The sequence below is a fragment of the Phasianus colchicus genome, chromosome Z (genome assembly GCF_987193195.1).
Source record: "Phasianus colchicus chromosome Z, bPhaCol1.hap1.1, whole genome shotgun sequence".
Taxonomy (NCBI): Eukaryota; Metazoa; Chordata; class Aves; order Galliformes; family Phasianidae; genus Phasianus; species Phasianus colchicus.
The window spans coordinates 91,689,794-91,747,465 of NC_143476.1; the positions used below are offsets into that span (position 1 = coordinate 91,689,794).

At 48.7% G+C, this 57,672-nt stretch overlaps 2 protein-coding genes and 1 long non-coding RNA gene across 4 annotated transcripts; 2 read left to right on the forward strand and 1 right to left on the reverse strand.

The window, feature by feature from the left end:
- Nucleotides 1-7,707: 7,707 nt before the first annotated feature.
- Nucleotides 7,708-9,536, reverse strand: LOC149913187 (uncharacterized). 2 transcript variants are annotated; one of them, XR_016462127.1, is made up of 3 exons: nt 9,453-9,536; nt 8,724-8,831; nt 7,708-7,950 (listed from the first exon to the last, which is right to left on the reverse strand). It is a non-coding gene; the product is annotated as an uncharacterized LOC149913187 (long non-coding RNA). The 2 variants fall into 2 exon arrangements; XR_016462126.1 differs by having other exon boundaries at nt 8,724-8,936; nt 9,453-9,535.
- Nucleotides 9,537-20,077: 10,541 nt separating this feature from the next.
- ST8SIA3 (ST8 alpha-N-acetyl-neuraminide alpha-2,8-sialyltransferase 3) lies at nt 20,078-24,758 on the forward strand. The gene is made up of 4 exons (XM_031609222.2): nt 20,078-20,603; nt 21,109-21,231; nt 22,914-23,471; nt 24,151-24,758. The coding sequence occupies exons 1-4, from the start codon at nt 20,095-20,097 to the stop codon at nt 24,431-24,433; spliced, it is 1,473 nt and encodes a 490-aa protein (XP_031465082.2). The 5' UTR covers nt 20,078-20,094; the 3' UTR covers nt 24,434-24,758.
- An 11,533-nt stretch (nt 24,759-36,291) lies between these two features.
- ONECUT2 (one cut homeobox 2) lies at nt 36,292-51,590 on the forward strand. Its single transcript, XM_031609212.2, has 2 exons — nt 36,292-37,402; nt 50,980-51,590. Exons 1-2 carry the CDS (start codon nt 36,334-36,336, stop codon nt 51,264-51,266), a joined length of 1,356 nt encoding a protein of 451 aa, XP_031465072.1. The 5' UTR covers nt 36,292-36,333; the 3' UTR covers nt 51,267-51,590.
- The last annotated feature ends 6,082 nt before the right edge of the window (nt 51,591-57,672 follow it).

Here is a 57,672-nt window from a genome sequence, read left to right on the forward strand (position 1 = left end):
GTCCATCCTATCTGTCAAGATGGGGGGAAAAAAGCCCCTAATTTACATCCCAGAAAGCGCTGGGGTGTGACAAAGGTCATCTGCTGACACTGTACCCTCAGCTGGAATGAAAATGCACGCACTGGGGCTGTGCCGCTGAAGGTGAGAAATCAGCGGTGCCCCGAGCATCCCAAACCTCACTGCACCCTCTAGGCACTGCGTTTCCCTTCTTACACTGAAGCCGGGCCCTCTGCATGGGGACTGGAGGCATGGGCAGAGGAGAATGAGTGAGGAGATGTCAGGTGTGAAATGGTAACTCCTACTATAGACGACGAGCAGCCAATGGGAAAGCTGAGCTAATGGGCTAGACTCCTAAAAATTGTCATGATTGCTGAAGTTTTAAATAATGCATTACCTTTGGATCACCGCTGTCCCTGTGGCACTCATCTTTGATCTTACAGTTCGGTGGTAAACCAGAGATACCGACCCTTGTCGGCGTATTCTGCAGGCAGTAATTGATCAAAGATTTATTTATTAGCCATGCTGTGATTGACTTATGGGAGTTTTGCTTGATCAAGTTAATTACCAGTGGCAGATTGCTGTGTGTTGCAGCGTGGGAAGCTCTGCAGCCACGGCACTGCATGTGCTCCTCATCATGGGCGTGGGTCATTCACCTGCAGCCAAGACAACAGCAGTTACCATCAGAAGCCAACCTGACTTGGAACAGAGGATTTAGCAAAGTTGGATTTAACGCGCTGTTTCCATTGGATGAGAGAAATCAAGACGTTAATTTTCAGACAGTAGAAAGAGTTGGTTAAATGCTGACTTATTCATGATGGTGCAAAAGGGAGAAGTGTCCGTGAGGTTGCAGCACCCTTCAGGAACGATTCACCCATGGGAGAACTCACTGGTTGGTGAAACACCGCTGACAGACATTGCTGAGAGCTGAGCCCAGGTGGGACACTGGTGGCTGCAACATCTGGATGTTCCTTGGACGATCCTGGTCTTACCTGCCATGATTTTCCCTCTAAATCACAGTGGCAATCCGGGCTTTCAGCCTTTCCCAAACATGTTCATCTGTCTTTAATTTGCCACTAAGAAATGGACCCCTCTCAAGCCACGTGTGTGGCTCTCCTCCTGGCTGACAGACAACTGCCAGCCAGGCAAAAACTACTAATTAGGAATTGATAAATATAAGTGTGCTGTCTTCCCTGTGCAGAGGACCTCTTGACGACAGTAATTAATTGTTCATTGATCCCACAGGCTGGGCCTCGCCTGCATGCAGCTGCCCTGGGGACACTCACAGTGTTGACCCTATGTGGGCCCTGCACTGCCCAGCATGTGGCCACGTTTCCCCATCCCTCTGCTCTTCCTTCATCCCCCATTAGAACTATGGAAAGTAAAAAGCACGTGACAAATGGGTCTATCAGGCAGGACGGAAAGGCCAGGGCTGGCTGATGTGTGCTGGCCCTGAAATGAGCTGTGAATTTTGTCATGGGCTGAACACAGTTCTTCCAAGAGGAAAACAGTTTGAAGAAACTTAAATATATCTATATCTTCATTTTAAACAGGTCTTTAAATTATGTCGTCTCCATAGGTCTTTAAATTATGTCCTTGTAAGTCCCTAAATTTTGTCTCCGTTTGTCCTTAAATTATTTCTCCATCAGTCCTTAGATGATGCCTCCATAGGTCTTTGCATGATATCTCTGAGGCAAATGCTGGAATGAGAATGGTTAGTCCCTGGTACGTTTTGATACCCATTATCACATTATGAGCTCTCCGAAGCAGAGCTTGTTTCCCACTGCAGAAATCTGGGGAGGGAAGAGCTGACCCAGCCCTGGGAGCCCATCCCAGTGCACTGCTCGTGGGGACATGCCACGTGTTGGCTGGGTGACAGCACAGGACATGCCTGCCACTGTTCCCAAGGATTTATGGAGAGGGCAGGGGCTGCCCCGGGGCAGCTCAGCCCCAGGCGGGGAGAACTCAGCGCTTGGGTCAGGCTCCTAAGCGTCGATCTGTCTGATAGCCCCCCAGGGAGTCTTTTGTTCTGAATAGGTGAAAAATTGTACCCACAAAAAGAATTCCCCGTCTGATCAATTCCCTCTAACAACTGTATTGATTAGCTGCAGTAACATTTTTCATTTATTAATTATGAAGAAGATGTTCCAGCACTTCCTTAAAGTTAACTATTGTGATGTTCCCCCTCTCACCATCATCCTCCTGAGGTCACACCGACCGCTTCGCGCTCCTTTTGCGGGTGGGTTTTGCTCCTCCAGACCTTCGTGCTGCAGAGCTGGGCTGAAGCAGCATCCCCAGCAGAAAGCCCTCACGCTTTCAGGCATACTCATGTTCAGGTGATGATTTTTCCAAACATGTTCTGCCCGATTTGATATCCGCCTTCCTTGGCAAAGGTCTGCAATATTCTGCCATTCATCTCGTAATTCTCCTCAGAAATTCCATGTTTTCTAGATAACCAAAGGTTTCTCTGGAGCTTTCCCAACAAGAGATGGGCTGGAAGAGCATAGTGCCAGCTCCATGCCCTGTGCTGGTCAGCTCAAAGCCCCCCATGGTCTCAGAGATGGCATCTCCATGGGCATCTCTCAGACCAACGGGGCAGGAGAGAGCAGGCACGAGGCACTGAAATACAGCACACTGCTTGATACTCAGTGAAAAGCTTTTATCAAAAAAAAAGAAAAAGAAAAAACAAAAAAGATAAAGCTTGCTGTCTCACTGAATGCCTGCTCTTTCCCGAACAACCCCCATTCCCCTCCCAGGGATGCAGGGATGCACGTCTCCATGGCAACAGGACGCTTTTCAGGGCCGTGGTGATGCTCCCCCGTTGTCACCAGCAGAACCCGTTAACGTGCACCAGAAGCTGCATCCCAAGACTTCAGAGCCCAGGCACATCTGTGTGCTGAACAAATGGGATGCCTCCATCACTTTTATTGCTGGGGGTTATTGACATCAGAAATGACAAATCCCGTGTGGGGGTCAGGAAGTCATTTGCACACAGGGAAGGGATGCTGTGGCCTCTAAATGCCCCAAATGAGCAATTCTCCACCTCCTCTGCTGTGGGTCTCTGGTAGCAGCTCCAGTACTACGTGCACCACTGAGGCTCGTAGTGGCCACGAGGTCCTGGCCACAAGCCAGCTCAGCACCCAGCATGACTCCAGCCCATGAAAACAGTGACGGGTGCTGCTTGGGGTGAGCAAACTGTGTCAGCACCGTAAATGGAGCAAAGGAGTCAAGGGAGGGCAAGGGAGCCTGAGAGCAGACCCTGAGGAGGAGTAGGGAAGGAGAAGGAAGGTCAGAAAGAGGGTAATTAAGGAAATGCAGCAGAGAGAAATTATACAAGAGAGGATTAGAGACATACAATTGGTGTCAGTACCTCAACATAATAAATCACGTGCAGCTGGAGGGAGATAGCACCGTGCTGAAGGAAACCTGAGGGTGATAGCAGACTGATTATGAGTTTGAAATATGGTATGTTGGCAAAATATCTGCTTTGATTTATGCTCTGTCAGAGGCCATCCCGGGAAGGTAGCAGGCCTTTCCCATATAGCTCTTCTGAGACTGAAACTCCAGCGCTGAATTGATTTCTTGAGTTCACCAGTCCGTGCTAGGCTGGAGATAGTAACGAATAACGCGGAGCAGAGAAGGAAAAATTAGGAAACCAGAAAGGAGATTAGAGTCAAAGGAAAACAAATGCATCGGGCACGGGCAGTGTGCAAGATGAAGGGTGAGCAGGCACTGGGCACTGCTTGCCACATACTGCTAACAGAAACTGCTTGCCAGGAGAAACACACGGCAGCTGGAAGAGCTATTAATGCCTCATACATAACAAACTGCTCCTGGTCTGGTTATGTGATTGCAGCCTATGTTATGAGGAAAACTCCTATAAACAAACATCACCCAGGCGGTTTCCTTCAACGTGGGACCATGTTATAGAAAGCTTTAATAACTCAGGTTTTGCCATCCTCCCCAAACCAGCGGTGATTACTGGTTCTTGCAGATGTCCCTGTAAAAATCCATACTTTTTGCAAATATCCATATCTTGGGAACGGCTTCTGGAGGGGATGCTGGTGGGGAGTATCAGCCAAAACCACACCGCGGCAGGAGGAAAGCAGAGAGAGGGGAAAATGGAGAAGCTGATCAATACCTGAAGACAGGAGACAAAGAGAGAACCGTGAACAATTTTTATTCCTGGTCTGTGCAACAAGGGGCCTGAACTGCAGACCTATTTTCTCCTAGAGGAAGTGCAGCAATAGCCAAAAGATGGAGCAGACGGCCCCCAGGACTGGGGGTTGGAGCGCAGCCCTGCTGCTACAGCACCCCATGCCTTCACCAGGAACCCTGCCCTTGTCCGAGCGCGGGGCTCCTGCTGTCAAGCAGATGGCAGGGAAAAATGATGGGTGGAGATTAATAATAATACTGATAGAGAACCAGATCGAAGGGATCAGGCAGCCACAGAGGGGACGAACAATAATTTGATGTCTCTATAGTAAATGAAGAGGACAGATGCTTGCTTGAATTTGGGGATTAGATTTCCGTGACTAAAGAAGATAATAAATGAAATGATTACAGCATTAAAATGTTGTCGTGCAGGGGAGCAGCGGCCAGAGGGATGCTCATCCCACAGATGGGATGAAGGGTAGACACTGAGGGCCCTGGGGTCATCACCACAGCCCCACCGACAGCCGACTCCCAGCGGGTCCCTGGGAAACAGTCACAGTTCTGCTGGCACCATTTTTAGCACGGAACCTTCTTTTCATGTCTTGGATTGGAATGGACCTTAAAGATCAAAGAACAATAGGATGGCTTGAGCTGGAATGGCCCTTAAAAATCATAGAACTATGGAATGGTGGGTTAGAAGGGACCTCACAGCCTTCCCAGCCCCACCCCTGCCATGGGCTGGCTGTCCCTCCAGCTCAGGCTGCCCAGGACCCATCCATGGCCTCGGGTACCACCAGGGATGGGGCACCCACAGCCCTCTGGAAGCAGTGCTGCAGCGTCACCTTCCTGGTCAAGAATTTCCCCCTCCCATGTGACCTAAATCTCCCTTATTTTAGTTTAAAGCCATTCCCCCTTGTCCTATCCCTATCTGTCCATGTGCAAAGTCGATGCACTGTTCAAACTTCGATAAATGTTGATTCAGGACTGCGAGGTGGATACAGGAAGATATGGAGTGACTCAAGGGTGGAGGAGGTGTTCACCTGGCCACGAGAGCAGGAGGATCTGCATGTGCCTCCCCACTGTGCTGCAGGTGGCCCCTGCACTGTTCCAACAGTGTGCTAAAAGGGGGGTCCCGTGGCTGCACAGTCCCCACAGCTGCCAGCATAATTGGCCATGGAGTGACCGATAAGGAGGAAACCCACCAGGTAACAGTGAGCGCTGCCTGGGTCTCTCAGGGCAGTGCCTGTGTTTATTATTGCTCGAATTAAGCAGTTTCCCATGGAGAACCGGCTAATGATGTCACTGAAATATGAGGAAGGAGGAGGCAATCCCACCTGCCCCGACTCGGCTGCTGTGCTTTCTCAAACAAAACACTCTGGGCTGTGCAGTGCCACTGTGGGGCGATGCTCCTGAGGAATGTGAGTGGGCAGGAGGAGGAGAGGGAAGTGCTTTATGAGAGCAGGCACCTCTTCTGCACAAATATCTAAAAACTATTAATTTCGGGGCAGCAGCTAGGAAGAAATACATGAAAGGGAAATTGATTTCTATTTAAATGGTATGTTTTCATCACCTTTTTTCCGAGCACGAACATTCATCTTTGAGTACCTGTGCTAATTGATTTCAAATGCAATTCAACACAATCACTGTAGAATAATAAATCTCGGGGCGACGGCACAGGAGGGGGACCATGGGGCACGTGCAGGCAGCAGGAGTGAGGAGGATGAAGGGCTCTGGACCCCAGCCCACCCCTGTCCCCATCCCCATCCTTGTGGCTGTTGTGCAAAAGGTGCAGCTCCAGACTGCAAAAGGTGGGCTCTATCCTGTTAGGGGAACTGCTGAGGGCTCAGGGAGGTTTATAGCTAATGTGGTGGGTTCCACTGATCCCAGCAATCCCTTGGAGACAGGAGGTGATGAGGACCTGAGCCGGGTGGCTTTGGGGCTGAAGGAAATGGGGTGGCTGCAAGGTTTGCAATGGGAGCTCAAGAGCTGGCACTAGGAAAGGACTCAGCTTGAGTGCAGGCAAGGCCTGCTAATGGAGCCTTCCAGTTCCCCCAGCTTTCATCCTCACAAGTACCTACTCTTTCACCAAGGGCAGATCTTGTCTGATCCATCTGATGGCCCTCCACAATGGAGTAAAAGCATCAGTGGACAAAGGAAGGGCAACTGTTGTCATCTACACCTGGACATGTGCAATTCCTATGACTTGATCCCACACCACATCCTTGTCTCTAAGTCGGAGAAATATGGATTTAAGGAGTGGAATATTCGGTGGAAAAGGGATTGGTTGGAAGGTCGTAGCCAGGCGGGTTGCTGTCAATGGCTCCGTGCTCAGGCGGTCACCAGTGGTGTCCGCTAGAGGTCCTTCTTGGGATCGGTGCTCTTCAACAGCTTCATCAGTGATGATCGAGTGCACCCCCAGCAGTTTGCTGATGACACCCAGCTGTGGGGTGCAGGTGACACAGCAGAAGGAAGGGATGCCATCTAGGGGGACCCAGGCACGCTTGAGAAGTGGGCACCCATGAATCAAATAAGATTCAACGAGGCCAAGTGCAAGGTGCTGCACTTGGGGTGGTGCAATCTCAGGTACGTGTACAAACTTTTTTTGCTGGGGATATTGGCAACAGCATCTCCCTGCACAGGAGAAAAAGCAAATGCAGTTCCTTTGGGCACAATGGTCAGGCACTCAGGGCTCAGCCCATGTAGCCTTTGCTGAAACATCAATGCAGGCAGCATTAGGACAAGAAGGAATGGAGGGCAGCGTCCACTGAAAATCAGCACATGGCTGCTGGGATGGGATCACCTCAAGGATGAGTCGGAGCTTGGCAGGGCTTACAGTGGGGCTGGGCTCTGGGGCTGCTTCCAGCCTGCTGGGTGCCATGATGCTGAGCAGGAGGATGCTGCCGAGGTGCTGCTCGGCTCTCAGGTGTTTATCCTCCAATATATAATGGAACATGATACCCAAAATGCTACTGTGGGAAAATGGGCTAATGGAAGCCCTGTCTAAATGTGAAAGCTGTGGGTGAGAAGGAGGTGAGCTGCTCCTAGCTCAGTATGTGGCACTTGTAGACAGATATTGCAATGCTACAGGCTGTTGTGGTACTTACAGCTCAAAAGGATGCTGAGAAATTGGGGAAGGAACAGAAAATAGTCATAAAAATTACTTGCAAGCCAAAAATACACTGCGCAGAACCAGGCTAAAAGAGCCTGATGTGTGGAGCTTGTCAAGAGAGAATGAGAGATGCCCTGATTGCAGAACATGAAAACTTCTGCAGGAAAACCAGTGAAATAATGTGAGGTCTGTACCCTGCCAGATACATGAGGCACGAGGGCCCCCAGCCGTGGGGATGTGTCCTGTGCTGATGGCTCTGCTGTTTCCTTGGCAGTGTCCCACAGGACTGACTGCCCTCTGGAGCAGACCTTCCAGACAGACCCAGCACTGGGGGATAATGAGTGAAATTCAAAGTGTTATCCTAATGAACAATCCGTGGACTTTGACATGGCACGGCAGGATGAAAGTTCAATAGCAATATTCATATTGAGTTATCTCCCAATTTACGGGGCATAAGATTGACTGCTTTTACTCTCATTTTCTCAGAGTCATTTTGTATGTTCTCACACAAACGTAGGGGCTGCCCAGACCCAAAGCTACACTGCATGAGTATTTGTCCATCATTTCTGTTTCCTTCATGGCAGGGCTGCAGTGCAGTGGGCAGGAGCTGCCAGCAATGGGCATGAACTGGAGCAAAATGTTGCAGCAGACAGCTCGCCTGCTCTCTAGACTGAAGACCGGTGCTACCTCTGAAAAAAAAAAAAAAGAAAGCATGCACGCTGATCACTGCTACAATGATTAAACCCAGGAACTGTTTGAATGTTTATATTGATGCAGCTGGGACCGCAAGCAAAATAAACCCAGTAAAATAATAGCCAGTGGACAGTCAGAGACCATGGCGAACCTATTGATTGCAACAGGGTCTCTTTCCTGTGCAGCAGAATGATCTCAGAAGGGCTGAGCTTCGGGTAATTTCTAGCAAACAATGTATTGTGCACCATTATTTGTGGATCCTGAAAATCGAACCAGCGCGCCCAGGTCTCTCCCATGTGTTTCAGAGAAGGCTCTGGTAAGAGGGAGCCCGGCATCACCGAGCATGTTGCTTTGCAATTGGGTGAACTGCAGAGCCAAACAGCCCCCCCAGAGCCACCCACAGCCCCACAGGAGCCTCCTCCTGCCCCACACCGAGCTGTGCTGTGGCTGTGGCCATCTCTGCACTCCTCCTGACGGATCACTGCCTGGCTGAGTTTAGAGAGCAGAGCTGCAATATATTATGCTTTATCCCCTGCAATATTCTCTGAACGCATCCAGCGAGTTCCCCGGGTCAATTGCAGCTGATCCAGTTTGCAGCAGTTGCCAGAAGAGCCGGCTGATGAATGTCAGTGGGTTTGTGCTGAGCCCCACCCTGTGCTCGCCTGTGGATGTGCTGGAAGCCAGCAGGGCACAGCCTGAATGCTGCTCTGGCTCCGCAGCTCAAACCACTGTACAGTTTGCTGCGCACTGATTGCTGGCACCTCCTCACCTTCCATGCAGGGCCGCCGTGGTCCGTGCAGTGCAAGAAGCCCCTGGTTATGACTGGAAAGAAGGAAGGTGCCTGGCCAACCTGACATCCCCCGAGGTCCTGGTGGGGCTGGTGGCACACACGTTTGCATACATGCATTCAAAAATTTGGCACGTGTTATTACAGGAGAAAACATGGTAGGGCCAAGTGCAGCTGTTTAAAACAGGTATATTGCTTCCCAATGCAGGTTGGTGTAGAGGAAACCAGCACGAATTTACGGCAACAAGGAGGGCAGGTGATAAAACACGGTGTGAAAACCCAGGTATCGTGGCATCAGCAGAAAGAGAAGGCACAAATCAGGGGTCCACACTGATTTACATTCCTTGTGTCAATAGAGGAAGAAGGCTCTAAAGTTTTACAGTTAATTTGTGTACTTTACCACAGGTGCTGTGGGAAGTATAAAACAGCCGAGCACAACCTGATGGTAAGTGTGTAAAATGTTTATAAATTGCTAAGCAAAGCAGCAGGCAGTGATTTCTGCGCTGTGAACCAGGCTCTATGGCGGAGTGCTGTCCCAGCAGGACACCAATGAGACTCTGTGGGACAGTGCTGTCCCAACAGGGCACCAAGCTGGCTCTATGGGACAGCGTACGTGCGTTGCAGCAATCTAAGGGGATGATGATATATCCACAAACACCGTGTTTGGGGCTGTTATATACAAGGGGCTGTCTGGCAGCTACCCGTACTTACAACCAGCAGCCAATGCCTTGAGAAAAGAGAAATGGAACAAATCAAGGGGAAGAGCCATGAAAACCCGCGTGCGTCACAGCCCGGCGGGGCTGGCACTGGGGCAGAGTGGCAGCGGTGTGCTGTGCACGTTGCCGTGCGCTTCGAGGTAACAAAGGGATTCGCCGCCGGTTCAGAGGTCAGCCATTTGATAAACTGTCTCATATTTTTCAATGAAAAAAATGATACTTCATCTTTCCAATGACAGAAAACTTGGAGACGGTTTACAGTAATATATGCCTTTTTTAATACATGGCTTGCAATCTCAGTCCGGCGGCTGTATGAAGAATGGAGTAGCAGCCAAAAGGTTAATAGAGCATCGGTCCTTTTTTAATTGAAAAAATGACGGAGGGACCATGTAGCAGGCCGAGCAGTAATATTATTACAGGCTGTAAGTACTGTTCCAGAGACTTACTGTTCATCTGGGAGCAGGGTAATGAACAGCGGCCATGCTCTGGCTTGGCGGCAATGTGAGCACACCCTCGGAGAAGCTGAGACCCACAGCTCTTCTGGCACACCAACAGCCCCCAAAACATTTGGCTTTTGCTGGTGGATGCCCACTGCTCTCAGACACGGGGCTCAGCTCTGCCTATAGGGGATGTGGGACACAGCGAGGAGCCTTCTGCCTAAAGGCACCTGGCAGCATGTTCATGGGTGTCAATCAGCAAAGAATTATCAACTGGAGGTAAATTACAGCAATTAACTTTGCCTGCGGATTTGGGCCTCTGGTCCTCTCCTGTCCGTGCTGCCAAATGCCCTGCACCTAAGCATCCTCATGCCAGCACCCACCTCTATGGAGGAGGCAGTGTGGGGCTGCTCTGTGGGCCCCATGTGCCCATAGCCCCGCAGTACCCATAAAGCTCCACCACTCCCCACAGTGTCCCCACAGTCCCCAAACCCCACAGTACCCATAAAGCTCCACCACTCCCCACAGTGTCCCCACAGTCCCCATAGCTTAATGTCCTCACAGCCATGGAAGTGCCAGTTGTGGAGATTTGATCAACTGAGGGAGAACTGTCCCCAAACAACCCACGGCACCCCCAGAGCTGAACCTGGGGCTGGCAGGAAGCAAAGCAGCCCCATGGTTTGTGGCACTGCCTCGCTGAGGATGGATGCTTGGGGGGAGCAGCACTATCTGTCATCTGTGAACAGCCTCATTTACAGAGAGACACCAGGAGGAAAGGCAATCAGCCTGAAAGCTGCTGTGCTGGGAATGGGTAAAGAGCCTATGGGGGGGGTCTCCTGGTGCACAGCACACGGCATGTGGCACAGGACACCGGGCACCAGGCACTGGGTGCTGGATGTCACACGACTCCAGTCCAAATCCAGACCCCGTGTCACTGCCTGTGACAGCTCAGTGTGCACCAGTTTTTCTCTCCACTGCGCCTACTTGCTGCCACAAACTGTGTACACTGCAGAGCCACCTCCACAAGCAGAGCTCCCACCCTGTGCTCCTGCTCTGGCTCTCCATACAAAGCACCGACCGAGGGCGGATTGCTGCCACCATCCTTTCTGCTGCATTTTTCTCCCCCTGCGGAGGATGAGCTTCGGTTACTCCCATCCATCTCATTCTTTCCAGTCATCTTCAGTCTGCAATTTCCCTTCATCCCGAAAAGAGTAGTGCATCGATTCGCTCCGTTCCAATTTCAGCAGGGGGATGCTGTGCACTCAGAGCCCCAGATGTGGCCATGGGGACACCTCAGGGACATCTGCAGGCACACGGGGCAGTGCTCCAGCCTAGCCCCTGCAGTGCATGGTGCTGATTTTCCCTGCCCTGAACAGTTGTACCCCTAGCAATGCGGGCATTGATGGCTTTGGCATTTTGCACAGTAGACATTTTTTTAGCCTGTTAACAAAATGAAAGTCAGATATCCACCGGAGTCACATTCCAGAGGTAAGCACCTCTGCCGCTCTTACACTGAATGCATCACGACGGTGCCCTGTGCCACATCTGACAACAAATATGACTGCAGGTGTCACGCAGCGGGCATTTAATTATCAGAGACATGGGCTTAATGGTGTTTGTGTCACAGGAGCGACGCGCAGATGTATCTCAGCTCAAGGAGGCTGCGCTGCCTGCTTCCCAGCGGCCCCTCCTGATCAGAGGTAACGTTACAAAAATGGTTAAATGAATCAGATTCAAACGAGGGCTGTTTCTTCTCCTGATCAATAGATCTGAACGAAACAATGCCAAATGCTGTGAGTTATGGCGTGGCACCAACGACGGTCAGGACAATGGCAGCAGCCAAGACGAATACACACCTTTTCCTCTGTTATTGCTTTAAGCCTTTTATTATCATTATTACGGGTGATTAAAAATCCCATTAATCAGATGCTAACCAGATTAAGTTCTATGAATTAATTTTCTGGATATAACTAAGACAAACATTCTGCTCAGAGCTCGTTTAATGAAATAGAAGCTGTTCATCTGCAAAATTAGGGCTGTGCATATCAGAGGGTTCAGCTGGAGCAATCCACCGCTGCAGGCACGGGCAGGGGCTGTGGCCACAGCCACATATTTTTTACCCATTCTAAGTAAAAGAAAGATTTTGCTGTAAGTAATTTATGATTCATTACACAAATAGCTCATTAGCCAGGACCAGAAAATAAAATTAGAGTCATTTAAGGAATAATCCCTTGATTTAGTATTTAAGAAAGAGAGACCACGTGATGGGCATGGGGCATCTGCCTGGAGACCTTGTGCTGGAAGTTGGGGGCTGCCTATGCGGCCATGAGGATCCAAAGTTCCCTTGCCCATGGGGCGGGCAGTGACTCACTGCCACTAAACTCTGAAGCACCCACTTTCTTCCACCTTTGCACTTCCCTGTGCTGTAAAACTACCGCCAAGCACTTGTTAAAAGCTGCAGATGATAATAAGCAATTCCTTAATAGCACAGACTTCAATCTGTTGAAGTTTGGCTGCTGTTCATAGACACCAACAGAAAGGTGTGGGACAGCCCCAAGATGCCCATGGCCCCATGGCAGTGCTGCTGCTGCCTGTCCCTCCGGGGTCTCTGCCCCAGTTGTGGTCAATGGGCACTCGAGGCTGCAGGCAGCCACCAGCAGGAAGGCTTGGCACAGGAAAGCTCCAAGATAAATTGTTTTCTCAGAAGAAATTTCGTAATCATGTTATTTAACGTTATCACCGATGACTCCTAGCTTCTTTTTAACATGACTGCACGTTGCCAAACACCTGGTTCTGCAGCGCTGCCAAGAGTCACCCTGCAACAGGACATAGTCTGCACACAGCCTGACATGGACTGTGAGGCAATCTGCATCCCTGCAGCCTGGGGCAATACCTGCATCCCTGCAGTTCAGGGCACCGTTTGCATCCCTTCAGCTTGGGGTAATATCTGCATCCTTGCAGCTCAGGGCACTATCTGCATCCCTTCAGCTCAGGGCAGCACCTGCATCCCTTCAGCTTGGGCTAAAACCTGCAGCTCTGGACACCATCTGTATCCCAGCAGCTCAGTGCAGTATCTGCATCCCTGCAGATCTGGGCACCATCTGCATCCATGAAGCCCAGGGCAGCACCTGCATCCCAGCAGCTCAGGGCACAGGCCCAGCCAGCACCATGGCTCTCCAGCCTCTGCCTCTCCTCCTCAGTGCATAACTTCTACCCACCAGCAATTAAACAAGAGGCTGGCTCTTAGCAGTTCTGCCGTCAGTGACAGTGATACAGGAAATGAGCATTAATTGATTTTTTCACCAGGATCTTTCCCTCCCACAACAATTACAGAGCTGCCTTTGAGTGTAACATATTGGAGACAATGGGATAAACAAGTTCCACTGTGGTATGTTAGATCCCAGGCCACGTGAGCCAGCAGTGGTGATGTGCTTTGCTCCTATAGCTTACAATCAAAGAACCATGGAAAGATAGAATCACAAGTTCCTCAATCCCAGCCCCACCCCTCCATGCCCACTGACCACGTTCCCACATGCCACATCTTCACGGCTCTGAGACACCTTCAGGTATGGGGACTCTCCCACTCCCTGGGCAGCCTGTGCCATCGTTGGAGAATAAATTGTTCCTCATATTCATCCTGACCCTCCCCTGGCACACAGTGATGCCATCACCTTGCATCCTACTGCTGTTACCTGGGAGCAGAGGCTGATTCCTCCCTCACTCCCGACTTTCAGAAGCTGTAAGGAGCAATGAGATCTCCCCTGAGCTTTTTCTTCTCCATACTGAACAATCCCAGTTCCCACACAGTCTTTGTGTTAAAAAGAAGAAGCCGTTGGAGCATTTAAACCATCTCAAATCCTTAAAACATCATCAGAGACAAGTGGAACCTCTGTTGCATACATTTATTGCCCTCTCTAGAAACTGCCTATTGAATGACTATTCCCTGTGCCTGTATAAATAAATAGATGTATCCATTATCATTGTAGGAAGCTCCACATTTGGCCTATTGAAGTAATTTTGTGGGGAAAGAGAGAGAATATCTTAGCAGCGAAGAAGGCACCAACAATCAGCAGTGGTAGGAATAATCCAATTTTCTTCTCAAAGAAGGGCAAGGGTCCTCCTAGAAGGTCAGAGCTCTCTTAGCACAATTAGAACTTTAATTAATGAAATTGGCAGGGGGAGGCAGCACATCTGTCCCCCCGCTGGGTGTCCCTCGGTGCGTCAGCATTGCGGAGAGGCCCTGATCCCTGAACGATGCACTGCTCCTTTGCAGCACCGTGTGTTTGTACAGGGGTAATCGTTTCCCATCGTTCTGACTTAATTAAGGGGCCGAGTTCCACTCTCATCTCTGCCTGGCAGATCATAAAGAAATCAGTGGAGCCACACAGGTGTAAATGGGAAGGGAAAGGTGACCATGTAGCACCGTGCTCCCTTTAGTCCTCTTGTGCAGCTGGGCACAAAGGGGCTGACCCCAAACCATCCTTCCCCTGCCTGCATGTCCTGGAGGCTGCTGTCAGAGCAGAGCGAGGCATCCCTGCAGCATGCAATATTCATGGCCCCTTTGGGACAGCCATGGATCCATCACAGCAGAACCCTCTTGGACCGGTGCTGTGCCCAGGCTATGAGCCCAAGGGGACAGGTTTGTTTACCAGTGCCACAGCACAGCTCCAAACCCGACCTCATCCACTGGGATTAATTTTTACACAATCATTCTGGAGTCTGTGATAATCACTCCATTAAAAAAATGAAGAGATTTGGGATTTTTTTTCAATGCGGGGGATTAGGTCTAAATACAAGTAATCTGCAGGAAGCTCAGCTGCATGCACACCACTAATCGCTCCTCTACTCTTCCCAGCTTTAGCCCTTTCATTAGTATTTTCCCCAATAGAGTTGTTTGTCCTCGGGGAGGTGAGGGCAGCGTCCCAGGGCAGTTCCATGCATGGGAAGATAAGACTGAGTGCAGTGGAGTCCAGCAAGTGTTTTTGCAAATGTAATTAAAAGAAATATATGTCTGGGACTGCTCTGGACACAGGTATAAGGATGCAGCACCAGCTTTTTAAAACAAAACAACTCAAGCACTTAAAAAGGACTCGAGCAGGATTTTAGTACTTATGTTCAAAATAATTGTCCCAGGAAACCCTGTTCAGCAGCTGTCTAACCTGAAAGCACTTACACACACTTGGGCAGACATTCAATAAAGCATTTAGATACCTGAGGAGCTGTATCAGCAGAAAATTTGGGGCTTTTATTCAAGAGAGTGACTCAGGGAAACTGGAGAGGCTCTGGTGCTGAGACAGCCTGGTGCAGCCAGGTGCAACTGGGTCCAGCCTTGATGCAAGCTGGCTCCAGGCTGGCTCCGTGCTTGCTCCAAACTGCTGGATGAGATTGGCACAGCTGGGTTCAACCTACCTTCAACCTGGCTCATAGAATCATAAAATCATTAGGGTTGGAAAAGACCTACAGGACCCCCAAGTCTCACCGCAACCCATCCCCACAAGTGATGTTCCTAAGTAAAACCACAAAGTCGTTAAGGCTGGAGAAGACCCCTAAGATCCCGAAGTCCAACCCCATCCCATCCCCACCATGCCCACTGACCATATGCCCAAATGCCACATCTCCATGGTTCTTGAACACCTCTAGAGGAATCCACAACCTCCTGGGGCTGCCTGTGCCAGTGTCTGTCCACTCTTTCTAAGAAGAAATTGTTCCTAACTTCCAACCTGAGACTTCCATGGCACAGCCTGGAGCCATTACCTCTTGTCCTATTAATCTTCTTGCAATCTGTCTCCACTCTGGCTCCAGCAAAGTACACCCAAGTCCATGTAGGCTCATCTGACCACCTGCAGACCGCATGGTGCCCATGCCTACTCTTGCTTTCCCCCCTACAGTGTCTCAGTACTTTTTATGGCCACTATACTGTCCTTCCTCCTCAAGTCCTCTGCTCCCACCGTGTTCCGTGACTGTGGTGATCTCAGTGTCCACCCCAAGCCCAGATGGCAAAGCCTGTGAAATGCCCACCACACCTCAGGCGTCTCTGATATTCTCTCCTGCTTACCAGAATGCTGGGATATCCTCGTCCCCCACACACTGACCACCGGTGCCACCTCCTTCACAGCCCTGTTTGCAGCTGGATTCACGCTTGTTGGCTGCTGCAAGCAGCACAGAGCCGAGGGCCTTCAGGAGGGGATGCTTACTGATGCAGCACCATGATTAGAGTCGCAGGTGGCTCTCTCTTTCCCTCCTTCCCTGGGGAATGGTTTTTCAGAATGAGCGGAGATGCTGCAATCCAGCAGTGAAAGCTGAGTGTGGGGAAGGAAGGAGACGGTTCTGATAATAAATTCATAGAGCTTCACACGCCAGCAGGCTACAGACGCTCGTTTTTAAAGAGATTTTAAAACTATCTGGGGTGCAGCCAGTCAGACCAGGGCACCCTCACTGCTTGGAGGACCCATGCACGGGCAAAGCAAAGAAGGAGGTGGGCCAGCTCTGGAAAGGTTCCTTTCAGGGTGTGCAAATCTTCAAAGCACAACTTTCCTGTAGAGTTAAAAGGAGCATGTCCCATTTGTATGAATAAGTAAAAAAATGGGAAAGATTCCTAAGCACGTGTTTGATCCGCTGGGTGTTTCCTCCGCTGGACCCAAGAACAGATCAATGCCCTGATTTCTTTTATGTAGCATATCCGCATTCCTGCTTCTTCATTCCTTGACTGCTTGAATTCTTGTCCCTATTTCAAATGCATTTCTTCTCTTCCACATCTTTCCTAGCATTAGGAAAATTCCTGTCATGTGTCTCTGCTGGATGTCGTTTCTTTGCTGGCAGCCAGGCAAGTATTGATGCTGTTTTGCTGCAATTTTGCTTGTTTCATTATTGGAAACTGCTCTGGAGGAATATTCCACCTGGAGTGGAACCTGCAGTTCTGCACTCCTGCACCAGGTCACAGCACACGGAATGTCCCCATGTCCCTGAGGTGTTTCCTGAACAGCTCCAGGAGCAGTGACCCCACCACCTTCCTGGCAGCCCGTTCAGTGCCTGAACGCTCTTTCTGAGAAGAAATTTTTCCTGATACCCACCTTGACCCTCCATTGGCACAACGTGAGGCCATCACCTCCCATCCTATCACCAGCACTTTTTGGCAGAGCAGATTCTAAAATCAGCTCTTCTTTCCAAGCTGTGGTGCACAGAATTTGTAAAACCAACGTGATGAGAAGAAAACTAGGCAAGGCAAAATGTTCCTGGGAATTTTCTATGGAGCTTCACTGTTTTTACAGAAAGTGGAGCTTGTTTATAGCCAGCTGCAGGTTGGGAAGGCAGCACGAAAAGCTGCACTGACAGTGGCAGATGAACATCTTATCACCAAGCACTCTAAGGAAGAGATCCTTCCCTGCACATTGCTGCAACTGAGATGTCACTGTGTGCCTTTCACAGCATTAATTACAACACTTTCCTGTATCTGAACACTGAAAAATAAGAAGCTGTTTCACCCCACAATTTACAGAAGGAAGGTGTCCTTTTCCGTGGTCAGATGCAGCCGCCGTGAAAGTGGGTGTTCTCTGAAGCACCTTCTGACATCGTGCATAGAGCAGAAGATAAATAAATAATTTTAGCACTAATCAGTAGGCTAAGTTTAAGGAAGGCCCAGCCTTGTGTTTGTCCCAATCAACCTGCACGTGTTCAAAGCCCAGCACAGCTTGACTGTAGTTTGGCTTTGTGTTTGTTGCACATCAGTGATGGGCAGCTGGAACATGTCTTTTTCACCAGCAAAAAATGCAACTTCTCAGTATGCTGGGTCAGTCTGTCCAGGGGTGCTGGTGTGTCCAAGGGTGTCTGTCTGTCCAAAGATGTCTGTGTGTCTGAGGATGCCTATCTGTTCAAGGGCATATGTCTGTCCAGGGGTGTTGGCATGTCCAAAGGTATCTGTCTTTCCAAAGATATCTGCCTATCTAAAGATGTCTGTCTGTGCAGAGGCATTTGCATGTCCAGAGTGTATGTCTGTTCAGAGGGGTCTGTCCACAGGTGTCTGCCTATTTAAGGATGTCTATCTGTCCAGAGGATGTCTGTTTATCCAACCATCTGAAAGCTGTCAGTCTCACCCCTCGAACCAAGGTATTGAAGCCATGTACAGAAGAGATTTTACGGGAAAGGCATAGTCCCCCTCAGAGAGCTTAAAATCTAATCAAAACAATAATTCCTACACATTTTCTATTGTGTGCCACTGTTTTGCTTCCCAGGGAGAGCACTCACTTAAGAACAGGTATTTATCAGCAGCCAACAACCCAGCTCAACCCCCGAAAGGGCAGGGCTGGCACAAAGCAGTGTTGATGCTCAGGGGGGAGTTGCGTCCTCCTCTGCCCCTTCTTCCTCAAGGCAGCTTGCAAAACACCCTGTGAATAATGGAAATACCAGCTTGCCAACCCACTGCCTCTTTCAAAGGTTCTTACAAAAAACAGCCACCTAATTGAGGAGAAATTCTGGCTGCTTGGGGAAGGCAGCTCCTTGTACCTGGGCCTCCCCGCTCCTTGCGCTGCAGCCCTCAGGCAAGCCGGGATTCTGTGTCAATTACAGGAAAATCAATGAAGATACTGTTCAGGACTCCTCTTCACCATTCAGTGCGGATGATATCCTTCACTTTCTAGCACTGATTCATTTACTTTCAGCCTCTCTAGGGGCTCCTGACATATTGCTATCTCTGAAGAATCTGAAGCAAAAACTGCCTTTGTTTCTACTGCAACTTGTTCACATGCACTGTGCGGGGGACCAGGGCTGGGACCAGAGAAAACAGGTCAAAATGAAGCACTTTTTAAATAGGATTTTAAAACATTTTTTGCCAGTGCACCTCTCAGATCCTACCCAGAGAGTCTCGGTAGGATTAAGGTGCAAAGTCAGTGCAAGGGCTGAAGTCCCACCAATGGCACTGCATCACTCTGCAGCATCACACCAGACCATGCAGCATGATACATACATAGCCTTCTGCTGCTTCCTGGCTCATGACCAGAAGCCTCTGATCTGTTCAAATGCTGTGTTTGCTGTCACTCATTTGCCCTCATGGAGATAGCTGCAAGTTCCTACAGTCCATGGTGGTCATCTTTCTTCAGGCTGGAACCTGGAAAGGTGTGCAATATGAGAGCTGTGCAACCTTGCTCCTAGGTGTCCATGCCCAACCCCAGTACGCATGGCCAGGAACCACATCAGCCATAATGTTAGGTGCTACAGAGCGGATTTCCAAATATCCAAAATTTAAAATTGTGTGTGACAGGACCTGAGCAGTCTGAGGCTGGGAACACCATGCCCTGTGGGGACAACAGCAGAAAAGTTGACTGGAAGTCATGTGAGGAGCCAACTAACAAACCTATCATCTCCTATATCAAAGCAGCATTATTTCCTGCATTTTCATCCTTTTCTCTCTACACCAAAGCTGCATGTATTCCATAGGAATGGGATACAGACCTGGGGGCCGTACTTAGGGCAAATTCCCACTGAAAGATGAAGAACCATGCTGCGACGTTATACTCGACCCTGCAAGCTCCTTGCGTTCCTCCTCTTCAAAGGGAGCCTCATGCATGGAGAGCTTGTAGGATATAGCCCAGAGCAAGAATGGTGCTACAAAGACAGCATTTATTATTTACAAGGCACTTCTATGAACTCAGGGCTCAGAGGCAGAGCTGTCTATGATGGTGAACTTTATAAGGAAAAAAAAAAAAATGCAGTTTGAAGAAACACTGAAAGTACTGCATCGTGCAGAAGCAGTGTCCGTAAGAGGCATTGCTCAGATTACGGAAGTCAGGCTCTCTTAGAGTTCACATGAAAGTCGCTGTGAGATTTACGAGGCAGTTTAATTGCAGCTAGGGCTCTTTGGGTAGCATCATGGCCTAAGCACCATGTTTTTACACAACAAGGGGTCTGTGAGGGGGTCTGCCATCACCAAAAACAGGCTGTGACACAGGAAAAAGCCCCATGGCAGCGCTCAGACCCTCCCACCACAGGGACACCACGGGGCTGAGGGCACCGTAATGCCCCCAGGTGCCATCACCCACCACCCATTACCCGTCCACCACTGATCACTCATAGCCCATAGCAAGGAATGGGAACCCAGATGAGGTCTGCAGATCATGCTGAGATGTAGAGATAAATGGGGTGCCGAGCCCCGCCTGCGGGGGGTCCCTGGGACTGTCTGGGGACACTGCGAGGAACCCCAGGACCGCCATGGGGTTGCAAACTGAGGCCGTTGGGAAGGAAGCTGGGACAGGGAAAGGCGAACCGGGGGACGTCCCCGGGGCTGCCGGGCGTGCGCCGTGCCTGTCGGGGGGGTGCTCGTCGGCGCTGCCTGGGCCGCCGGGGCCGGGACACGGAGAGGGGGGGGGGCGGCTGCCGGCTGCCATTTCAGCGCGCCGCCGCCCGCTCCCTCCATTTTCTTGCCGGCTGCCGGCGGTGCCGGCCCCGTCCCCGTCCCCGCCGCCTCCGCGCCCGCCACCCCCGCATGCATCCCCGCGGCAGCCCCGCCGCACACGCCCAGCCGCGGGGCCGCCTCCCGGCATGAGGAGCTGCAAGATGGTGCGGGTGGCCAGCGTGCTGGGGCTGGTGATGCTCAGCATCGCACTGCTGATCCTCTCTCTCATCAGCTACGTCTCGCTCAAGAAGGACAACATCTTCGGCGCGCCCCGCGCCGCCGGCCCGGGGGGGCCCCGCATGTACATGTTCCACGCGGGATTCAGGTGAGGGCGCGGCTCCGGATGGCCGCCACGGCCCGGCACGGCGCGGGGGCAGGGGGCCGCCCCCACCCTCTCGTGGACTGGCACTGGGGAAGCCCGAAAGCGCTCGGTGGGAAGGCCCCCGGAAGGCCCCGCGGCCCCGGCGACGGCTTCTCTGTCACCGCGCTGCCCCCAGCACTCGGCCTGCGGGAAGCGGGCGGCCCCGGGACCGCGGGACCCCCGGGCCGGGCGTGAGAACCTCGGTGCTTAGGGACTGTTGTAGAGTGGGCACGGCACGGCACGGCTCGTCACGGCTTGGCTCAGCCCTGCGTGGCTCAGCGCAACCCGGTTCGGCTCGGCTCCGCCCGGCCCGGCTCGGCTCAGCCCGGCCCGCGGGGAGCGGCGCGGCTCCGCCGGCGCTGTCCGTGGTGCTGACGCCGGTCGGATTCGGCTGGAGACGGCGCGCGGCCTGTGTGTGTCCGTGTTTGTGTGTCCCCGTGTCCATGTGAGTCTGTGCGCACACCTTTAGGTCCCAATTCGCGCTGAAGTTCCTCGACCCCTCGTTCGTCCCCATTACAAATTCGCTGGGCCAAGAGCTACAAGAGAAGCCCTCCAAGTGGGTGTTCAACCGGACAGCGTTCGCACAGCAGAGGTGAGTGTGCAGCTCGTCCCACTTGTCCCCCTGTCATCTTCCCTAGTGTTGCCCCCTCCCCCTGAACATTTGAGAAAATACAATCAGGGACTGCTAAATACTCTGGATTCTGAGTAATTTGCCAACAGTGAGAGACAAAGGCTGAATCAGAGCATTTCCCAAGATGGTTACAGCTATCTTGGAAGAATTGATTAATTCTGAGCAGGACACCAAGCTACAGCACACATCCTTTTACCAAACGGAACGTGACCCAGTTTCTCAGAGCGCAAGAGAAATTGTCATTTCTTCAAGATAAATAGCTGGTTGCTTAAAACTCAAAATGAATCAGACTGTAGCAGCCATGAAGTGCTATGTGTATCGAGGGCAAAACATGTCCAGCAATTCTGACCAAGTACAATGTGGCTTCCAGCTTCACTCTGGCTGTGGATTGGGCAGAAGGCACTTCAGTGGGGCCACTAAGAGCCCAGGCTCCCCTGAGATGCCTTCACTGCACGTTGACTTCTGTTTTCTGTTCACAGGTTCATGGCCACATTGCATTGTGGCAATGCAAAGACTTTCATGTTTCCTTAAGCTTCCTCAAAGCTTTATGTGAAACAAGATGGATTTTTATTTTCTTCTCTACGATGTGATGTCTGCCCAGCCTCTTTTATTTAATGGCTTTACTGCAGTATGTTTATATACAGCAGTGAAGTTGTAAAAGAAACAGAAATCCTTTAGCCATTTAAGATGACTACAGTCATCTTGGACAACAACATCTTGGTTTTGTATTGATGAATGCTTGTCATTTTAGAGAGTGCATTATGTCTCTGCCCACATGTCCCATTTGAGGAGCCCATCAGCAGTTGCAAGCCATCAAGATAAGATGGTACCTTGCCTGCACCATCCTTTCCTTGGGATGGCCCTGGCTGGTGCAACAGTGGCCACTCATCAGTATGGACTCATTCCTGGCACCACCACCTCATCCTTAATAAATAACTAAGTGTCACCCTGCTGTTGATATGAGCTAATGCCTCAGGATCTGCTGCTGCATTTGTCTGTCATCCATAACCCATAATTAGGGGACCCAATGGGACTCCATTAATGCTTAGATACTAGAGGATGTGAGCTGGAAGAAAGGTTGTTTTCCATAAACATGAGCAAATAAAGTGGTATTGGTTTTCTAATTTTATGCTCTGCTGGGGAAATTCCTGAGCAAGGTTAGTTCTGCTTGTTTTTTTGTTTTTTTTTAAGTATTCCGAATAACCTTTGCAAAAATGTCGGCATGTTTGCTCTAATAAGACATTAAGAGCTTATGTTTACCTAAAGGGAGACAGTGACTGTCACTTGTTCCATGACTAAAAGCTTCCTGATGAACACAGAAGGAATATTTGCATTTAAGATATCAGCTACATTACTGTTAATTCAGTGAGATATTCTGGACTTCTTGGTTTTGCTTCAGATATCTCATAGCAAACACAATGTCCATCATTACCATACATCCATGGTCCAGTACTGAGAGATCCCTCATTGCTCTCTGTTTATATTGATTTTAATTCTATTGCACTGCACTGCTCAGTAAACTGCTATCTAACATTTTAGAAAGGAAAACTTAAGTCTATCTGGAAACAAATCTCTGTAACACAAAGGGGAAAATACAACTCAATGTTTTCTTTTTTTTCTTTTCTTTTTCTATTTTGTTTTAGACAAGAAATCCTTCAGCATGTCGATGTCATAAAAAATTTTTCTTTGACCAAGAATAGTGTTCGGATTGGACAGCTGATGCATTATGATTATTCCAGCCATAAGTATGTTTTTTCCATAAGCAATAACTTCAGATCACTGCTTCCAGATGTGTCACCGATCTTGAATAAACATTACAACGTTTGTGCCGTGGTTGGAAACAGTGGAATCCTGACGGGGAGTCAGTGTGGGCAAGAAATAGATAAGTCTGATTTCGTTTTTCGCTGCAATTTTGCTCCAACTGAGGCATTCCAAAAAGATGTTGGAAGGAAAACCAATCTCACAACCTTCAATCCCAGCATCCTGGAGAAGTATTACAACAATCTCTTGACCATTCAGGATCGCAACAACTTCTTTCTGAGCTTAAAAAAGCTTGATGGGGCGATTCTTTGGATCCCTGCTTTCTTCTTCCACACATCAGCAACGGTCACTAGAACACTGGTTGACTTCTTTGTTGAGCATCGAGGCCAACTAAAGGTCCAGTTGGCTTGGCCAGGAAATATAATGCAGCATGTTAACAGGTGTGTATTTTTCTCTCGCATTTAGCTTGTCAAAATACATATTTCTCCCTATGTGAACACAATGGTTTTTATTTTCCTAATCTTGCCTTAACTGAAAGGCACTCCCTGGCCAGTCAGGACCTGGCACTGTTTGCTTTCAGAGCCCACGCAGTTCTGTCATTGCTTCAGTAAGCACTCCAGGGTCTGTGCCGTCATGGGACTGTTCAACTGTTCCCACAGTGGCTTCCGCAGAGGCAGAAGGAGTGTGGAGGAGTTGAATGAGATTCTACATAAGAAAAGAACCACTTACAGAAGAACTTGCTCTCAGCTAGCAAATAGGGTGCCAGCAGACATCTGCAGAGTGATCTAGGCAAATCTATTGCAATTCGTGTACGGATAATGTCGCCACCTCTTTAGAAAATACACATCACCAGGGATTTGCTTTTCTAGATAAGGCACTGTTTTTCCAGATGAAAAACCAAAGCAGACCTTGAAAGAGAATGTTGATGCATTTCTCTTCTTTACAGACTGACCCGAACAGCAGTACTTACCTTACTCCAGTTATCAGCTGTGAACACTGATCCTCTCCATGCTGTAGCATTTTTGGTGGTCTCCATGCAGTAATCATATTTTTTCTTACAACAGGCCCACGATGTTACTTGTATCCTATACTAATTTGCCTTTGTTTTTTTTTTCACAGATACTGGAAAAACAAACACTTGTCACCCAAGCGGCTGAGCACAGGTATTCTCATGTATACCCTTGCTTCTGCCATATGTGAAGAGATTCACTTGTATGGATTCTGGCCCTTCGGGTTTGATCCCAACACAAGGGAGGACCTCCCGTACCACTACTATGACAAGAAAGGAACCAAGTTCACCACCAAGTGGCAGGAGTCCCACCAGCTGCCTGCAGAGTTCCAGCTGCTCTACAGGATGCACGGTGAAGGACTGGCCAAACTGACCTTGTCGCATTGTGCCTAAGAACCTAAATCTTGAAGTGCCAAATGATTGTCTAAAAAAGTGCCCAAATCTGAGTTAAATGCTCTTCAGATACAATTCTAAAAAAAAAAAAAAAAAAAATCCACCCTAAAATATTTTCCATAGTATGCAGATGCTTTTCAATCACCCTTGCCACTGTTCATCAAAGGGTCTTAGCACATTTAGCAATGCAGAAAATGCAGAAGCACTTATTAAATTCTGTGGATGCTAATCATGCAGCAGCACAGTGAAGCTGAAATATTTTGCTTTTATATATATATGCTATGATATACATTTTGAAATCTTTTCATACTTCAGCATCCCACTACATGCCTATAAACATCTTATTTCGATTGTTCCTTTCAGATTAGGATTAGGAACTCTGCTTTCATAAGGCATTGCTTTTCTCGTACATGTTGCTGTGAGTAGCTCAGCATACATGGATTTGCCGTGGCCAATTGGTAGAGCCACCCCGAGCCCCAGCTCATTGTCATTTACAAGTTCCTCAGTGTGGAACTCCATTTCCACTGCTTGCTTAATTTCGTATTTACTGAATTTTACATTTTTTTAAGACCAACAATGGAGAAGGTCAAAATATGGCTTGTACCTGGCTTCCCCATCCCTCTGTGTGTGTCAGTGCTGTATGCAGCGGGGACGTGAGTGATTCCCAGTACAGGAAAATGTCCCCCCACCAGCCGTAGGGGGAGATGGAGAGAGGTCAGGGCAGCCCAGTTTCTGAGAAACGGCCTTGAGAGGGAAGTAAGGACAGTGGGAATGTGGAAAGCAAGAGATATGATTTCCAGGGTCCTGGTTTACATCACCAAGTTCATGGTCAGACAGCTGAATAGGTGGTCTCGTGTTCTGGTCAAGAACAGACATTTGGGGAGATGGAGCTTTCTAGATACCTTTGAAGGTCAGGCTGGTTGCAGAAAGGACAAATTGTAGGGTTTCTTGTGTTTGAAAATCTTGGCCATGTTGTCTCAGGATAAAGGAGTCTGTAAAGCAACTGTTTTTTCTTATTAAAAGGAGTATGCTTCAAAGTATTTTAACATTTTTATATTATTCTGTATGATGCCGAGAACTGACTATACAGGGAAAGATGATGCAAAAGGCAATTCCTTAACAGTGCACATTTTAGTGCACAGCACCCACGCTTTGGGGGATAAGTGACTGCACCTGGCACGCGACCAAATCAGGTGTATTCCAGCAGGGAGGGAAACCTCACCCCTCTGCACTGCCTGTAAATATGAGATTTTTAAAGCCATTTTGAACATGCCCTGTACTTCTTTGTTTTGTTTATTTTCTGGCTTTCACATTGGCATCGGAGCTACGAAGGGGCTCGGATGCTCTCTGGCACCTCCAGCCTGGCGCCCACACCTTCAGGCACGCTGTTCAGGATGCTGATGGCTGCAAAGTTCCCTTCCCAGAGCACAGTCCCACATGAGACCTCGGGCACCTCTGGTTTGCCCCACTGCCTGCGCTCGTCACTGCTCGTACAGCAGAGCATGACTTGTGGCAAACGTCCTCATGGAGACATCGCTGTGCAGCAATGCTAGTGCTGTGCCATGTGCTTTATTACTAATATTGCAGTTCGTTATCTGTGTTCTAGCAGCAGAGGAGCAGGGGCAGGGAGCACCCATCCCTGCCAGACACCGTTCCCTGGGTGCCGGAACACACCCAAAAGCAGAAACTGCACGGGGAAGGGAAGGTTCTGTGCCAGTTGTTAATGATGTACAGTGATTAATCATTTCCAGTGCAATTTGCCGTTAAACTGTACTGTAGATGCATGCTGGCTAAGCCCCAGGTTGCTTTGCAGTTTATGGCTGTGTGCAGAAGGGAGTCATGGGGACAGAGGAACCGTGGTCTGAGATGCAGCATGGGGCCCCTTCTTAATGGCAGGTGTTTTCGTTAAAAGGCGGGCTATCAATTTTATGTAGGGAGTGATCATCTCTATTAGCAAATTATAGAAATATGGACAATTATCATTCTATTTGCTTGAATGTGGATGCTGATGCACTCTGTACAGTTTTTTGGCTCTGAGTGGCGCTTGGCTGCTGTGTGTTGTTTACATGGCACAACAACTTTAGTGTAGACGTAAGGGTGTCCGTCCGTCTGTCTGTCCTGACAGCACTTATCTTCTGTCCATTCAAAATGACTGCTCTAGAGCACCCGTGTTGGAAGATAATCATTAAAAATTACATGCTGAAACCAAAAATTGCTCCAAGATTGGTCTTCAATTTTCCTTTCTTTCTTTTTCTTTTTTTTTTTTTTAAAGTAAACGTCCTCCCTAATCTCAATAAGGCTAGGAAGGCTAGCTCGTGAATCTGTGTTCTCCTGGTGGTGCTGTCCACAGCCATTTTTCTTGGGGATTGAGCTGGATCGAGGGGCCTATGGGAAGGCTGGAGAGGGACTTTTTGCAAGGGCAGGTAGTGATAGGACAAGGGGAAATGGCTTTAGATTGGAGGACGGTAGATTTAGGCTAGATATTAGGAAGAAATTCTTTACTGTGAAGGTGGTGAGACACTGGAACAGGTTGCCCAATGAGGTTGTGAATGCCCCATCCCTGGAAACGCTCAAGGCCAGGCTGGATGGGGCTGTGAGCAACCTGGTGTGGTAGGAGGTGTCTCTGCTTACAGCAGGGGATTGGAACTAGGTGATATTAAAAGTCACTTCCAACACAAACCATTCTATGATTCTGTGATTCTACGACTCCTTCCAACCCCTGTGATTCTGTGATTCTCTGTTGAGATCAGTGAAGTTGCATGGGCTCCAGCATGCATGGCTGCACCACCGAGTGCACCTACATTGTTGAGAACACCAGAATGGGAAGCTCTTACATGCGTGGGCTTTGCTCCACCTCCTTCACTTGGGCAAATGGGGCAGCCCTGTAGATTGCTGCCAATCTTGTTGTGTTGCAAGGCCCAAGGCAGAGGAGTGTGGGGGCAGTCTTGGGGCTCTGCTCCCAGGGCAGAGGGATTAATGCCAGTCCCAAGGCATGGCCATCGCCACTGAGCTGCATAGAAGCGCAGGGTGTGGAGAAGGAAGCATGGAAACGGCTGCAAATATTTGGAAATGGGAACACAGAAAAATTATTGACAAAGGGCCATATTATATCATTGATTTTTAAGCAAAACTCCCCATTGATTTTTTAGAACCACATTGAACATTTCAGAATCATTGATTTTAATGGGGAGTTCTGCCCCGAAATCAATGGCACAATACAGCCCAAAGTAAATTGCTTCTTAGTATCAATATTTTTTGTCAGAGCTGTTGCAATGTGGAAAACCATCTTTAAAATATGCATCCTTTGTTTCTGCCTGTTTTCTTAGATCTCTTTGAATTCTGCTTTTCTCTGGAGTCTGAAGGGGAAGGGCAGTTGTGCTGGACAGACTTCATTCCCAAGCCCCGCTCCCAGGCTGTGATCTGTGCAGACCCCCAGGCTGGGGTCTCAGTGCTTTGCCTGGTGTCCCTCAGCCCCTAGGAGCCATCCTGACTGTGCTGCTGGAGGTGAGGTGCTGGCACCTGCATCCAGGAGGAGGTGGGTTGGGTTGGGTTGTGTCTCAGAGAGATGAGAACCCAAAGTTGCAGACAAAAAAAAGGAATGAAAAACAGATGCTCCTTGAATCAGTGTCTTTTCAGGGTAGGAAATAGTGTTTGTCTTAAATAAGAAAGCGTGCTCCTGCCCAGCAGCCTGGCTCTCTGCTGCAGGAGCTGCCAGATGCAGCCCTGGTGTTTAGGACAGCAAATCCCCTCTGCATTTGCTAGCATGTTGGCTAGACTCTTCCTTTCCTTTTGCTTGGTCCAAAACCTTCCCGTCGCTCTCTATCTAAATGAATTCCTGATGGTTCAGGGAAAATACTCACTATTATTGCTGAATGTCTAGACAAACAAATATAGCTAAATGAAAGCACACGTAACGCAGCGTGATCAATACTTGCAAGTACAGAACCTTTCAGTTTACAAAGTCAGGAGGAGCTCTGGGCAAAGGGCTCCTGGTGGCAGCCGTGGTGTGATGGCACCATGGGGATGTGGGGATATGGTGGTGGTGGTGCTGGAACGGGGCCATCAAGCAGAGAATGGAAAGAGGAGGTGTACATAAAATGGGGATAGGTGTGCTACCTTTCCTTCTCTTTACATCCTTGTTTGGTACTTTATTTGCTTGCATCTATTCAGTGAATGGTAGTAGGATACATTAAGAAAAACACAGATGTTTTGGCTTCCGGTTTGAATTGTGGAGTATACCAAAAAGTATTTGTGAAATATGACTAACTGTGAATGGAGGTTGCAAAAACAAACCATTTAGAAAGCAGGTTTTCTGTAAATGAATGTGTCTTTATTCCAATGGCTATACAGTTCAATGCCTGATGGAGTTGTTTTCAATAAAAAGATAAATACTAAAAAAAAAAAAAAGAAAAAAAAAGAAAAAAAAATGCCATAATTGTAATAAAGGGTTCGTTATTTAATGGCCATACTGAAAGCATTACTTATTTTTAAAAAGGCTGGTGTTGATAAAAGGCCAGAGTAGTGTCTCAGGTGAACGGCATGCAAGGCTGCACACGCTGTGAAATGTGTCCCGAGCAGAATCACTGCTTGGCCCTGCTCCCCTCGGGTCCCTGTTGGCCTCAGGGCAACCAGAATGGGGCCAGCTTTGTCCCAGAGGGGTGGATGTGGCCTGCACAGTGCGTGGTGCATGTAAATACGTTGTCACATTTGCAAGCAAGGAGCCTGGTTCTTGTTGTAACGGAGTGCCGCATCGTGACCATCATTTGTGGAGAAATAAACGCAATGATTCATTCTGAATCTTTCAGCAATGTTATTGTTTGGTGTGAATGTGCCTGCAACATTGACTCGTGCCAAAACACGATATTGAATGCATTGTTTTTAAATAAAATATTTTATTGTGCATTGAAAGTCTGTAAAACTCAACTGCATCCACTTCTTTCTTTCGCGTTTTCTTAACCACACGCTGTCAATAGTAATTAATGGCCTGAACTGGAAGGTTTTTCCATGCTGTAGGCACACTCTGCAGAGCAGCAGATTGTCATTTTAATCAAGAAGCGTTCCATATTGCACAGGGTATACTGAAGCTGGAAACAGGCTCAGTCAAACTTCATGGTAGTGTGCCGCGAACACTCAATGCCAGCAGGATGTGGCCCCAGCTCTGCGCAGCCCTGGTGCTCTGTATGCAATGGGTCAGCCTGTGGGCAGCCCCCAGAGGTGGAGATTGATCTCAGAATTGAGGTTGGTATCCTCTCCAGTCCCCTGCACCTGATGCTCAGTGAATGGAACTTGTTTGCTGTCTCAGCCACGTGCCTGCCGTGCACATCTCCAAGATCTTTTCTATTCAAGACTGAATCCCTGGTTCAGTGATGTCCATTGCACTGTCCTGTGGATCTAGTCCAGCACTGGCACAGCTGGCCAGAGAGGTGGTGGAGTCCCCATCCCTGAGAGAGTTCCATAACCATGGGGATGTGACTTTTAGGGACACAGTCAGTGGATATGGTGGGGTGATCTGGGGTTGGGCTTGGGGATCTTGGAGGTCTTTTTCAACCTTAATGGTTCTATGATTAATAGAATAGGCTCCTCAGGGATGTGGTTGAGTCATCATCCCTGGATGTGTTTAAAAACCATTTGGATGTGGTGCTCAGGGACACGATTTAGCAGAGGGTTGTTACAGTTAGGGTAGTATAGTTAAGGTCATGACTGGACTCGATGATCTTTAAGGTCTTTTCCAACCTGAGCAATTCTATGATTCTATGATTAAACAAAGGCTTCACTGGAAAACTCCTTCAGAAGTGTTGCCAAAGGTCTTGTTTGCTGCTCCCTGTATTTCATTGTACCCTGCGACCACCTTGATCTGATGGATCAAATTCTGCACAGCTGTAAAATATTGGGAGCCATGCAGCATGTAAATCAGCACAGAGCTTGGCTCAGGGCAGTTGTTTATTAAAGTGATGCACGCCCAACAACATCTCACAGCCGCTCCCGTTACCTGCAGCACCCTGGCAGGGAAGCACAGAGTCTCTTTATCTGGAGATATTCAAACCCTTCTGGATGCTTACTTGTGCGCAACCTGCTGTAGGGAACCTGCTCAAGGGGAGTGTTTGTCTGGTGGAGCTCCAGAGGTCTCTTCCAACCCCTGAGGTTCTGTGATTCCATGGCAGCCCTTAGAGCTGTCATTTTGCTGTGTCAGAGCCAATCGATCATTTCTACTCTCTTTCTGCATGGTGGCCAGTTTGCAGGCTGAGAGAGGATGCACTGCTTGCCTCAGCCTGCATGTCCCATATCAACTCTTCTGTGGGCTTTTTGATGCTCAGCACTACACAGCCCCAGCTGGAAGCAGCCCCACCACCTCCTGTTCAAGATTCTTCTCCCTCTAACCACTATTGGAACCCAAGCAGTTACCAAATCAAGCTATTGTTCCAGTGTTTCTGGTCTGGCAATATTTGCTAGGGGCTATTTTTTGGCTTACCAAACTCAAAACTTATAAAAACTGATAATTAAATTGCTCGCTTGTACATCTAAAAATTCCAAGCCAGTTCCCAGCAATTTTCCATAAAAGTGCATCTGCAAAAACTAGTAATTAGCTGCCACATAACCTAGTTCCCTCACAGCTAACTCAGTGCCTGTTCCACAGTACATTTTGCATTGCTTTGTTCAGTCTGGTTTCAAACATGTTTGCTCATAACTCCTGCCACCTTTACAAACCATTGCATGCACAGTTTTTCTCACTGTTGATGCCATGACCCACACTGGGCTTAACAGGCACTGTGCACCTCGTGACCTCTTCATTTGGGATAGCTTTTTCTTTATTTGTTCTGATGCAAAAATTGCTCTTAGGAGTTTTCCACAGAGCACAAATACAATGCAGATTCTCAGTCAGGTGTTTCCTCCTGCAGCACCAAATCGTACTTCAGTCCTGGAGGGTTCATTGTCATGGGAGCTCTGTGTGGATGTTTCCAGATCAAGGCTAGGAGTTTGTTACTATCTTTAAAAAAATACTGCAGGATATAATGCTCAGCGTGATTTAACCAGAAAATCATCTCCTGTCCATGCTGCTGACACACTCCCTGTCGCTGACTTCTGAACACACAAGTTTTTCAGTGCATTTGCCCCTGAAATGCTCATGGAAGAGGTTGGTTCCCACAACTTGCTGACAGGGGCTGTGCCTGAAGCCCTCTGCTGGGTTTCTCCTTGCAGCATCCCTCGTCGTGGTGTTCCCACCCTCACTGACCCCACACAGCCAGCCCTGCCTGCTCTCACTGCACCAGCGTCACCATTTCCCAACACTTCCCACAAACCAAACAGTGTGGGGTGCCCCCCTCCTCCCAAGATAAATATTGCAGACTGGAGCCAGCTTTAATCTTTAACCACCGCCCTGGCAGCCAAGTGTGCCATCAGCTGCACCGTAGCCAGCTCTGCTGCTCCCTGTGTGCCCCATCTCCAAGCCCTGCAGAGCAGGAATTCAAACACCCCCAGCTCTGCCCCCAGTCCACCTCACTCCATCTTGGCTTCTTGAATTTTTCCAGATGTAAACAGGCTTCAGGGGACCCCTTCCAAGGGTGGCTCACTCTTGGGATTTCCTTCTCCATAACTCAATTCCTGGTGTAGTGATGGGAGAAGAGAAATCTGTCTCTCCATATCTCCAGGTCCCCTGGAGGTCAAGGAAGACTCCCTGTGGGCCATGAGCTGCAGTGCTGGAGCTCATCAACCGACAGCCCTGAACCATTTTTTTATTTGTCTGCTTGCATGGGATTCAGCTTCCTTAGACCCATTTTATCCTCTAAGCACCCCCCTGAAGAACTCTAGGGGAAACCAGTCCCGTATTATCGGGCTTGCCTTTTACTGCTAGGAGACTGAAATCGTGTCCAGGAGAAGAAAAATCACAAAGAAGGCTGGTTCTGCTTCTTAAGAGCAAAAGTCAGTGCCTGGGCAGTATGTGCAGCAAAGCAAACTCTTGTTTTGTATCCCCTCCCAGAGCAGCATCCAACTGCACTGGCGTCACTGGCTGTGCAGCTGCTGGCGTCACCAGGGCTGGAGCCATTCCCCTGCCCTCTGCAGAGCAGAAAGGGCTTGTGAAAGCCAAAAGAAAACACTTCCAATATGTGCTTAAAAGCAGGTGGCAATTACTGGTGCCATCCTTGGTCTGCTCTCACTGTTTTATTGGTGAGCCCACCACCGTGCCACATCCCATGTTTCGGTGGGGACATCCTTGACCACCCCAGTACACAAAGCAGTGCTGTCCATATGTTTTTTTTATTATTATTTGTTTGTTGTTTTTTGCTTTTTTTTTTTTTAATTGTAGGAGAGAAAACTTTGCAGCACTTTAAGCAAATAAAGTGTGCTAAAGCCAGTCAAAATGCACCAGCAACCAGTTCTTACAATGAGCAGGTGCTCAGTTCAGCTCAAGATGCTGAACCAACAAGTTTGGTTCTGTTACCCTCATCTTAAGGATGCGGGAGCCTTTGGGTCAGCCAGCTGTTGGGTCCCCAGGATCCAGTGACACATGCTCTCCTATAACTGTGACACAGCACTATGCAGCCCCCAGACTCAGGATTCCCACTGGATTACATGCCTATGCCCACATGCACAGATCCCACTAAAGGCTGAGCGTGCCTAAATCAATACCAATGTAGCATGGTGGCTTCTGAATGCAAATGGCTCTTCTGAAAGTAAACAGGATCAGACAGGTAAAATAGTGGCATTCATATTTTGCCCAAGGAAAAAACTTATATTTCATGTATGTTAGGAAGCATACTAGACTTTTGTAAACCCAGGGAGCTAAAATGGTGGCACCATACTGGCTTTTATTTCTTGTATTGACCACTCCTCACTGTATCCGTGCCTATGTTTGTATATACACACGTATGCAGCACAACTGAGAATGCAGAACATGCTCTGTGCATCCCTCCCCACACTGCTGTCCCCACTGGCAGGGGAAGAGGCAGTGAGCAATGACTGAAACACATCAAACCCCACATGAGTGGAGAATGCTTTTTTACTGTGCTAGTGACAAATGACTTGGGCAGGGGCTGGAGTGCATGCCTTCAGCACTAGCCCCTCTGGGAGAGGGAAAGGGAAAAGGGAAGGGGAAAGGAAAAAAGGGAAAAAAGGGAAAAAAGGGAAAAAGGGGGGGAAAAAGGAAAAAAAGGAAAAAAAGGAAAAAAAGGAAAAAAAGGGAAAAAGGGAAAAAGAGAAAAAGGGAAAGGGAACGGGAAAGGGAAAGGGAAAGGGAAAGGGAAAGGGAAAGGGAAAGGGAAAGGGAAAGGGAAAGGGAAAGGGAAAGGGAAAGGGAAAGGGAAAGGGAAAGGGAAAGAGAAAGAGAAAGAGAAAGAGAGAAAAAGAAAAAGAAAAAGAAAAAGAAAAAGAAAAAGAAAAAGAAAAAGAAAAAGAAAAAGAAAAAGAAAAAGAAAAAGAAAAAGAAAAAGAAAAAGAAAAAGAAAAAGAAAAAGAAAAAGAAAAAGAAAAAGAAAAAGAAAAAGAAAAAGAAAAAGAAAAAGAAAAAGAAAAAGAAAAAGAAAAAGAAAAAGAAAAAGAAAAAGGAAAAGAAAAAGGGAAAGGAACAGGAGCAGGAACAGGAAAAGGGAAAGGGAAAAGGAAAAGGAAAAGGAAAAGGAAAAGGAAAAGGAAAAGGAAAAGGAAAAGGAAAAGGAAAAGGAAAAGGAAAAGGAAAAGGAAAAGGAAAAGGAAAAGGAAAAGGAAAAGGAAAAGGAAAAGGAAAAGGAAAAAGATACCAGCACATCTGTAGTGCTGACTCCCACCCCACTGCCCCCATCTCTCCCTCTCTGCTCATTCACCACAGCACCTCCTCCTCTGGGGTTTGCCTTTGCTCTCTTCCCAAAATCAACCATAACTTTTGTCTTCCCCTGAAAGGACAAAAAGATTTCACGCATAACTTGCCCCAAACAAAGGCACCTCACGCCAGGGCTTTCTTTCTCTTCTTCCTTTTTTGTTTTCCACCACACACCAACAGCAGCAGGGGCGGCTGCTGTGGGGGGAGCTTGATGTTATATACCTACTCTGTGCTGAAAAGCAACTTGGAAAACACTGAGCTCCAGAGATATGTGGAAGGGCAGTGTGGGAGAAGATGGATCAGTGGCTGCTGGTATCCATAGAGGAAATCTATGGGAAATCTGGGAGCTACGACTTGCAGCCAGCTTGTAAAGAGATTCTGAGAGCTCCAAAGGGAGGCCTGGAATGAACAGGGTCTTACCTCAGAAGAGCACAAAGCAGTCACTTTTAGATTGGACTCAGCCATTTTATTCCCCAGCTGCACTTCTGTTTTTCTGCATTTCTGTGTTTCTGCATTTCACGCAGTTTATCTGCATGCCTCAAGGCAGAGGGATGCCTGGCCCCCTCCCCTCCTCTGCCCCATCAGTGCTGCTCTCCACAGCACCCAGACCTCAGCTCTTAGTGTTCCCTACAAAGGGACAGCACATTCTCTCTGTGCCCGACAGAAGAAGCGGGGCTACGACCTTCACAAGAGCAGCGACAGTTATCAGAGCCCTAGATAAGGCTGACATAAAACGCAAGGACGCGGCTCTCAGTGCTGCCATCTCCCATGTTACTGATTAAAGCGGAGCGAGGGGGGCAGGGGCAGCAGAGGGGACTGCAGTGCTGGGAGCAGCTGCATGGCCTGGCACAGCATGGCACAGCTCAGCATGGCACAGCACAGCAAAGCTCAACCCGGCATGGCTCAGACTAGGGTGATAAGGCCTAGCATGGCTCAGCTTGGTCCAATGTGTGTGCAGATATCCCAGAGTCTGGCTGTAGCAGGCGGTCCCTGTTGCCAACCCATACCATGGGGTCTCGTCCCCGGGGCTCTTGCTGCCACTGAATTCCTGACATCTGCTGCCCACCTGCCTCGGTCCTGCTCCTCCTTGCCTGCCTCAGCAGGGCTGTCCTGGGGGCACAGGGACATCTGTGTTAGGGGGTCAGCGATTGCAGGGACAGCAGAGCACAGGTTGGTGTGGTGTGTGTGTGCCCCCCATCCTCACATCTCCCACAGCACCGTACTGTGTGCCAGAGCCGCGGCTGCGCTCGTGACCACTGCGCAGCTCTGCAAAACAGGGAGGAACGAGGGCTCGTGTTGGGACAGGGGCAGCGGGGGCCATGCGGGACTCGCGGGCATGCTGCTGGGCGAGCACGGGGCTCGCAGATGGATCGATGCCCTGCGACGTGCCAGATGGTTCAGGCAAAGGCAGAACTAACGCTGCCCAGAGCGGCTCGCCTGGCTGCTCCTCCCTGCCCCGTACATCGCACGGGAGCAGCCAGGGCTAAGAGCTTTGCCTCGAGGACCCCCGCTCCGTCTCGGTGCGCAGCGCCCGGGCTCCGCGCAAGCAGCACGTCTGAGGGGCTTACATCGGGATGCCGACCCCGGCGCTGCCAAAACGGCTCCGCGCTGTCCGCACCGCACCCCCTGGCTGGGGCCGAGGGGACCGGAGCTCCAGCGCTGTCCTTGCGGAGAAGCGCGGAGCTCCAAACCCCAGAGCCCGGAGCTCCCTCCCGGAGCACCGAGCCCCGGCGGCACAGGCGGGGTCCGGCAGCGGCGGAACCCTGCGCCGCTACAAAGACTCGGCGGCACCTTTAAGGGCCGCGGCGAATCCCCGCCCCCCGCTCCGCCATTGGCCACTCGCGCCCTCCCTCCCCCCTTCCCCGCCTCCCATTGGTGAATTCGCCCGTCAGTCGCGCGCGCCCCGCCCAGCGGGCGCGGCCATGCCGAGCGGCCGCGCGCTCTGGACAGCTCCCGTCGGCCGCAGACAGCGGCGGCGGCGGCGCGGCGCGGACATGGCGCGGGGCCGGCGCGGGCCCGGCTGAACGGCCGCTGCCCGGGGCCCGGCGGCCGCGGCTCGCAGCGCGGGGCCGGCGGAGGCGGCGCGCCGCCCGGATGAGCAGCGGCCCGAATGAGGAGCGGCCGCGGCGCCTACCGATGCCTCGCCGCCGAGCCCGCTGCCTGCGCCATGAACCCCGAGCTGGCGCTGGAGCCGCTGGGCAGCCTGCATGAGCCCGAGCTGCTGGGCAGCCCCGGCCCGCACCACGGCGGCCGAGGCGGGGGAACGCTGCGGGTGCCGCCGCCCCAGGAGCTGCCCGGCGGCGGCGGCGGAGGCGGCGGGGGAGGGCGGGCGGCCATGGTGCCGGGCATGGCCCCGCTGCTGGACGGCGCCGAGTTCCGGCCCGAGCTGTCGGTGCCGCTGCACCACGCTATGAGCGTGCCCTGCGAGCCCTCGCCGCCCGGCATGGGCATGAGCGGCACCTACACCACGCTGACGCCGCTGCAGCCGCTGCCGCCCATCTCCGCCGTGTCCGACAAGTTCCACCACCCGCACCCCCACCCGCACCACCACCACCACCACCACCACCAGCGCCTGGCGGGCAACGTCGGCGGCGGCTTCGCGCTGATGCGGGACGAGCGCGGGCTGCCCGCCGTCAACAACCTCTACGGGCCGTACAAGGAGGTGCCGGCCGTGGGGCAGAGCCTGTCCCCGCTGGGCGCGGGGCTGGCCCCCCTGCACGGCGCTCAGCAGGGCCTGCACGGCTACGGGCCGCCCCCGCCCCCGGGCCACGACAAGATGCTGGGGGCCGGCTTCGAGGCCGTGCCGCACCTGCCGCGGGGGCTGCCGGCGGCCCCGGCCCCGCTGCCGCACCTCAACGGGCAGCACCCCCCTGCCCCGCCGCCACACGCGCTGCCCACCGCCCGCGACCGCCCGGCCGCCGCCGCCCCCGCGCAGCAGCTGGAGGAGATCAACACGAAGGAGGTGGCCCAGAGGATCACGGCGGAGCTGAAGCGCTACAGCATCCCCCAGGCCATCTTCGCCCAGCGGGTGCTGTGCCGCTCTCAGGGCACCCTCTCGGACTTGCTACGGAACCCTAAGCCTTGGAGTAAACTGAAATCCGGCAGGGAGACCTTCCGGAGGATGTGGAAGTGGCTGCAGGAGCCGGAGTTCCAGAGGATGTCAGCCTTAAGGCTCGCAGGTAGGCTCCGCTGCCCGGACCCCGAGGCGATGCCCTGGCTCGGGGCGCTTCCCCGGAGCGTACGGGGTCAGCCCCGCTCCCTCCCTCCCTCACCTCCCCCGTTGGGCGTTCGCGATGCCGCCTCCCGGTTCGGGTCGTGCCCCCGGGCCGGGAGACCGGCCGGCGGCTTCGGAGGCTGCCGTTCCCGCATTGTCCCGCAGCCGGGCGCGGAGGCTCCGCATTGTTCCGCGCTCGCCCCGCATTGTCCCGCGGCCGGGCGCCCCCTGGCGCGGGCTGCCCGCGCCGCAGCACTCCATTGTTCTGCGGGGCCGGGGCAGCTGCGGGGAGGCTTCGGGGAGGCTGCGGAGCCGTTTGTTGCGATAACTCCGCCGCTCTTTCATTTCGATCGGTCCCGATGCGGGGCGACGAATCTTCGCCCGTTCACGAGCGGCGGGTGAATGCAATGCGCGGCTCCGGAACTCCCCGAGCCCCGAGCCCGCCCCGGCCGCCCCCCGCTGCTCTTCCGCAGGGCCTCGGCCGCCCCCCGCCGCAGCACGGGGTGGACCCTTCGGCGCGGGCCCGGAGCACGCGGCCGCGTCGCCTTCCCAAACAAACGCGTACGTAGAGGGAAATCGATGCAGATGATGTTTAGAAGATTAAAAGAGCATTCACGCAAGCAACGTAAACGCATGGACCCAGCGTTCATTGATCTGGAACCTGAGCCGGCTTGCTTCCAAGAACATTGCTGCAGCTCAGCTTTCCCAGCGCACCGCCTGCCTCCGACCCCGTCTACCCCGTCCCGCAGTTCCGGGGCTGCCCCGGGCCCGGCACGGAGGGGTAACACCGAGCACCAGGAGCCCGTTGTGCTCGGGGAGCGGCAGAAGCCGGCGGGCATTGCCGGACCCCTATCGGGCTACGAGGCTGTCCCGCACTGCTGCCTCTGCGCTCCCTGGGGCTGGGGCTCGGGTTTTGAGCCTATGAGGGTTTAAGGAGGGCGGTAAAAAAACCCTGAACCCATTTTTGCTTCTAGCTGTGTCAACCAGGTGCGGCCGTGCCCGTTTCTGTTTCTGGTTTCGTTACCACCGCCGGGACTCCGGCACCGTCAGACTGCGTTTTCGATTGCTCTGGTTTGCTTTGAAACGCGGGGGCTGAGAGAAGCTGCTTGCTCTGCTCCTGGGTACTCCTAACCGAGCCGCTCCCGGTTCCCACTTCATGCGGCCGTGGCGCGGGCAGTCAGAGGGAATAGTGGCTGCCCGAGCAGCAGGAGCCGTCGCGGCCTCGGATAGGAGAGGGGGAAGGACGGGGAAGACCTTTGTAAATTACCGACCCCTTCGGGAAATCGATTTTTTATTACCACGTGTGAATATGCAGCCTCATTACCTCGGTGTTTCCTTTCCCTTCCCTTGCTTTCTGAAACTCGTGTGAGCAGGAGGGGAGGTAGAGCCAGCAACCTGCCCACCCCGCACTCTTCCCATAAGTTTTTCTCAAAATGGACCCAAATATTTTATCCTATGAGAGGAAGCCCCTCTCAGGGGAGCTGGAACAGCGCTATGATTAATTTTTAAAGGACTCCAAAGCCTGGAGAGGGGGTCAGCAGCAGCTGTGTCCAAGGCAGGGCAGAGCTGTGCGGTTTTGTTGAGGGGACATCGGCACTGAGACCCCACTCTGCAGCCCAGGAAGCACCATGTGCCTTTGCTGAGTCCCAGGAGGTGAAACAGGGAGAGCATTTCTGGGGGCTGCCGTGAATTTAGGCAAACCCCTCTGCTGCGGCTATGGCTCCACTCCTGGCCCTTGCCCCAACATACACCTGGCCCAGGGCTGCTACCCAGGGCTGCTGGAAGAAAAGAGGAAGCCTCTCCTGTCCCATACAGAGGTGGCAAAACCTTTCACATAAGTTCCATTGATCTCATCCCCTCCTCCACAGAAGCCACATCATGAAAGCCCCTCCATAGGTTCACCCTCGTGCGTGCTATATGTCTGGTTACATGGTACTGCAGCCAAGGTAGCTGGCGGCTTCCACCCATGATCTGGGTGAGAACCAAGGCTGGGAAGAGGGCATGGGAACGAGAGGAGAAATGGGCATGGGAACGATGTGTCCCACTGCCCCCACAGCCCCACAGTGTGCCTGCGGCCCCACAGAGGCCCCTTAGTCCCCGGCCTTCTCTCTGAACTGCCTGCCACACGGAAACGTCCCTGTGAAATCTATGTTTGCTCTGGCCTGGGTAGGGCAGTCTCTGCATTTCTGCCAGGATAAAAAATATCAATGATCACCAGGTGAGTCAATGCATTTATCAGCACAGGGGGTTCGAAGGGCAGGGTTCAACTGTGGTTCAGGTTAATTGGATGCGGATCCACGTCCTCATGCTTGCGTTGCCTACAAAGTGCTCAACTGTGGCATATTATCACCAAATCCGTGGTAGGTAAACACAGGAAGAATGCGATTAAAATAACTCTCGTGCCATATCCTTCTGCATGTTACCACGCTCATGCAGGCTCTGAAGGCTGAGTGAGAAGCCCCTGTTGGCCAGTTCTCACTGAACTCTGCTCATCGTGGTGTTGTCCCGATCAGCAGAGTGCTTTCTCCGCTTGTTTACATCTACTTGCTGAATCATGTTATTGATGATTGCACAGTTTTGTACCGAAACACCGTCGGTGATTCATTGGCCGACCTTGCCGTGCTCATGTTGCCTGGTTGCATGGTGGCCAGGCGGTTCTCGAAGCGGTAGCAGCCGACTCGGGTCCACGCGGTGAGACTTGCCCCTGCGTCCCCCTGAGTGTCCCCGTGTCCCCGTGCGTGTCTCCGTGTCCCCTTCTGTGTCCCCGCGTGCGCAGCGCCCGCAGCGCTCCGTCAGCACCACAGACAGCGGCAGGAGGGACGCGGGTCCCGGCATTCGCCGGCGCTGTCCGTGGTGCTGAAGGCGGGCGCGCTGCCCTCCGCTCTCCACGTGAATTTCCTTCTGAATTTTGAGTCTGTTTTTGTAGTCTGTACATATAGCTATAACTAAGACGTAATAACGCCTGTATCAATTCTGTTAAGTATACGTACGGCTGTTTCTTAGCATTGAACTAAAAATACAGGTACGTCAAGATTATTTGAAAGGTGTTTATTGTCTTTTAATATTAGTAGTTTCTTCAGATATAGATTAGTGGTTGTGTCTGAACAATCTGTGTAGTAAATCGTGAAGCTGAGTGGTAAATCATATCTGTAAAGTACCAACTTTCTGAAATAATATCCCGCCTGTCTTTTTATACCTCATTATTTCCGCAGACACTAAAGGTGTTCCTGCTCTGCAGACATTTGAATGCTCTTTTTGTTAACCAGGAAGTTTTTGTCAGCCTCTTGGTCAGCTGACGAAGAAAAATCTGACCACTTTCATCATTAAATACGTTTCTCTCTCTTATTCGCTCCACTTTTTTAGTGAGAAACAATTTTTCTTTCAAGATATGTTACTCTGAAATCTTCTAATCTCTGTTCTTCACTATTTTTTTAAGTTGTTTTTTCAGCATGACTTCTTTTTTTCCCCCTAATATTCTGTCTTTATTGCCATTTGACCTGAAAAACAAACAAACAAAACAAAACAAACGAACAAACAAACAACAACAACAAACAACCCAACAACCTTCAAATATTTCTCTGCATTTTTTAAAATAACAATTTATAGATCATTTTTGGCCAAAGAATTATTTCCTAATAACTTCTCCTCATTCTTTTCTGTTCTTTGTAGCAGCATTTTGACTCAAACCTTGCACTTTTGTTTTTCTGCACTGGATGTTCCTGCCATCCATCTGTTGCAAGGGACTTTCCAATCCCTTAGAAAGCAACCTTTGGATTGGAAGCCGAGCTCTGCAGGAGTGTGGAGTGTTAATCTGACAGGGAAAGCAGGAAAAGGTCTTGTGATGCCACCAGTCTGCCCCATTCCTCAAGAATCATCAGTGATGGGGATTTTCTGGCTACCTAGGCAATCTCTCCCAGAGCTTGCAGGTACAAAAATCCTTAATGACTAGCCTTAATCTCCCTTTTTGTCTTTTAAATCCTTTGCTTCTCATCTTATCCCCATTAGACAGAGCAAAAAAGAAAAAAAAAGAAAAATTACTTCCTTTCTTCTAATAGCAAGCTGTTTGTATTTAAGTCAGCTATCATGGCTCCCATCTTCTCTACAAAAAGCCCCACCATACTTTGGAAGTGAATATGCAAACAAAACATGATGTCTGATGGGACTGGTAATACATCTTTTTTGTATCCGGTCCTATCAATCTTACAGACTTGCATAAAATACTTTCTGGGAGGACTTTTGTATGCAGAAATCATACAAAACTGACTAGTCTCAAATGGGTTTGGTGATGAGATCAGCAGGACAACTCACTGATGGTAGATAGAAACTTGATCAAAAAGAAGTTGGAGTATTTTGGGGTTGTTTGCATTTGCTGAACTATAAACTCAAACTGCTCCATTGTGAGGAAGAGGGGATCAAACCACTGCTAAATGCTTCACAGAGGAATTATTAGACAAGCAAGAGAGGCTGGCAGTTTCCCAAAACGCAAATTGTCTCTGGGACCAAAATATCTCTAAGTAAGCAGGGAACATATTTATGAGTAGTGGTGATTTTCCAGCAGATCTCATCTTGTAGTAATGGCCATTTAGAAACACGGGTCTGTGCCGAGGCATTAAGCTTTGGCAAGCAGCACACATCCAAAGAGGGAAAGGAGGAGCATGAGGAAGCTCCCTGGGAGCGATTCCCCTCCTCACCGTGCAGCTCTCCTCTGTTTCTTTAGTGCCTACTTGCTCTTGTAACCAAAGACAGACTTACTGCACTCCCCATGCTGTTATCACCCCATGGACAGCCTCCCTCTTCTGTCCCTTACATCTCACAAGACACTGGCAACATGCAGCCCTGTTGGTTTGGTGTAAGCTCCCACAGCTTCCCCATTCCTCCTGTCACTTTAGTGCCAGGTTTTCCCTCCACCATGCCCAGACCTGCTGGGTGCTGTCTCTCCCTTGTCCCTTGGCCCCATGCAGGATATTGCCTCATGGCTCCTGGAGTCCAGGGTACACTGCTCCTGGGGAGCTGTGATTTAGTGAACCTCTGGGAAGGCAGACATGTGCCTCCCAGGCCTGTTCCTGCATTTTGTATTAAGTAGTCATTTTCTGGAATGCAAGAAAAACTCAGATAGTCAGGGCTGAGGGCAACTCAGACCTTGCTTTCCTGGAGATGTCTATGGATTTTTGCTCCTTTCCTTCTGGTTTCTTCATCACTGCACCCTGTTGAACAGACATTACTAGTAAGAACTTTTCTTACCTGCTTTCTGTCATAAGCCAGAATTTCTGCAAACAGGCTGGTTCAGAATCACAGAGCATGAGTTCAGATCCATCCATTCCCTTACAGTGGGACCCACAGGGCTCAAACAGTAGATGTGCATCATGCCGCATACTTGAGTGGAAACCATCTGAAGTAATACGAAAGAAAGAATGAAGATGAGATAGTTCAACTCTCTTTAAGATTTCAGACTCACTTCCTGCACTGCATATTCTTAGTGTTTCCTGCACAAGGTGCATCAGCACTTCTGTTTTGTACCTGGGAAGATGCCTGAGGGCTGTGATGGGGCCTCACAGGTGGATCCTGCTGCACCAGGCAAGCCCTGGTTCCAGTGTTGTGCTCTAGCTAAAACGATGTATACAAGTCCTCACTGCAGAAAAGTGTTACAATTCATTGGAAACTATCTGGGAATTCAAAAGAGAGCATCTTCAAAACAAGAGGAAGCAGTGCTGGAAGGGAAGGACATGCTAAGTGTGCCTTGCTGCTAGAACACCTGAGCAGTGCTGGGATCAATGGGTGCCTCCTGCAGAGCCTGAGCAGTGGTGGGGAGCAACCACTCCAGACCCCCCACCAATGGGTTTCCAGTCCTGTTACATTTCTCCCAACCTCTTCTTCGTTAACACTGCCCACCCCATGGCAAGAGCTCCAGTGACCACACAGGTGCACAAAGGAGGGGTTTCTTCTCACTGTAGACACCCTTGGACTTCGGCAACAGCAGATCAGGTTTTTTGGCAGCATAGATGCCAGGTTCAGGCAATTAAGTTCAGGCAAGGGTCTGCTCCCCACTCCATGCCTCAGTTTCCCCATGTATGTATGTCTGTATGTAATACTCTACAGATTGCTTTGCTGCTAATTATGGAGTTCTTGGTGAAGCACAATGGGAAAAGCAAACACAGATTACTTGATGTTTTACTTTTTTCCTTGCTGCAAGTATCCTGCTCTGCATTTGGTGCTCTGAATGCCACCAGTGAGTGTGGATGCAATGCAGCAATACTTCTTTTGTGTCTGCTGGTGAGGGGCATAAAGCACGGTGGAGGGGATCTATAGAAAAGCTGGGGAGGGACTTTTTATAAGGGCATGTAGTGACAGGACAAGGGGACAAATGGCTTTAAACTGGAAGAGTGTAGATTTAGACCAGATATTAAGAAGAAATTCTTTACTGTGAAAGTGCTGACACACTGGAACAAGTTGCCCAGGGGGACTGTGGTTGCCTCCTCCCTGAAAACACTCAAGACTGGGCTGGATGGGGCTTTGAGCAACCTGATCTGGTGGGAGGTGTCCCTGCCTATAGACGGGGGTTGGAACTAGGTGGTCTTAAAAGTCCCTTCTAACCTAAATTATTCTGTGATTCTGTGAGAAAAGGATGGGGCTGCCTTTGGGGCTATCCACCTGCATTTGGCCCTGGTGAGGCCACATCTTGAGTTCTGTCTTCAGTTTTGGGCCCCTCACAGCAATGAAGATATTAAGGCTCTGGAGCGCATCCAGAGAAGGGCAACAAAGCTGTGAAGGGTCTGGAACACGAGTATTATGGGGAGCGGTTGAGGGAACTGGGATTGTTCAGTCTGGAGAATAGGAGGCTCAGGGGAGACCTCATCACTCTACAACTTCCTGAAAGGTTGTAGCAAGGTGGGAGTCAGCCTTTTCTCATAGGTAACAGCAATAGGATGAGAGGTGATGACCTTAATTTGCACCAGGGGAGGTTCAGGTTGGACATTAGGAATAATTTCTTCTCCAAAAGAAAAGAGATGCACTGGCATAGGCTACCCAGGGAGGTGGTGCAGTCATCATCCCTGGCAATGTTCCAGAACCATGGAGATGTGGCACCTGGGGACATGATCAGTGGCATGGTAGGGATGGGCTGAGGTTGGACTTGTCTTAGAGGTCTTTTCCAATCTTTATGGTTCTGTGATTCTATGATTCTGTAATTCAAGCCCTTGCTCTGCCAGAGTCCCTGGGCTACACCAGGGGATGGCTTTTGTGCTGTGGGTGCCCCATGGGATCCAGAGCTGGATGTCTTGGAATTTAGCAGAATGCTTGTACCCCTGCTGGGAAAGCAAGAGCCTGTGAGAACAGGGAAGATCCCTAAGGCTCTAGTGCTGAGATGAAGCCACAGCCTAGGCTGGGTCAGTGTCTCACGAGGCATGGGAACGTGTAAATTCCTGGCTTGAGGGGGGCTCACAGTTATCTCTGAAGCAGCAGCCCACCAGAGGGTGTGTTGACTCCGAAGCAGCCCATAGAGATTCATGTCCATAGAAGATTTGGAATCCCTGTGCCCCAGCCCCAACCAGGCAGCCTGGAGCTCACAGCCACCTGCTGACACACGGTGCATTTAAAATGTGCTGCATGCTCACTGAGTTTCACTTCTTCTTGCCCCAGAGTGCAATAAATTGGTCTATCCCATCCATTATTTATTATTCTGTATTAATGATGGAAGTATATTACAATAGTACTTAGAGGCCTTTGTCAGAGACCCCACGCTGAGACTGGTGTTGCAGTGTTGCACAGAGGAAACAGTCCCTGCCCCGTGGGATTTACAGCCCTATTTCAGCTACCCAGCAGATTTGAAGGAGGTTCGACACAAATAGTTTGAGTACTGCTGTATGCCAGAAAGGAATATAGAAGAACAAAGTCTCCAAATACTTCCATTCTTTCTTCCCAAATAGCTGAAGCATGCAAATCTTAGATATAGGAAGGCATTCATCCTGTGGCAGAGCTAAGAGAGAAGAATTAGGGTGAGAACCAGAAAAAGTCCCAGCAGGAAATAGATGGCTGTGGAGCTGTTCTCAGTGTGCTGCAGGAACCCCTGCATCTGTGCCAGGTGAGCACCTTGCCCTTTCAGGAAGCTGTTTGGTGAGCAGAAAGTGGCTGCTCTCCTCTGGAAGAACAGGATTAACGCTTTGTGCTGTGCTGCTCTGTGTGCATTGCCTGTTCCTGCCGATGAGTGCCTTCAGAGGGTGCTCACAGAGATGAAAGAGATCAGGTGGGTTTAGCACGCATATGTGGCAGATGGAAAGGAGCAGATAAAGGAGTGCTGGCTGCACACTCTCACAATGTGATTATTTGCATCTTCATTCAAATTGTTTCTTGTTACATAATGATTTTGTACACAGTGGAGTACTTAACCTAATTTGTATTGATCTCAATTGCTTTCATTTGTGCATACTTAATTCAGAGAGGTAATCAAATTGATTTTTGAGGCCTAGTTTTTAAGAGATTGCAGTAACGCAGATATAGAAGGGGTTGCTTTAAGTGAATCATATTGAAAGAAAACGTTTTAAACCTTTTGAAAACGTTCTGATGGTCATTTCATTGTGTTCAGCTTAACTAGCATAATTAAATTTCCTTCACATTGAATTCTCTCTGAAATCAAATTGAGAAACATTTTTTAGTTCCACTATACAGATAACTTGGTTTGGTTGACTTGGTGCTATACCCATCTGAAACAGCATATGGGAGATCAATATCCATGGCTTCTCTTTGCAGGCAGTAGAGAGAAATGACTTGCTGTGGATTCAGAGAATATTGCTCTCTGCTTGGATACTTCTTAACAGTTGATTATTGGTTTCACAGCTCTTGTGTCACTGTTGCAGTTACAATGATGTTAAAACATCATAAAGATGGGGAATATCTGAGGTTGTGGGTTACCCTCAGAAACTGCAAGGAACCAGATTTAGAGGTGTTGGAAGATGAAGCGTGTCTCCTTTCAATGATCATAGGCCATAAAATACAGCCCTGAAAAAAATCTCAGATATCTGCATTGTCCTCCAGCATCTTTGGTTCGAACCTCCTTGCCTGCTTGGTTTATAGGATGAGAGGTAATTGCCTTAAGTTGTGCCAGGGGAGGGTCAGGTTGGATGTTAGGAACAATTTCTTCTCCCAAGAGCGGTGCTGCAGTGGCACAGCTGCCCATGGAAATGGTGGGGTCACTGTTTCTGGGGGTGTTCCAGAACTGTGGGGTTGTGGCACTTGGGGACAAGGTCAGTGGGCATGGTGGGATGAGTTGGGGTTGGGGATCTTGGGGGTCTTTTCCAACCTTAATGGTTCTGTGATTCTAAAACCAGAGATCCCTGAGGACATGGCCAGGTTTTTGTTGGGGTTTTGTCTGTGGCAGAAGCAGGACTTGCACTGCACATTCCATGGGACACAAAATCCCCTGGCATTTCCCTGCCCTGCTTCCCGTGTCCCCAGGAAGGTGGAGCCCCAGATTTGAAGCCCCAGGAGGATCCAGCCCCTTGCTGCCTGCTCTCAGCCACAGCTCTTGGATAGAGGGGATGTACACATAAATCTCACTTTTCTGGCAGCTTTACTCAACAGTGGTAATGGCACTGGAGAAGCCTCTGCCATTTGCTAGCAGTTGCTATATATTCATTTTTAATGACTAGAGTTAAATTTCATAATACTTCAGTCTTTATAAACTGAAGTTTTTAAAAAAATGCTTCTCAACTGCAGTGCTTCCGAGTATTTGCTAGGATTTATTGCTATTCGTAATGCACAGGCTGGCTGGGCTCCTCTCTTCTGAGGGCAAAAATGGAAAATAAGAGTTATTGTTGCAGAATGTAGGAATATTGTTGCAGAGGAACTATCAGTAGAATCAGAGTAACAATACTCAGGAAAAAACATGAGCTTAGTCCAGAAGCTGCACTGCTCCCAAGGAGCACAAAACTCAGTCAGAAATCAAAGTGAAAAGTCCCTGCTTGTTTTCAAGCAGATGGGTTTGAGTGTTCTGCCCTCCTGCCATGGTCAGTCTGCATTTCTCTCCTTGTGTGTGTATGTCTGTGGTCCTTCACTCATGAGACTGTTTGCATTGGGAACTGTCAGTGCCTTCTGGCGATGGCTTTGGCCTTTGCAGTGCTCAGCACTGGTACTGTGGGCTTGGGGCTCCTGGGCAAGGCTGTGGGCAGGAGCATTTCTGTTGGGCCATAGCAAAACTGGAAGAAGTCTACTGCTGAAAAAGTGTCATTTTGCAGTTCCCTCTATCAAGCATGATTGGTTGTCGTAGTGGATTTTTTTCATTTATATTTGCCTAAATGATAAGTTATGTCCCAGTTTCTGGCCAATGGAGGTGTGGCAATAACCAGCACTTCTGTGCTTCTGTGCATCCTTCTGCTGTGTGTAGCCACGGAACAGCTATCAGAGTGTGAGCTGTGCCTGTGGGCTTTTGATGTGTGAGCCTCACAGCAGCGTTCTGCTCTTCTACTGTGCAAATGACCTCTGAAAGCCAAGGGGTTATTGTGAAAAATCATGCAGCAAAGAATTCCAAAGGGGCTATAAAAGTTCTTGCTGTTGGTTCATCATCATCACAAACGTTTCTGCCTGTGAGATCAAGTCCTGGGGTATTATTGTAAAAGGAGTACCAGCCATTGGAACAAGCTTGTTGCTTTTCTGGCTAGTAAGCAGAATGTTCGTCTTGTGTTACACATCAAGTGCAGAATGCAGCTCCAAAGTAAATCCCAGGACCTGTAAATAAAAGAAAAATAAAGAAGCTTAGGTACAAAATATGTAGCATATAGTGTTCAGTTCACAATTTAGGAGAGGAATTGGGCATCTCAGCAGAGAAACAGGACACCCCAGCAGTCTAGGAGCAGAAGAACAGAGGTGGGTGACATCGCTGCTGTGGCTGCTAACAAAGAGCTGTGGCTAACTGCTCTGCTCTCCTTATCTCTGGGATGTAGCAAAATATTCTGGCACATGCTTGATCTCAGGCTTGCAAACACCCTGATCAAAAGCCAGTGAGATATCCTGTATATTTAAAATTGAACATGAAGAAATTTGTCTTCAGGGAATCTTACTTAGCACTGAGACTTGTAGGACCTCATGCACATCCAGTTATATCCTGGTGCCTCCCCTGGCTACACACCCAGCATATTGCTCTGGGTGCTCAGCTTTTGGGTTTCTAAGCAGTGCCGTGCTATGTGAGTGCACCCACCTCACTGTTCTGAAGCAGCGTTTTTTTAACACTCCCTTAGTTTCACTGCAAGGCAGTACTTCACTGATTGAGAATGGAATGTCCCTCTGTGCAGTCCAATGCAGCTGTGGAATCTCACATCGCTGTGCCTCTGTTAATGCCTTTGGAATCAGGAGATTTTCCCCTAAGTAAAAATTAAATAAGGCAGTAATGAGTCTGTTTCAGAGCTCTTCTCATATTGTTTCTGTATAAAGTGTTCTTAGCCTCATGTGCACGGAAGGGATGAGTCTCCTTTTTTCACAGCTACGGTTTTCAATTATTGTTAATTATCTATATTCTTCCATGGAATATATTCAGTATTAACTATAGTTAATAAATCAAATTGCTCTTAGAATCAAAATGGCTGCTTCCCTTCCTTCCATGATTGAAATGTTTCTCTTTCTGCAGGCAGGTTTCTTGGCTAATAACTTTATTTTATTGGAGTGCTCACTCCGTTTTTCTCTTCTGATAAATGCATGTCAAGGAAAAACATTTGCCTTCATGGTTCCTTTTCAAGAGCAAACTTAACAGTTCAAGGAAAGTATTTACGGAATGCATTGAAAAGCATATCCCTTTGCATTATTTATTATCAGATACCAATAACTCTAATATGCAGAGCATCTCTGGACATAAATTAGTGATGTTAGGAAACACTGGGATCTTCCTCGTGTCCCGGAACCGATTAGGGTCTGAAGCACAAGGGTGGGCACTAACCACTTCCCTGCACAAAGGGCTGCAGACAAAGGCTTAGTGAAATGAGTATGGAGGCATGCAGCCATCCCAGTTACAGGCTGCTTTTTCAGCTCAATAAGACATTATCTGTGTTATTTGGGAGCTCAGGAATACAGAGGAACAAAGAGGCAGGAGAAATAGAAGACATGGTGGGCATGGGTTGGGGATGGACTTGATGATCTTTTCCCACCTAAATGTGATTCTCTGGTTCTGTGGTCAGCTTAGCCTGTAAGCATCCAGTGCAGCCAGGCTCACTGCAATGCCCAGGCACATGGAGATGGGTGCAGTTCTTACTTCAGGTAATTGCATTTTTGGAGACATTTTTGGAGTCTGAACATTACTCTTCTCATTTCACACGTTGGAGCTGCAAATTTATTTAATATGGTTGCTTTAAAGTCTGTCCACTTCCCAAACCATTCTCCTCATTGTGTCCCAGCACATTACCTAATCATGTCAACATATGGATTTTTTTTTTTATCTTGCTGCTTGGCGTAGACAGCCTTATCAGTCTATTTTTAAATCTGGATGTGCCGTGGCAGTGGTATTGGGTTCAGCACTTGATGTTCTCCCTGTGCAAATAAATACGGATCAGCTATTAATACCGATTTTTCTGAGACCCATTAGCATCACTTGGCAGAGTGAGTGCCTGTCTGTCGGACAGGCAATGGTGTGAGTGCTCCGGCTGGCTGCAGCCTTTGTCTGGGGATGGGCGTCCCAAGACAGGCATCTGGGAATGGACACCCTGGAATGGGACCCCAGGATGGGCACCTGGGGAAGGGGAACAAAGGAATGAGCAAGCCAGGACGGATACATCAGGATGGGCACCTGGGAATGGGCATCCCAAAATGGGATGGGCAACTCAGGACAGGCACCCCAGGATGGGCACAGCTGAGGATCACCAGAAGGAGACTGTGGACAGGGAGAGACAGGGAACAAGTGCACAGGGATGTAGGCAAGGCTGGGGCTAAAGCCTTAAGAAGGTGGCGAAACAGAACAAGGTGTTACTAGCAAGGTGTGACTGCATGTGGTCAGGTATGTAGTGCTGGTTTCAACAATGCTTCCAAGCTTTGTGAAAAAAATGAAATAAATTGCTATTTAAGGCTCCACTGTTCAGCAGCAATGAAATAGGGTGCGTGATTGTACTGGCTGTGGTCCCACTGTGGCAGGAGAGGGCAGGTCCCCCAGGAGTCGCGTGGTTCCTCCTCCTGCACGGACCTCAGGTTCCACCTTTGGCGTAATGCCCGTGGTCATTTTTTGTAAGCAGGCATTGAAATGTCAAAGCCAAGAAAGAACTGACAGTCCCAAAGTGTGGACAAAATATTCATTCTGTGTGCACTGATATCAGCTTCCAGTTGTACTCTCTGCATGTGGGTGTGTTGTAGCAATTAACCTGGCGGTATGCATTATGGAATGGTGGCTATTCAGGTTCCTTAAGGAATAGCAGCTGGGAGTTGTTCCGTGCTGTAGCACATGGCTGATCCTTCCCTTTGTGTGGTGCGGGAGGGCTGCAAGGTGCGCTCGGCTCCCTGGGTGTGGGTCAGGGCTGCTCTGGTGGGCGCATGCTGACCTTCTCTTTCTCTCTGTCTCTCATCCTTTCTTTCCCCAAGCATGCAAACGTAAAGAGCAGGAACCGAACAAAGAAAGGAACAACTCCCAGAAGAAATCCCGGCTGGTTTTCACTGACCTCCAGCGCCGAACGCTTTTTGCCATCTTCAAGGAGAACAAGCGCCCGTCCAAAGAAATGCAGATCACCATCTCCCAGCAGCTGGGCCTGGAGCTCACCACCGTCAGTAACTTCTTCATGAACGCCCGGCGGCGCAGCCTGGAGAAGTGGCAGGATGACCTGAGCACTGGGGGCTCCTCCTCAGCCCCCAGCACCTGTACCAAAGCATGACCGCGCGAGCCGCCAAGCGGCGCGGGCGCGGTGGGGCCCTTCACTGGTGACTTGAAAGCACAATCCTCCTGGATCGTCCTGGCCTGGCTGCAAGGAGAGGACGCTGTACGGCTTTTAGTCAGTTGAGAAGGCGCAAGCGAAGAAGTAACCTCTTTTTCTGTAACACTACGCTCAGGACAGGCGAAGCAGGTCTGAAGGAAGAGCCGTTGGTGAGGCGAGTTCCGCGCTGACACCGAGATGCACAAGGCTGACACCGAGATGCCAAGGAGGCCGAGAACCTGTTTTCGAATCTCAGGCATGGTTTTGTTGAGTGTTCTAGGGGAACAGAAGATCAAATTTATGTTTTCCTTTCTTTCTTTCTTTCTTTTTTTTTTTTTTTTAAATTTATTTTTTATTTCTTTTGTTCAATCAGTGAGTATAGCTTGATCTTGGACCAGAAAAAATCAGTTCACTTGAGCTCAAAGTGTCAAGCACAAAGACAATAGCTATAGAAATAGGTATGATTCTGGATTCACTACAGCCGTTATTTTTAGAGGCATTCGAATTTACAAAGTTGATAGTGAAAAAGTACATGACTACACAAGTCTCAAGCACAGTTTGCAGTTTGTCACAAATTCTGTGTTTGTACATGACGCAGATGCACACTCAGGAGGTCAATTTAACTGCTACAGTACATGCAGATACAAATTTTTGAAAGATCCAGGTTTTTTTAGGTCATTAAGAAGTCCTTTTCAGTTACCAGGAATCTATTTTCTCCTTTGTAGTCTCACCGTTACTGAAACATATTTAGCACATGACGTTTTTTTGTTCTTTTATTTTTTTTTTTTCCTTCAAAATCCTTATGGAAATTTTATGGTACTTTCAAGCAGGAAAAAACAACAAACCCACAAACAAGCCCTTCAGATGTCATTGACCATTTTTAGATGTGCCGTATACAACTTAAAAATGCCATCGAAACCCATCACACTTTAAGTTCTTTTTGTCCACCATTTCATCAAACCTGACGAGAATGCAGCACACCAAAGAGACAGGATTACTGCAAGCCAAAGATATTTGTAACTCGCCTTTTTCTTTTCGCCATCGTTAGCGTGGTCGTTGTTTTTGAGATCAGAAAGCCTCACAAACACCGAACAGTTTGTAAATCTCTCACGGTCATTTGCTGCACCAGAAAGCAAACGCTGACCAAAACATGTGCGCAAAGTCCCGAGCGGCGCGGCCACTCCGTGTGCGTCCTTACCAGTGAATGGCCCCTGTGAAAGCAAGCCAAACGCTGTAATGCTTCGTTAGAGACACTTGAGACTTTTTTTATGTACTACTTAATCGAAACCAAAGAAGCGTTTTCTGCACCTACTTCTTCTGCAACAAACTGTTCCATTTAATGAATAAAAGGAGAAAAAAAAAAAAAAAAAAAAAAAAACCACCAAAAAAAAAAAAACCCCAAACCAACCAAGGAAGCACGTCAGGAAGCAAACAAGTGACACACTGTGTTTTGACAGACATGTGGGACATTTTAGGAAGCAGATTTCAAAGAAAGGGTTGACAAGAACAAAAACAAAGTAAAGCCGGTATGATTGCTGCTTCATTTGACAACTCAGTCATCTTAAAGTTGAAGATTGTCTTTAATTTGTGCCTATGCAGTTTTTTTTCAAAAGAACAAGGAACAGGGCAACCAAAACCTCAACAGCTACAATACCAAAGATGAGGATTCTCACAACTGTTATTTCAGTTCATTATCTCTTCTTGCACGACTAAGATGTGTATAGCACCATTGATCTGTGGAAAGGTAATCAATTCTGTTTCTTTGAGCAACAAAATGGGTGAGTTCATTTATGTTTTTCCTGTGTCTACCCCACGTGGAATCTCTCTGGGAGTTGCACGGACTCCAAGTGTAAGATGTTGGGATACTAAACTGGGATGTGTGAACAATGTTTTGGTTGGATATTGCTTGTTCTATCAGGTCTCTTGTATGTTTAGATCTTCTGTATGTGAAACCAGTTGAATAGCCTATACCCCCTTTCTCATACCCAGGGATAAAACTTGCAATGTATGTACCAAATTATTTACTTTTAAGTACTGAGCACTGTTACAGCCCAGCTCATTATAATCAGAATCTAATCTGATTTGTAATTGAGGTTTCAGCAGTTCACACGGCAATTTGGTAATTTGTCTAGACGTGTTCTGTTCCTTGGTCAAAGTCACAGTGATCCGAATCATGACATGAAGACCTAGATCCAAATTTGGGAGCAGAGCGATGCCCCACGCGTCATTCTGCTCCATCCTAACATTTAAATGAAACCTTCTTTTCAATTTCTGTGGAAAACTGCAACAATTTACATTAAAAATAAATTTAAAAGCCTTGTCTGCCCAGGACAGGAGGGTTTTATGAAAAGTAAATTCAGGATCTTCACAGTAACCAAGCTGACAACACGTCCCAGCTCTGGAAATCAAAACTTCTTCAAAACTGGATTTCCCAGTCTGATCAAACATGTTTACAAACTGATCCAAGGAACCTCCTAATCAGCCATGCTGTGAAGCTGAAACAAACAATTCAGGTCTGGGTGCTGTGCACTGATGCTGCTGGGTGCTGAGATGCTGTGGTTGTATTCCACGTTCCCCTTTGCTCACATCTAAGGGGCTCCATGCATACCAGCCTCTACATGCACATTCTGAGCATGGCATTGACCTCAAGGGAAATTTCTCATTCTGAAAGTGTTCTACTGCATTTCATAGCAGTGTTATGCAGTGCTGTTTTTGAGGTTACTTTTCTCATTCCATTCCATAATGCCTTTGTAACTACACAAAGAATGGACGCAACATTGGTAGAAACCCAGAATGCCATTTCCTTCCTTCCCTTACCTCACTGCAATCACAAGGCAGAAAAGTGTGTTTCCAACCAGAGAGGAGCATACATAGCAGTTGGTGTCCCTGCCACAAACCAAAAAACCTGCTGGTCACCTCCAGTGAGGGGCACGCACAGGCTGACAGTGCATCCCATGCACTGCAGAGGCAAAGAGGAGCATACCTCTTGGTGTTTATGAGCAAAAACCTTTTTATATCTGTTCAGAGTTCATCCGACAGCTTTGATGAAGTGCAGATCAAATAGCACTTACAAAAGAATGTATCTTCAATGAAATAATTAATTTTACCCAAATTGTGGAAGTCCTTGTTATGCAATTCAATGGCTTAAATTCTTGCCTTGATCTTTCAAATGTTGATACTGGAAACAACATAGTTAAGCTGATAGAGTGGCATTGAGGATGACTTCATTGTCCGTTCAAAAGTATTTGGTTAGCAGAGCATGTGAGCCTTCTCTGTGCTGGTGATTGCAAGTATAACAGTGCCCATGTTTCCCTCAGACATGTCAAAATTCACTTTCATCCGAAAATACTGCTGCATTTTTTATCCCTGCTTCTTTCATGGCCCTATGTTACGTCTTCCATTTCACCCTCAACTACTGCAGGCTTTTATGTAGCAGCTGACTCAGAATAGGAGTATGATAGCATATATTGTGGGTAGATATATTTGTATGTACACACATGAACAAAATATAGAGTATATATTTACTATGTATATGTATACACTGCTATGTATACCGTAATATATACTATATTCTGTTCATACTAAAAAGCCTCAAATAGATATGTTATGTTTATATACCATATATTTATAAATCTGTATAGCTGTGTAATGTAACTTGTTCCTTTTATGTATTCTAATATGAGAGACTTCTATCTATGGACAGTATCCCAGCATCCTCCTTGCCGTGCGCTTGGAGTTACTATCATGGGCACATCCAAGATGAATTCAACTTTCAAGAAACCTTGGATATCGTTAAATCACCTGTGAAGGAACAAAGAATGTGCTTGATTACTTCGGTTGAATAGCTTTATTCTGGATCTCTCTTAACTAAAGCTAAATCCAAAGACCTGTGAAGAACTCGACCAGCAAACTACTCTCAATCCTGCATAAAGGAATAAGGTCCGCCTCTTCCAAAACAAGACATGGTATTGACATGGTATTGGAAAGGGTGTGCTAGCTTTGGAAAACAAACCAAACCAAACCAAACCAAACAAAACAATGCTTTTCTTGCTTGTCATGATACCTACAGATTTTTAAGACATGGGGAAAGTTTATACTTGGCCTCCTTTAAATTTATTATGGGGATTTTTTTTTTTTTCTTTAGATGGAAAGCTTAAGATGGCTTTATTTTTTTTCCTGACAGTTGTAGCTTTTAACCTAATGTATTATCTATCAATGATGTAATTTAATTAATTAAGTCTTAGAGTAGGTAGAAATATCTGTTCAGTCCAAATCCTACCTATTTTTATTTTATCTTTAAAGTTCAGTGAGAGTTTTGCCTGCAAACAGGATCAGGGTCAGGTGTTAGTTGTTTTGTAAGTATTTAATTCAGCCATTTGTGAATTTGGGTTGATTTTCCCTATTTATTCATTTTACTGTTGTAGTGCATCAGAGATGCCAGCCTATGTTAGTAGATACACTTAAAAGTTGGGTTAACTTCCTTAAGCAGCCAAATTCTGTTACAGGCAGGAGGAAAATTACGAGTTACATGAAACACGAGCCTAATTTTAGATTCTTCTTTTAATTGATTTTAATAGTTAAATATAAAAATTTAAATTATTTAAGTTAATCTCTTCTCATCTGACTAGAAAGTGTGATGTACCTTTATTATGGCACACAAAGCCTTCATAGTATAATTTATTTATTTAACTTATTCGTTATCATCCCAGGATGCCCTTGTAGAGGTTGTTTTTCTTTTTCTTTTTTTTTTTTTTAATTACTTTTAAAGCACTACAGATAATTTCCTGTCCAAAAACAGAGCAAATTTTGAGGACAAGCAATGAATATTCAACCTAAAACCGTGCATTCAGAAACAACAGGAAAAAGAGACACTGAGATACTTTGCCTGAACTTTGTGGCTTCTTAAAACTTAAGCTGGGGGAAAAATAATCCATGCCAAGCAAAAAGAGAGAAACCCTTAACCTAGCTGCTTCCAAGAATGAACTTCTGTGTGTGTAAAAAAGAGAAAAAAGAAAAAAAAAGGAAAAAAAGAAAAAAAGAAAAAACCTTTCTATTTCTAGTGAGAACCAAAGAGGCTACCTCACTGACTTTTTCCATTTGTAATTTTAATCGTGTTGATGATACCAAAGATACCAAAGATTTCTTTCTCTGTGCGGTCTGCATTTTGCTTGTGCTCTTTTATAGTTTTAACTTTTTCTCTCCTACTTACAGTAATGTACAGCTGCAACTTAGATACCCCAAAGAAATACTTCTGGTGGAAGCTGCTAATTCTGAAGACAGCATTTTCTTTGTTTTCCTTATGCCCTTCTGACAGGCAAAAAAGTCCAAGACCATCACCCCCTGCACCCCACCAGAGCCCAGTGGCTGGAGCACTTGTGTTGAGCCAGGGGTGGGTCTGGGTGGCATTTCCAGCCCAGCCCTTGGTGATAGGCTGCAGGCTGCTGCGTGGATAAAGGGGTGGGATTCCTCTACTGAGTTCCAGACAGAGAAAATAAGCATCAAGTCCCGGGCTCCAACAAAGCCCTGGGCACAGGGAAGAAAAGGTCTTGTCCATTCTTCAACAGTCTGTAGATGCCAGCAGCAGGCAAGGGGCACAATGAGGGAAAGGGTTCATGCAGCTGTGGTGAGGCAGAGCCCATCACCCTGTGTCACCCCATGTCACCCTGTGTCACTTTGTGTCACCCCATGTATCCCCATGTCACCCCATGTCACACCATGTCGGGATCTATCACGGAGATGGAGGGTGAATCTCATGAGCCCTCTTTTCTTGGCACATTTCTTATATGTTCATACTCCCTCTTGAGAGCTGACTGAGTTAATCAAGCTTGTAAAGAAATGCTTAAATTCTTTTAATATCAGTAAGATTAAGTATTTGCTGAAGTCTTTTGCTGGATCAGTTTGTGTAAGGAGATGCAGTATCACCCCACTTAATGCCTTGTGTCTGCTCTTCTAGCGAGCATTGCATATGTCCTTTACTTAACCTGGAACACATTTTTGCCATGCTTAAACCATTGTTTTTCACATAATGCAGCGTGGCTCTTTGCCAATCTGAACCAATATTTCAAAGAAACTAACACAGAAATGCAGTTGGCGCTGTGTTTTCCCATTTTCAACAGGACAAATTGATTTCTTCACCTTTCAAGAAGCTATCAATATGTCTCCGTGTCACCCCATGGTACCCTGTGTCACCCCATGTCACCCCATGTCACCCCGTGTCATCCTGTGTCACTCTGCCTGGCTACTGGGGGAATGATGCCTGCCAGGTATGGACCACTCTGATTCCACTCCAGGGCAGCTGCACCCCAGGGCACTGAGCTTCTAGGAGCCCTGCAGGCAAGGGACGTGGCAGCAGCTGCTCAATCCCGAT

Excerpts from the sequence above, each read along its gene's own strand:
- ST8SIA3 (XM_031609222.2), top strand. The coding sequence starts at position 20,095 with ATGGGGTTGCAAACTGAGGCCGTTGGGAAGGAAGCTGGGACAGGGAAA. Across the intron at positions 20,604-21,108 it reads ATGTTCCACGCGGGATTCAG|GTCCCAATTCGCGCTGAAGT; the intron begins GTGAGGGCGCGG and ends GCACACCTTTAG. Across the intron at positions 21,232-22,913 it reads ACAGCGTTCGCACAGCAGAG|ACAAGAAATCCTTCAGCATG; the intron begins GTGAGTGTGCAG and ends ATTTTGTTTTAG.
- ONECUT2 (XM_031609212.2), top strand. The coding sequence starts at position 36,334 with ATGAGGAGCGGCCGCGGCGCCTACCGATGCCTCGCCGCCGAGCCCGCT. Across the intron at positions 37,403-50,979 it reads GTCAGCCTTAAGGCTCGCAG|CATGCAAACGTAAAGAGCAG; the intron begins GTAGGCTCCGCT and ends TCTTTCCCCAAG.